The sequence below is a fragment of the Pseudophryne corroboree genome, assembly GCF_028390025.1.
Source record: "Pseudophryne corroboree isolate aPseCor3 chromosome 3 unlocalized genomic scaffold, aPseCor3.hap2 SUPER_3_unloc_8, whole genome shotgun sequence".
NCBI lineage: Eukaryota > Metazoa > Chordata > Amphibia > Anura > Myobatrachidae > Pseudophryne > Pseudophryne corroboree.
The window spans coordinates 2,837,705-2,909,793 of record NW_026967574.1 but is presented as its reverse complement, the minus strand read 5'-3'; the positions used below and the strand labels follow the sequence as shown (position 1 = coordinate 2,909,793).

Genomic DNA, 72,089 nt, shown 5'->3' with positions numbered 1-72,089 from the left:
CAGGACATCCAGAACATGGTCAGAGACCTGCTAAAACCAAAAAGGGTGTCAGTTCACCAATGCACTCGAGTTCTGGGAAAAATGGTGGCGGCCTACGAGGCCATTCCCTTCGGAAGGTTCCATGCAAGGACTTTTCAATGGGACCTTCTGGACAAGTGGTCCGGGTCCCATCTGCACTTACATCGGAAAATAACTCTGTCCCCAAGGGCCAGAGTGTCTCTCCTGTGGTGGTTGCAAAGTGCTCACCTGCTGGAGGGTCGCAGGTTCGGAATTCAGCATTGGATCCTGGTTACCACGGACGCGAGCCTCCGAGGATGAGGAGCGGTCACACAGGGAAAACATTTTCAGGGACTTTGGTCAGACCAGGAGTCCTGTCTACACATCAATGTGTTGGAACTCAGGGCTATTTACAACGGCCTTCAACAAGCGGAGAGTCTTCTTCGAAACCTACCGGTTCTGATTCAATCAGACAATATCACAGCAGTGGCTCATGTAAACCGCCAAGGCGGGACAAGAAGCAGAGTCACGATGGCGGAAGCCACCAGAATTCTTCGCTGGGCGGAAAATCATGTAAGTGCTCTGTCGGCTGTCTTCATTCCGGGAGTGTACAACTGGGAAGCAGACTTCCTCAGCAGACACGATCTCCATCCAGGAGAGTGGGGACTTTATCAAGAAGTCTTTGCAGACATAACACGTCTTTGGGGAACTCCTCAAATAAACATGATGGCGTCACGCCTCAACAAAAAGCTTCGGAGGTATTGTGCCAGGTCTTGGGACCCTCAGGCAGTGGCAGTAGACGCTCTGATAACACTGTGGGTGTTCAAATTGGTCTACGTGTTTCCTCCTCTTCCTCTCATCACAAAAGTGTTGAGGATCATAAGGCAAAGAAGAGTACAGACGATACTCGTTGTCCCAGACTGGCCTCGAAGGGCCTGGTACTCAGATCTACAAGAGATGCTCACAGGAGATCCCTGGCCTCTTCCTCTGAGGGGAGACCTGTTGCAACGGGGGCCCTGTTTATTTCAAGACTTACCACGGTTACGTTTGACGGCATGGCGGTTAAACGCCGAATCCTAGCGAAAAAGGGGATTCCGGAAGAGGTCATCCCTACTTTAATAAAGGCTAGGAAGGAGGTGACGGTTAAGCATTATCACCGTATCTGGCGAAAGTATGTGTCTTGGTGTGAGACCAAGAATGCACCTACGGAAGATTTTCATCTGGGTCGTTTTCTCCACTTCCTACAGACAGGAGTGGATATGGGCCTGAAATTAGGCTCTGTTAAGGTACAGATTTCGGCCCTCTCGATTTTCTTTCAGAAGGAATTGGCTTCTCTTCCAGAAGTCCAGACGTTTGTGAAGGGAGTGCTACACATCCAGCCTCCTTTTGTGCCTCCAGTGGCACCATGGGACCTCAACGTGGTGTTGCAGTTCCTAAAATCACACTGGTTTGAACCGCTTAACAAGGTTGAGTTGAAGTTTCTTACTTGGAAGGTGGTCATGTTGTTGGCCTTGGCATCAGCAAGGCGAGTGTCAGAATTGGCGGCTTTGTCACACAAAAGCCCCTACTTGATTTTTCATGTGGATCGAGCTGAATTGAGGAAACGTCCGCAATTTTTGCCTAAGGTGGTTTCTTCATTCCATGTGAATCAACCTATTGTGGTGCCTGTGGCTACAAGTGACCTGGAGGATTCCGGATCCCTGGACGTAGTCAGGGCCTTAAAGATTTATGTAGCCAGGACAGCTAGAATTAGGAAAACAGAGGCTCTGTTTGTCCTGTATGCTGCCAATAAGATTGGCGCACCTGCTTCGAAGCAGACTATTGCTCACTGGATCTGTAATACAATTCAGCAGGCTCATTCTACGGCTGGATTGCCGGTACCAAATTCGGTTAAGGCCCATTCCACTAGGAAGGTGGGCTCTTCTTGGGCGGCTGCCCGAGGCGTCTCGGCATTACAAGTTTGCTGAGCGGCGACTTGGTCAGGGGTTAAACACCTTTGCTAAATTCTACAAGTTTGATAACCTGGCTGATGAGGACCTAGCGTTTGCTCAGTCGGCGCTGCAGAGTCATACGCACTCTCCCGCTCGATTGGATGCTTTGGTATAAACCCCATGGTCCTTACGGAGACCCCAGCATCCTCTAGGACGTAAGAGAAAATAAGATTTTAAACCTACCGGTAAATCTATTTCTCCTAGTCCGTAGAGGATGCTGGGCGCCCGTCCCAGTGCGGAAACTCTGCAAGACTTGTATATAGTTGTTGCTTACATAAGGGTTATGTTACAGTTGGAATAGGTCTTGGACCATTACTGTTGTTGTTCATACGGTTAACTGGTTATGTATGATCCAGGTTACATGGTATGCTTGGTGTGGGCTGGTATGAATCTTGCCCTTGGATTTCTAAATCCTGCCTTCTATTGTCCATCTCCTCTGGGCACAGTTCTCTAACTGAGGTCTGGAGGAGGGGCATAGAGGGGGGAGCCAGTGCACACCCATAGTCAAAGTTCTTTTTAGGTGCCCTATCTCCTGCGGAGCCCGTCTATACCCCATGGTCCTTACGGAGTCCCCAGCATCCTCTACGGACTAGGAGAAATAGATTTACCGGTAGGTAGGTTTAAAATCTTATTTATTATTATACAAGAGAAGCAGCCTGTGGTGTCCTGTTGTGGTTGTTGTTGTTGTTGTTGTTGTTGTTGTTATTATTATGATGTCAGCTGCAGAGCATTACTACACCACTGGCAGTGTGACAGCTGCAGAACATTACTACACCACTGGCAGTGTGACAGCTGCAGAGCATTACTACACCACTGGCAGTGTGACAGCTGCAGAGCATTACTACACCACTGGCAGTGTGACAGCTGCAGAGCATTATTACACCACTGGCAGTGTGACAGCTGCAGAACATTACTACACCACTGGCAGTGTGACAGCTGCAGAGCATTACTACACCACTGGCAGTGTGACAGCTGCAGAGCATTACTACACCACTGGCAGTGTGACAGCTGCAGAGCATTACTACACCACTGGCAGTGTGACAGCTGCAGACCATTACTACACCACTGGCAGTGTGACAGCTGCAGAACATTACTACACCACTGGCAGTGTGACTGCTGCAGAGCATTACTACACCACTGGCAGTGTGACAGCTGCAGAACATTACTACACCACTGGCAGTGTGACCGCTGCAGAGCATTACTACACCACTGGCAGTGTGACAGCTGCAGAGCATTACTACACCACTGGCAGTGTGACAGCTGCAGAGCATTACTACACCACTGGCAGTGTGACTGCTGCAGAGCATTACTACACCACTGGCAGTGTGACAGCTGCAGAGCATTACTACACCACTGGCAGTGTGACAGCTGCAGAGCATTACTACACCACTGGCAGTGTGACTGCTGCAGAGCATTACTACACCACTGGCAGTGTGACAGCTGCAGAGCATTACTACACCACTGGCAGTGTGACAGCTGCAGAGCATTACTACACCACTGGCAGTGTGACAGCTGCAGAGCATTACTACACCACTGGCAGTGTGACAGCTGCAGAGCATTACTACACCACTGGCAGTGTGACAGCTGCAGACCATTACTACACCACTGGCAGTGTGACAGCTGCAGACCATTACTACACCACTGGCAGTGTGACAGCTGCAGAGCATTACTACACCACTGGCAGTGTGACAGCTGCAGAGCATTACTACACCACTGGCAGTGTGACAGCTGCAGAGCATTACTACACCACTGGCAGTGTGACTGCTGCAGAGCATTACTACACCACTGGCAGTGTGACAGCTGCAGAGCATTACTACACCACTGGCAGTGTAACAGCTGCAGAGCATTACTACACCACTGGCAGTGTGACTGTTGCAGAGCATTACTACACCACTGGCAGTGTGACAGCTGCAGAGCATTACTACACCACTGGCAGTGTGACAGCTGCAGAGCATTACTACACCACTGGCAGTGTGACAGCTGCAGAGCATTACTACACCACTGGCAGTGTGACAGCTGCAGACCATTACTACACCACTGGCAGTGTGACAGCTGCAGAGCATTACTACACCACTGGCAGTGTGACAGCTGCAGAGCATTACTACACCACTGGCAGTGTGACAGCTGCAGAGCATTACTACACCACTGGCAGTGTGACAGCTGCAGACCATTACTACACCACTGGCAGTGTGACAGCTGCAGAGCATTACTACACCACTGGCAGTGTGACAGCTGCAGACCATTACTACACCACTGGCAGTGTGACAGCTGCAGAGCATTACTACACCACTGGCAGTGTGACAGCTGCAGAGCATTACTACACCACTGGCAGTGTGACAGCTGCAGAGCATTACTACACCACTGGCAGTGTGACAGCTGCAGACCATTACTACACCACTGGCAGTGTGACAGCTGCAGAGCATTACTACACCACTGGCAGTGTGACAGCTGCAGAGCATTACTACACCACTGGCAGTGTGACAGCTGCAGACCATTACTACACCACTGGCAGTGTGACAGCTGCAGAGCATTACTACACCACTGGCAGTGTGACAGCTGCAGAGCATTACTACACCACTGGCAGTGTGACAGCTGCAGAGCATTACTACACCACTGGCAGTGTGACTGCTGCAGAGCATTACTACACCACTGGCAGTGTGACAGCTGCAGAACATTACTACACCACTGGCAGTGTGACTGCTGCAGAGCATTACTACACCACTGGCAGTGTGACAGCTGCAGAGCATTACTACACCACTGGCAGTGTGACAGCTGCAGAGCATTACTACACCACTGGCAGTGTGACAGCTGCAGAGCATTACTACACCACTGGCAGTGTGACAGCTGCAGAGCATTACTACACCACTGGCAGTGTGACAGCTGCAGAGCATTACTACACCACTGGCAGTGTGACAGCTGCAGAGCATTACTACACCACTGGCAGTGTGACAGCTGCAGAGCATTACTACACCACTGGCAGTGTGACTGCTGCAGAGCATTACTACACCACTGGCAGTGTGACAGCTGCAGACCATTACTACACCACTGGCAGTGTGACAGCTGCAGAGCATTACTACACCACTGGCAGTGTGACAGCTGCAGAGCATTACTACACCACTGGCAGTGTGACAGCTGCAGAGCATTACTACACCACTGGCAGTGTGACAGCTGCAGAGCATTACTACACCACTGGCAGTGTGACAGCTGCAGAGCATTACTACACCACTGGCAGTGTGACAGCTGCAGAGCATTACTACACCACTGGCAGTGTGACTGCTGCAGAGCATTACTACACCACTGGCAGTGTGACAGCTGCAGAGCATTACTACACCACTTGCAGTGTGACAGCTGCAGAGCATTACTACACCACTGGCAGTGTGACAGCTGCAGAGCATTACTACACCACTGGCAGTGTGACAGCTGCAGAGCATTACTACACCACTGGCAGTGTGACAGCTGCAGAGCATTACTACACCACTGGCAGTGTGACAGCTGCAGAGCATTACTACACCACTGGCAGTGTGACAGCTGCAGAGCATTACTACACCACTGGCAGTGTGACAGCTGCAGACCATTACTACACCACTGGCAGTGTGACAGCTGCAGAGCATTACTACACCACTGGCAGTGTGACAGCTGCAGAGCATTACTACACCACTGGCAGTGTGACAGCTGCAGAGCATTACTACACCACTGGCAGTGTGACAGCTGCAGAGCATTACTACACCACTGGCAGTGTGACTGCTGCAGAGCATTACTACACCACTGGCAGTGTGACAGCTGCAGAGCATTACTACACCACTGGCAGTGTGACAGCTGCAGAGCATTACTACACCACTGGCAGTGTGACAGCTGCAGGCTGAGCCCCCCCCCCCCCCCCCCCAGCAGTCCCGTCACTATAATGGTGTAACATGTGACATTCCCGCTAGGAGGCGCCACACGTATAACGACGGCCATCTGCTGTAGAGACACCGGGTTGTATTATATAATGCCAGTATCAGAAGAGACTGACGTCACGTATGTAACAAGAGTTTCTGCAGCAGCCGACCTGTTACTGTGCCCCATGCTGTGTGCAAATGTGGGGAATACCAGGTAGGCGCTCTATCCAAATGATGCAACAAAAGATAAAAACAATATAAACAGTAATATAGAGCAAAACATATACTAATGGGTGTTACCCTGAGGTATATGATATCTCTGGTATAAACGATATACACAATGAGTATACACAAAGGTATCACTGATATAATCAATGTAAAAGGAAAACGCTGATCCTTCTACATAGGAGACTCTCAGAGGATTTGTCAGTCTCTTATAGTAAATTAGCAGCGCACAGTGTGAGTGAGAAGAAATCCTCCAGCTGATATGGTTCATACAGGAATGTGCCCTGAACCAGAATGACCTTTATATGATTCATATGTGTATAGATGTGATGGTAGTTAGTAGTCACTGCACCAGTGTTGGTAGTCTCTGCGGCACAAAGTTGATAATGCAGACTGGCTCTTGTGTGTAATAAACAGTGTTTCTCTGATGTCCTTGTGGATGCTGGGACTCCGTCAGGACCATGGGGAATAGCGGCTCCGCAGGAGTCTGGGCACAAAAGTAAAAGCTTTAGGACTGCCTGGTGTGCACTGGCTCCTCCCCCTATGACCCTCCTCCAAGCCTCAGTTAAGATACTGTGCCCGGACGAGCGTACACAATAAGGAAGGATTTTTGAATCCCGGGTAAGACTCATACCAGCCACACCAATCACACCATATAACTTGTGATCTAAACCCAGTTAACAGTATGATAACATGAGGAGCCTCCAGAACAGATGGCTCACTACAACAAAACCCGAATTTTTGGCAACAATAACTATATACAAGTATTGCAGACAATCCGCACTTGGGAGTTCCCAGCATCCACTAGGACGTCAGAGAAAATAATTCTATTTCTCGTAGTCCGTAGTGGATGCTGGGCGCCCATCCCAAGTGCGGATTGTCTGCAATACTTGTACATAGTTATTGCTAACTAAAGGGTTATTGTTGAGCCATCTGTTGAGAGGCTCAGTTGTTTTAATACTGTCAAACTGGATATAGTATCCAGGTGTGATTGGTGCACACCAGGTAGTCATAAATCTTTTTTAGAGTGCCCAGCCTCCTTCGGAGCCCGCTATTCCCCATGGTCCTTTCGGAGTTCCCAGCATCCACTACGGACTACGAGAAATAGAATTACCAGTGAGTAAATTCTTATTTTTTCATTATTTTTTGGCTGCATCATTTGGATAGAGCGCCTCCCTGGTATTCCCCACATTTGTCTCTGTATGAGGAGGCCGGCTACCCCTCTCCAGGTGGCTGCTAATCCTAAAATGTATTCCATCACAGACCTGCCCAGCGCCAACAAACCTTGTGTTTTCATGCTGTGTGCGCTGCCAACATCTGCACCCATGCAGCAAGTAGTGGAGGGCAGCATCTAGAAGCAGGCACAGAGAGCGGCACTTACTCCTCCAGGGGGCTTCCTCACTCATCCGCCTCAGGGGGTTCCCAGCAGCTCATCCTTCCTAGGCTGCAGAGGGTGTGGGTAGGAGGCAGGGGGCTGCGGGTCTAGCATGGCAGGAGCATCTGGTATGGGAGGGCCGGGTTATAGCCTGCAGGCAGCTGGCACTGTACCCCGCTCATGGCTGCTGCTGCTGACCCCGTCCAAGCCCCAACTCATGTTACTCCATGCGGCTGCTCCCCTGTCTGTGTCCGGCTGCCTTCCCCCTGTCTGTCTCTGCCGCGTTTCCCCAGCCTGTCTCCTGCCGCCTTTCCCCTGTCTGTCTCCTGCCGCCTTTCCCCTGCCTGTCTCCTGCCGCCTTCCCCCTGCCTGTCTCCGGCCGCCTTTCCAGGAGACCCTGTTCCTTCACAATGTACTGCACATCAGTTCATTGTGACTCCACCCACAATAGCGCTACACTCTAGATCAGGCCCACTATGCAGTACAGCATTATGGGGCTGGGTCACAGGAACCTTGGAGACACTGACCAGGACTCTATGGCTGTGGGGAAATAGGAGATTAAATGACCACTCTATTCCACATTTACTATGTTACATGTGCAATATGTTTTATGTGTTCTATTTATTCCAGGAACTCCAGCTGTGGGGAACGGAGTCTTTATTACACATCACACGTTCTGTATTATCTCTGATTGACGGAGGATGGACAAGGACAGTAGTCACAGGACTGAGAGCATAATAAAAATCACCCTGGAGATCATCTACCTACTTACTGGGGAGGTGAGTGGATCTGGGAGCGTCACAGTGACCTTATATCTATAGTAATAATACAGGGACATGAATGGGGAGGTGAGTGGATCTGGGAGCGTCACAGTGACCTTATATCTATAGTAATAATACAGGGACATGAATGGGGAGGTGATAGGATATGGGAACATCACTGTGACCTTATATCATAGTAATAACTCAGGGACATGACTGGGGAGGTGAGGGATTCTGGGAGCACTACAGTGACATCACATATATCTATAGTAATAATACAGGGACATGACTGGGGAGCTGGGAGGATCTGGGAGCATCATTGTGACCTTATATCTATAGTAATAATACAGGGACATCACTGGGGAGGTGAGGGGATCTTGGAGCATCACTGTGACATCACTTTTATCTATAGTAATAAAACAGGGACATGACTGTAGACGTGAGGGGTACTGGGAGTGTCACAGTGACATCACTTAAATCTATAGTAATAAAACAGGGACATGACTGGGGAGATGAGGAGATCTGGGAGCGTCACAGTGACATCACTTATATCTATAGTAATAATACAGGGACATGACTGGGGATGTTAGGGGATCTGGAAGTGTCACAGTGAGATCACATATATCTCCTGTAATAATACAGGGACATGCCTGGGGAGTTGAGGGGATCTGTAAGTGTCACAGTGGCATCATATATCTCTAGTAATAATACAGGGACATGACTGGATCTGGAAGTGTCACAGTGACATCACATTTATCTCTAGTAATAATACAGGGACATGGCTGTGGACGTGAGGGGTACTGGGAGTGTCACAGTGACATCACTTAAATCTATAGTAATAAAACAGAGACATGACTGGGGAGGTGAGGGGATCTGGGAGCGTCACAGTGATGTCACTGTTATCTATAGTAATAATACAGGTATATGACTGGGGAGGTGAGGGGATCTGGGAATGTCACAGTGACATCACTTATATCTATTGTAATAATAAAGGGACATGACTGTGGAGGTGAGTGAATCTGGGAGCGCCACTGTGACCTTATATCTATATTAATTATACGTATGTGACTTGAGAGGTGAGGGGATCTGGGAGTGTCACAGTGACATCACTAATATCTATAGCAATACAGGGACATGACTGGGGAGTTGAGGGGATCTAGGAGAGGCACAGTGACGTCGCTTATATATAGTAATAATACAGGGACATGACTGGGGAGGTGAGGGGATCTGGGAGCATCACAGAGACATCACTTATATCTATAGTAATAATACAGGGACATGACTGGGGAGGTGAGGTGATCTGGGAGCGTCACAGTGACATCACATATCTATCGTACTAATACAGGGACATGACTGGGGGAGGGGAGGGGATCTGGGACTGTCACAGTAACATCACTTATATGTATAGTAATAATATAGGTATATGACGGGGAGGTGAGGGAATCTGGGACTGTCACAGTAACACCACTTATCTATAGTAATAATACTGGGGATGTTAGGGGATCTGGAAGTGTCACAGTGACATCATATATCTCTAGTAATAATACAGGGACATAACTGGATCTGGAAGTGTCACAGTGACATCACATATATCTCTAGTAATAATACAGGGACATGCCTGGGGAGTTGAGGGGATCTGTAAGTGTCACAGTGACATCTTATATCTCTAGTAATAATACAGGGACATGACTGGATCTGGAAGTGTCACAGTGACATCACATATATCTCTAGTAATAATACAGAGACATGACTGGGGAGGTGAGGGGATCTGGGAGCATCACAGTGACATCACTAATATCTATAGTCATAATAGAGGGACATGACTGGGGAGGTGAGAGGATCTGGGATCATCATTGTGATCTGATATCTATAGTAATAATACAGGGGACATCACTGGGGAGGTGAGGGGATCTGGGAGCATCACTGTGACATCATTTTTATCTATAGTAATAAAACAGGGACATGACTGGGGAGATGAGGAGATCTGGGAGCATCACAGTGACATCACTTATATCTATATTAATAATACAGGGACATGACTGGGGAGGTGAAAGGATCTGGGAGCTCATTGTGACCTTATATCTATAGTAATAATACAGGGACATGACTGGGGAGGTGAGGGGATCTGGGAGCATCACTGTGACATCACTTTTTTCTCTGACGTCCTAGTGGATGCTGGGGACTCCGTAAGGACCATGGGGATCAGCGGCTCCGCAGGAGACTGGGCACAAAAGTAAAGCTTTAGGACTACCTGGTGTGCACTGGCTCCTCCCCCTATGACCCTCCTCCAAGCCTCAGTTAGATTTTTGTGCCCGAACGAGAAGGGTGCACACTAGGTGGCTCTCCTGAGCTGCTTAGTGAAAAGTTTAGTGTTAGGTTTTTTATTTTCAGTGAGACCTGCTGGCAACAGGCTCACTGTATCGAGGGACTAAGGGGAGAAGAAGCGAACTCACCTGCGTGTAGAGTGGATTGGGCTTCTTAGGCTACTGGACATTAGCTCCAGAGGGATCGATCACAGGCCCAGCCATGGATGGGTCCCAGAGCCGCGCCGTCGGCCCCCTTACAGAGCCAGAAGACAGAAGAGGTCCGGAAAATCGGCGGCAGAAGACGTCCTGTCTTCAACAAGGTAGCGCACAGCACTGCAGCTGTGCGCCATTGCTCTAAGCACACTTCACACTCCGGTCACTGAGGGTGCAGGGCACTGGGGGGGGGGGGGCGCCCTGAGACGCAATAAAAACACCTTGGATGGCGAAAAATGCATCACATATAGCTCCTGGGCTATATGGATGAATTTAACCCCTGCCAGAATACACAGAAAAACGGGAGATAAGGCCGCCGAGAAGGGGGCGGAGCCTATCTCCTCAGCACACTGGCGCCATTTTCCCTCACAGCTCCGTTGGAGGGAAGCTCCCTGGCTCTCCCCTGCAGTCACTACACTACAGAAAGGGTTAAAAAAGAGAGGGGGGGCACTAATTAGGCGCAGTATTAACAATATAGCAGCTATAAGGGGAAAAACACTTATATAAGGTTATCCCTGTATATAAATAGCGCTCTGGTGTGTGCTGGCAAACTCTCCCTCTGTCTCCCCAAAGGGCTAGTGGGGTCCTGTCCTCTATCAGAGCATTCCCTGTGTGTGTGTGCTGTGTGTCGGTACGTTTGTGTCGACATGTATGAGGAGAAAAATGATGTGGAGACGAAGCAGATTGCCTGTAATAGTGATGTCACCCCCTAGGGGGTCGACACCTGAGTGGATGAACTGTTGGAAGGAATTGCGTGACAGTGTCAGCTCTGTATAAAAGACAGTGGTTGACATGAGACAGCCGGCTACTCAGCTTGTGCCTGTCCAGACGTCTCATAGGCCGTCAGGGGCTCTAAAGCGGCCGTTACCTCAGATGGCAGATACACACGCCGACACGGATACTGACTCCAGTGTCGACAGTGAAGAGACAAATGTGACTTCCAGTAGGGCCACACGTTACATGATTGAGGCAATGAAAAATGTTTTACACATTTCTGATAATACGAGTACCACCAAAAAGGGGTATTATGTTCCGTGAGGAAAAACTATCTGTAGTTTTCCTGAATCTGAGAAATTAAATGAGGTGTGTGATGTAGCGTGGGTTTCCCCCGATAAAAAGTTATTGGCATTATATCCTTTCCCGCCAGAGGTTAGGGTGCGTTGGGAAACACCCCCTAGGGTGGATAAAGCGCTCACACGCTTGTCAAAACAAGGGCTCTACCCTCTCCTGAGATGGCCGCCCTTAAGGATCCTGCTGATAGAAAAGCAGGAGGGTATCCTAAAATGTATTTACACACATACTGGTGTTATACTGCGACCAGCAATCGCCTCAGCCTGGATGTGCAGTGCTGGGTTGGCGTGGTCGGATTCCCTGACTGAAAAGATGGATACCCTGGACAGGGACAGTATATTATTGCCTATAGAGCATTTAAAAGATGCATTTCTATATATGCGTGATGCACAGCGGAATATTTGCCGACTGGCATTAAGAGTAAGTGCGTTGTCCATTTCTGCCAGAAGAGGGTTATGGACACGACAGTGGTCAGGTGATGCGGATTCCAAACGGCATATGGAAGTATTGCCTTATAAAGGGAAGGAGTTATTTGGGGTCGGTCTTTCAGACCTGGTGGCCACGGCAACAGCTGGGAATTCCACGTTTTTACCCCAGGTCGCCTCTCAACATAAGTTCAGGCGCAGTCCTTTCGTTCCCATAAGGGCAAGCGGGCAAAAGGTTCCTCACTTCTGCCCTGTGACAGAGGGAGAGGAAAAAGGCTGCAGAAATCAGCCAGTTCCCAGGAACAGAAGCCCTCTCCCGCTTTTGCTAAGCCCTCAGCATGACGCCGGGGCTTTACAAGCGGACTCAGGCACGGTGGGGGCCCGTCTCAAGAATTTCAGCGCGCAGTGGGCTCACTCGCAAGTAGACCCCTGGATCCTTCAGGTGGTATCTCAGGGGTACAAATTGGAATTTGAGACGTCTCCCCCTCGCCGTTTCCTAAAGTCGGCTTTACCGACGTCTCCCTCCGACAGGGAGGCAGTTTTGGAAGCCATTCACAAGCTGTATTCCCAGCAGGTGATCATCAAGGTACCCCTCCTGCAACAGGGAAAGGGGTATTATTATTCCACACTGTTGTGGTACCGAAGCCGGACGGCTCGATGAGACCGATTTTTAAATCTAAAATCTTTGAACACTTACATACAGAAGTTCAAATTCAAGATGGAGTCACTCAGAGCAGTGACTGCGAACCTGGAAGAAGGGGACTACATGGTCTCTGGACATCAAGCATGCTTACCTTCATGTCCCATTTTACCCTTCTCACCAAGGGTACCTCAGGTTTGTGGTACAGAACTGTCACTATCAGTTTCAGACGCTGCCGTTTGGATGGTCCACGGCACCCCGGGTCTTTACCAAGGTAATGGCCGAAATGATAATACTCCTTTGAAGGAAGGGAGTTTTAGTTATCCCTTACTTGGACGATCTCCTGATAAGGGTAAAATCCAGAGAACAGTTGGAGGTCGAAGTAGCACTATCTCAGGTAGTGTTGCGACAGCACGGTTGGATTCTCAATATTCCAAAATCGCAGCTGGTTCCGACGACTCGTCTTCTGTTCCTAGGGATGATCCTGGACACAGTCCAGAAAAAGGTGTTTCTTCCGGAGGAGAAAGCCAGGGAGTTATCCGAGCTAGTCAGGAACCTCCTAAAACCGAGCCAAGAGTGTATCAATGCACAAGGGTTCTGGGAAAAATGGTGGCTTCCTACGAAGCAATCCCATTCGGCAGTTTCCACGCAAGAACTTTCCAGTGGGACCTGCTGGACAAATGGTCCGGGTTGCATCTTCAGATGCATCAGCGGATAACCCTGTCACCAAGGACAAGGGTGTCCCTCCTGTGGTGGTTGCAGAGTGCTCATCTTCTAGAGGGCCGCAGATTCGGCATTCAGGACTGGCAGTGATCGCGCTGAGCCCAAAAAAAAAGTGGGTCCCAGGGACCCCTAACTTTTAAAAATTGGGGTCCTACCGGTTCTTTTCTGGGTCCCATCGCAATTAAGTTTTTTATTCATATTAATCTTATTTGGACACTACAGAAGTGTTGCAAGGTGGGGGAATGGGGTGACAGTGCTGCTGGGGTGTGTAGCATGCAGGACACTCTGCCCCAGAGCTTTAACTAGATATTTTGGTGCCCTTTGGCAGAAAGTGAATTGGAGTTCCACCTCCCAGATCCGAAACAACAGGTGGTGCGCGCCGCAGGCGCGCCGCAAAAATTTAGGGGCATGGCTTCATGGAGAAGGGGCGTGACCACATAATAGTGCCAATTCACATTACACCACACTGTAGTGCCGCTTATACACATTGCACCAGGTAGAACCTCCTATATACACTGCGCCAGGTAGAGCACGTTATACACACTGCGCCAGGTAGAGCACGTTAAACACACTGCACCAGGTAGAGCACCCCGTTATACACATTGCGCCAGGTAGAGCACGCCGTTATACATATTGCGCCAGGTAGAGCACCCCGTTATACACATTGCACCAGGTAGAGCACCCCGTTATACACATTGCGCCAGGTAGAGCACGCCGTTATACATATTGCGCCAGGTAGAGCACCCCGTTATACACATTGCACCAGGTAGAGCACCCCGTTATACACATTGCGCCAGGTAGAGCACGCCGTTATACACACTGCGCCAGGTAGAGCACCCCGTTATACACATTGCGCCAGGTAGAGCACCCCGTTATACACATTGCACCAGGTAGAGCACCCCGTTATACACATTGCGCCAGGTAGAGCACGCCGTTATACATATTGCGCCAGGTAGAGCACCCCGTTATACACATTGCACCAGGTAGAGCACCCCGTTATACACATTGCGCCAGGTAGAGCACGCCGTTATAATCATTGCGCCAGGTAGAGCACCCCTTTATACACATTGCGCCAGGTAGAGCACCCCTTTATACACATTGCGCCAGGTAGAGCACGCCGTTATACATATTGCGCCAGGTAGAGCACCCCGTTATACACATTGCACCAGGTAGAGCACCCCGTTATACACATTGCGCCAGGTAGAGCACGCCGTTATACATATTGCGCCAGGTAGAGCACCCCGTTATACACATTGCACCAGGTAGAGCACCCCGTTATACACATTGCGCCAGGTAGAGCACGCCGTTATACTCATTGCGCCAGGTAGAGCACCCCTTTATACACATTGCGCCAGGTAGAGCACCCCTTTATACACATTGCGCCAGGTAGAGCACGCCGTTATACATATTGCGCCAGGTAGAGCACCCTGTTATACACATTGCACCAGGTAGAGCACCCCGTTATACACATTGCGCCAGGTAGAGCACGCTGTTATACATATTGCGCAAGGTAGAGCACCCCGTTATACACATTGCACCAGGTAGAGCACCCCGTTATACACATTGCGCCAGGTAGAGCACGCCGTTATACTCATTGCGCCAGGTAGAGCACTCCTTTATACACATTGCGCCAGGTAGAGCACCCCTTTATACACATTGCGCCAGGTAGAGCACGCCGTTATACATATTGCGCCAGGTAGAGCACCCCGTTATACACATTGCACCAGGTAGAGCACCCCGTTATACACATTGCACCAGGTAGAGCACCCCGTTATACATACTGCGCCAGGTAGAGCACGTACCTTCCGCACCACCAGGGCCATGCGCTGTCACCGCTGCTTCCGTCAGGCAAAAGAAGTGAGAAGAAGTTTGAGGGGGGGTGTACCCAATGCGGCCACCTCGGGAACTGGCTCTCCTGTCACAGGCCCGCTAGCTGGGCGTCCGTAGGGATGCTGGGGACACCTGATGGTAATGGTGCAGCCCGCTCTTCTCCCCAGCAGCATGGTGGCAGAGCACGGCAGGGGCTGGAGGTGAGGTTCCTGGCTGGTCACCGCTGCTCTCCTTCACACAGATCGCGGGAGAGCACACCGGAGGCAGCCGAGAGGGAGGCAGATATCGGGTTGGGAGGGAGCTGCAGTTGGCGAGTCACCGCCCGCCCGCAGCGTACAGCAGCCGCAGAGCCGTCTTCTCTCTTGGCCCGGCTCCCGTGTGAAGCCGCTGCAGCCAACTACTTGTAAATTGAAGGGGACGGCGCTTCCTGCCTGTACAGAGTGGAGCCTTACCACAGGCAGTGTGGCGGTGCCCCCTCCCCCTCCTGGTCACTGCACGTGACCAAGAGGGGGAGGGGGCACCGCCAGACTGCCAGTGGTAAGGCTCCACTCTGTACGGGCAAGAAGCGCCGTCCCCTTCAATTTACAAGTAGTTGGCTGCAGCGGAGGGCGACCCGGGGACCCTCCCATTTTTGAAAAGTGAGTCCCCGCCTTCAGATCCGGGTAAAATACGCGCTATAGCGCGTATTTGTGAACACTGACTGGGTCCTGGTGACCACGGATGCCAGCCTGCGAGGCTGGGGAGCAGTCACACAGGGAAGAAATTTCCAGGGCTTATGGTCAAGCCTGGAGACAGCACTTCACATAAATATCCTGAAGCTAAGGGCCATTTACAATGCTCTAAGCTTAGCAAGACCTCTGCTTCAAGGTCAGCCGGTGTTGATCCAGTCGGACAACATCACGGCAGTCACCCACGTAAACAAGGGTGGCACAAGAAGCAGGAGGGCAATGGCAGTGATAGCACTGTCAGCAGTATTCATTCCGGGAGTGGACAACTGTGAAGCAGACTTCCTCAGCAGACACGACCTCCACCCGGGAGAGTGGGGACTTCACCCAGAAGTCTTCCACATGATTATAAACCGTTGGGAAAAACTCGACAGGTATTGTGCCAGGTCAAGGGACCCTCAGGCAATAGCTGTAGACGCTCTGGTAACACCGTGGGTGTACCAGTCAGTGTATGTGTTCCCTCCTCTACCTCTCATACCCAAGGTACTGAGAATTATAAGACGGAGAGGAGTAAGCACTATATTCGTGGCTCCGGATTGGCCAAGAAGGACTTGGTACCCGGAACTTCAAGAGATGCTCACGGAGGATCCGTGGCCTCTACCTCTAAGAAGGGACCTGCTCCAGCAAGGACGCTGTCTGTTCCAAGACTTACCGCTGCTGCGTTTGACGGCATGGCGGTTGAACGCCGGATCCTAGCAGAAAAAGGCATTCCGGATAAGTCATCCCTACCCTGATCAAAGCCAGGAAGGATGTAACTGCAAAACATTATCACCGCATTTGGCGAAAATATGTTGCGTGGTGCGAGGCCAGTAAGGCTCGACGGAGGAATTTCAACTGGGTCGATTCCTACATTTCCTGCAAACAGGAGTGTCTATGGGCCTGAAATTGGGGTCCATTAAGGTTCAAATTTCGGTCCTGTCAATTTTTTTCCAGAAAGAACTAGCTTCAGTCCCTGAAGTACAGATGTTTGTCAAGGGAGTGCTGCATATACAGCCTCCTTTTGTGCCTCCAGTGGCACCTTGGGATCTCAATGTAGTTTTTGGGTTCCAAAAGTCACATTGGTTTGAACCACTTAAATCTGTGGAGTTAAAATATCTCACGTGGTAAGTGATCATGCTGTTGGCCCTGGCCTGGGCCAGGTGCGTGTCAGAATTGGCGGCTTTATCCTGTAAAAGCCTTATTTGATTTTCCATTCGGACAGGGCGGAATTGAGGACTCGTCCTCAGTTTCTCCTTAAGGTGGTTTTCAGCGTTTCACCTGAACCAACCTATTGTGGTGCCTGCGGCTACTAGGGACTTAGAGGACTCCAAGTTGCTAGACGTTGTCAGGGCCCTGAATATATATATTCCAGGACGGCTGGAGTCAGAAAATCTGACTCGCTGTTTATCCTCTATGCACCCAACAAGCTGGGTGCCCCTGCTTCTAAGCAGACTATTGCTCGTTGGATTTGTAGTACAATTCAGCTTGCACATTCTGTGGCAGGCCTGCCACAGCCAAAAATCTGTCAATGCCCACTCCACGAGGAAGGTGGGCTCATCTTGGGCGGCTGCCCGAGGGGTCTCGGCTTTACAACTTTGCCGAGCAGCTACTTGGTCAGGAGCAAATAAGTTTGTAAAATTCTACAAATTTGATACCCTGGCTGAGGAGGACCTGGAGTACTCTCATTGGTGCTGCAGAGTCATCCGCACTCTCCCGCCCGTTTGGGAGCTTTGGTATAATCCCCATGGTCCTTACGGAGTCCCCAGCATCCACTAGGACGTCAGAGAAAATAAGAATTTACTTACCGATAATTCTATTTCTCGTAGTCCGTAGTGGATGCTGGGCGCCCATCCCAAGTGCGGATTGTCTGCAATACTGGTACATAGTTATTGTTACCAAAAATCGGGTTATTGCTGTAGTGAGCCATCTTTTCTAGAGGCTTCTCTGTTATCATGCTGTTAACTGGGTTTAGATCACAAGTTATACGGTGTGATTGGTGTGGCTGGTATGAGTCTTACCCGGGATTCAAAATCCTTCCTTATTGTGTACGCTCGTCCGGGCACAGTATCCTAACTGAGGCTTGGAGGAGGGTCATAGGGGGAGGAGCCAGTGCGCACCAGGTTGTCCTAAAGCTTTACTTTTGTGCCCAGTCTCCTGCGGAGCCGCTGATCCCCATGGTCCTTACGGAGTCCCCAGCATCCACTACGGACTACGAGAAATAGAATTATCGGTAAGTAAATTCTTATTATCTATAGTAATAAAACAGGGACATGACTGTAGACGTGAGGGGTAATGGGAGTGTCAAAGGGACATCACTTAAATCTATAGTAATAAAACAGGGACATGACTGGGGAGATGAGGAGATCTGGGAGTGTCACAGTAACATCACTTATATCTATAGTAATAATACAGGGACATGACTGGGGATGTTAGGGGATCTGGAAGTGTCACAGTGAGATCACATATATCTCCTGTAATAATACAGGGACATGCCTGGGGAGTTGAGGGGATCTGTAAGTGTCACAGTGGCATCATATATCTCTAGTAATAATTCAGGGACATGACTGGATCTGGAAGTGTCACAGTGACATCACATTTATCTCTAGTAATAATACAGGGACATGGCTGTGGACGTGAGGGGTACTGGGAGTGTCACAGTGACATCACTTAAATCTATAGTAATAAAACAGAGACATGACTGTGGAGGTGAGGGGGATCTGGGAGCGTCACAGTGATGTCACTGTTATCTATAGTAATAATACAGGTATATGACTGGGGAGGTGAGGGGATCTGGGAATGTCACAGTGACATCACTTATATCTATTATAATAATAAAGGGACATGACTGTGGAGGTGAGTGAATCTGGGAGCGCCACTGTGACCTTATATCTATATTAATAATACGTATATGACTTGAGAGGTGAGGGGATCTGGGAGTGTCACAGTGACATCACTAATATCTATAGCAATACAGGGACATGACTGGGGAGGTGAGGGGATCTAGGAGAGGCACAGTGACGTCGCTTATATATAGTAATAATACAGGGACATGACTGGGGAGGTGAGGGGATCTGGGAGTATCACAGAGACATCACTTATATCTATAGTAATAATACAGGGACATGACTGGGGAGGTGAGGTGATCTGGGAGCGTCACAGTGACATCACATATCTATCGTACTAATACAGGAACATGACTGGGGGAGGGGAGGAGATCTGGGACTGTCACAGTAACATCACTTATATGTATAGTAATAATATAGGTATATGACGGGGAGGTGAGGGAATCTGGGAGTGTCACAGTAACATCACTTACATCTATAGTAATAATACTGGGAATGTTAGGGAATCTGGAAGTGTCACAGTGACATCACATATATCTCCTGTAATAATACAGGGACATGCCTGGGGAGTTGAGGGGATCTGTAAGTGTCACAGTGACATCATATATCTCTAGTAATAATACAGGGACATGACTGGATCTGGAAGTGTCACAGTGACATCACATATATCTCTAGTAATAATACAGGGACATGACTGGGGAGGTGAGGGGATCTGGGAGCGTCACAGTGACATCACTAATATCTATAGTCATAATAGAGGGACATGACTGGGGAGGTAAGGGGATCTGGGAGCGTCACAGTGACATCACTAATATCTATAGTCATAATAGAGGGACATGACTGGGGAGGTGAGAGGATATGGGAGCATCATTATGATCTGATATCTATAGTAATAATACAGGGACATGACTGGGGAGGTGAGGGGATCTGGGAGCATCACTGTGACATCACTTTTATCTTTAGTAATAAAACAGGGACATGACTGGGGAGATGAGGAGATCTGGGAACGTCACAGTGACATCACTTATATCTATAGTAATAATAAAGGGACATAACTGGAGGTGAGTGAATCTGGGAGTGTCACAGAGACATCACATATATCTAGTAATAATACAGGGACATGACTGGGGAGGTGAGGTGATATGGGAGCGTCACAGTGACATCACATATCTATCGTACTAATACAGGGACATGACTGGGGTTGGTGAGGGGATCTGGGACTGGCACAGTAACATCACTTATATCTATAGTAACAATACAGGTATATGACTGGGGAGGTGAGGGGATCTGGGACTGTCACATTAACAACACTTATATCTATAGTAATAATTCAGGGACCTGAATTGGGAGGTGAGGGGATCTGGCAGCCTCACTGTGACATCGCTTATATCTATAGTACTAATACAGGTATTTTACTGGGGAGGTGAGGGAATCTCGGAGCATCACAGTGACATCACTTATCTATAGTAATAATACAGGGACATGACTGGGGAGGTGAGGGGATCTGGGAGTGTCACAGTGACATCACATATATCTATAGTAATAATACAGGGAGGTGAGGGGATATGGAAGCGTCACTGTGATGTAACTTATGTCTATAGTAATAATACAATAATAATAATACAGGGACAGGACTGGGGAGGTGATGGGGGGGGGGGGTCTGGGAGTGTATATATTGATATTTGATGTCTCCTCCATTACACAGGATTACACAGTAGTGAAGAAGACATCCAGTGAGTGTGAGATACTCAACAGCCAGCCCCGTGTGTCAGGAGGACTGAGTAGAACCCAAAGCCCAATCACGGTGCCTACACCTCACTCACTGATACATGAGAGACACAATGACCAGAAGATCCTGGAACTCACCAACAAGATCATTCAGTTGCTGACTGGAGAGGTGGCTGCTGGGAATGGGACATTATACAGTAACACCAGGGGATGTGTCTGGGTGATGACTGGAGAAGTGACTGCTGGGAATGGGACATTATACAGTAACACCAGGGGATGTGTCTGGGTGATGACTGGAGAAGTGACTGCTGGGAATGGGACATTATACAGTAACACCAGGGGACGTGTCTGGGTGATGACTGGAGAGGTGGCTGCTGGGAATGGGACATTATACAGTAACACCAGGGGATGTGTCTGGGTGATGACTGGAGAGGTGACTGCTGGGAATGGGGCATTATACAGTAACACCAGGGTATGTGTCTGGGTGGTGACTGGAGAGGTGACTGCTGGGAATGGGGCATTATACAGTAACACAGGGGGATGTGTCTGGGTGATGACTGGAGAGGTGACTGCTGGAAATGGGACATTATACAGTAACACAGGGGGATGTGTCTGGGTGATGACTGGAGAGGTGACTGCTGGGAATGGGACATTATACAGTAACACCAGGGGATGTGTCTGGGTGATGACTGGAGAGGTGACTGCTGGGAATGGGACATTATACAGTAACACCAGGGGATGTGTCTGGGTGATGACTGGAGAGGTGACTGCTGGGAATGGGACATTATACAGTAACACCAGGGGATGTGTCTGGATGGTGACTGCTGGGAATGGGGCATTATACAGTAACACCAGGGGGCGTGTCTGGGTGATGACTGGAGAGGTGACTGTTGGGAATGGGGCATTATACAGTAACACCAGAGGAAGTTTCTGGGTGACGACTGGAGAGGTGACCGCTGGGAATGGGACATTATACAGTAACACCAGGGGATGTGTCTGAGCGATGACTGGAGAGGCGACTGCTGGAGAATGGGACATTATACAGTAACACCAGGGCATCTGTCTGGGTGATGACTAGAGAGGTGACTGCTGGGAATGGGACATTATACAGTAACACCGGGGGATGTGTCTGGGTGATGACTGGAGAGGTGACTGCTGGGAATGGGACATTATACAGTAACACCAGGGGACGTGTCTGGGTGATGACTGGAGAGATGACTGCAGAGAATGGGACATTATACAGTAACATCAGGGGACGTGTCTGGTTGATGACTGGAGAGGTGACGGCTGGGAATGGGACATTATACAGTAACACCAGGGGATGTGTCTGGGTGATGACTGGAGAGGTGACTGCTGGGAATGGGACATTATACAGTAACACCAGGGGACGTGTCTGGGTGATGACTGTATCACTGTGTGTGTCAGGTTCCTATAAGGTGTCATGATGTCACTGTCTATGTCTCCATGCAGGAGGGGGAGTATATAGAGGAACACAGGGGTCTGTACAAGGACTTGATGATGGAGAATCACCGGCCCCTCACATCACTGGGTAAGAGGAGACTGTCATGTTTTGTACAAGGGAGAGCAGGTATGGGGGCCCCTATATACACACATCATCTGATAATCACATATATACACTGTACTCAGTCACTATGTGTCTCCTACAGAAGGACCCAGTAACAGAGATACCCCAGAGAGATGTCCCCGTCCTCTGTATTCCCAGGATTGTACAGAGGAGAATCACAGGATCCCACAGGAGGATCAGGTAGGTGGGATTTAGGGTCTCCCCAATAAATCAAAGTGACTGTCACTATATGATCTGTAGAGGAGCTGTGTGTCATTATATTTGTCTTGTTTACATAGGATGAAGCCCAATTAAATAATATTAATATCAAAGATACAGAGGGAGAAAAAGAGACATATGTGACTGATACAAAGGCAGAAGATATAGAGGGAGAAGAAGAGATGTATGTGACTGATAGAGAGACAGAAAATATAGAGGGAGAAGAAGAGACGTATGTGACTGATATAAAGGCAGAAGATACAGAGGGAGAAGAAGAGACGTATGTGACTGATATAAAGGCAGAAGATATAGAGGGAGAAGAAGAGACGAATGTGACTGATATAAAGGCAGAAGATATAGATGGAGAAGAAGAGACGTATGTGACTGATATGAAGGCAGAAGATACAGAGGGAGAAGAAGAGACGTATGTGACTGATATAAAGGCAGAAGATATAGATGGAGAAGAAGGGACGTATGTGACTGATATAAAGGCAGAAGATATAGAGGGAGAAGAAGAGACGTATGTGACTGATATAAAGGCAGAAGATATAGATGGAGAAGAAGAGAGGTATGTGACTGATATGAAGGCAGAAGATACAGAGGGAGAAGAAGAGACGTATGTGACTGATATAAAGGCAGAAGATATAGATGGAGAAGAGACGTATGTGACTGATATAAAGGCAGAAGATATAGAGGGAGAAGAAGAGACGTATGTGACTGATATAAAGGCAGAAGATACAGAGGGAGAAGAAGAGACGTATGTGACTGATATAACGGCAGAAGATACAGAGGGAGAAGAGGAGACGTATGTTACTGATATAAAGGTAGAAGATACAGAGGGAGAAGAAGAGACGTATGTGAGGGGTGATCAGCAGTCTAAGGAGGAGGAAATCCCTACAGATATCAGCACAGGTGAGTAATAAACACTTATTACAGGAAAGTGTCACATATTCTCCTTCCTCAGTCACTACAGCAATCTCTTATCCTACACCCTCCTCTGTCAGTAAAAACTAATGAGGAATTTGTTTTTTCCCAGTGTGGAGTCAGGAGCCATCACCTCTATTATACTCCTGCTCTCCCCTCACATCATGTCACTGTGTGTTACCAGCCCAGAGATCTGACCAGTCTCCTCCCCACACTCTCTGGTGTATCTCATACATCAGGAGCCATCAGCCTCTATTATACTCCTGCTCTCCCCCTCACATCATGTCACTGTGTGTTACGAGCCCAGAGATCTGACCAGTCTCCTCCCCACACTCTCTGGTGTATCTCATACATCAGGAGATATCAGCCTCTATTATACTCCTGCTCTCCTCCTCACATCATGTCACTGTGTGTTACCAGCCCAGAGATCTGACCAGTCTCCTTCCCACACTCTCTGGTGTATCTTATACATCAGGAGACATCAGCCCCTATTATACTCCTGCTCTCACCCTCACATGATGTCACTGTGTGTTACCAGCCCAGAGATCTGACCAGTCTCCCCCCCACACTCTCTGGTGTATCTCATACATCAGGAACCATCAGCCCCTATTATACTCCTGCTCTCCCCCTCACATCATGTCACTTTGTGTTACCAGCCCATAGATCTGACCAGTCTCCTCCCCACACTCTCTGGTGTATCTCATACATCAGAAGACTTAAGCCCCTATTATACTCCTGCTCTCCCCCTCACATCATGTCACTGTGTTACCAGCCCAAAGATCTGAACAGTCTCCTCCCCACACTCTTTGGTGTATCTCATACATCAGGAGCCTTCAACCCCTATTATACTCCTACTCTCCCCTTCACATAATGTCACTGTGTTACCAGCCCAGAGATCTGACCAATCTCCTCCCCACACTCTCTGGCATATCTCATACATCAGGAGCCATCAGCCCCTATTATACTCCTACTCTCTCCCTCACATCATGTCACTGTGTTACCAGCCCAGAGATCTGACCAGTCTGCTCCCCACACTCTCTGGTGTATCTCATACATCAGGAGCCATCAGCCCCTATTATACTCCTGCTCTCCCCCTTCACATCATGTCACTGTGTGTTACCAGCCCAGAGATCTGACCAGTCTCCTCCCCACACTCTCTGGTATATCTCATACATCAGGAGCCATCAGCCCCTATTATACTCCTGCTCTCCTCCTCACATCATGTCACTGTGTGTTACTAGCCCAGAGATCTGACCAGTCTCCTCCCCACACTCTCTGGTATATCTCATACATCAGGAGCCATCAGCACATATTAATCCCATAGTCTTCGTATCATGTCAGGTAGGATTTGTTTTCTGTAACTAACATGGTGTTGAGTCTCGGCAATAAGAAGGCAAGCTGAGAACTGAGCTCTCTGCCCTGGAACGCCAGTCTCCTTTTTCGAGTAGGCCGTGACATTGGTCTTCAGCACACGGATGAGTAATGCATAATAGGAGGTCACTGGATTCAGTGGACCATGCTTTAATTAAGAATTGGAACCTCTTAATAGTTCTTATTTTCTAAAGCAGAGTAATGGGAAGTGTATGTGACAGGATGGTCTTCATTCCTTAATATAGGTACTTCATTGCTAGTATGTCTGCAAGTAGAGACCTCATAGATAGAAAAGTTCATCCTTCATGAGCAAACAGATTGATTATGGGGAGTGATATTCTGTACAGATGTCCTGGAGAAGGTATCTAGACAATCCCTGTTATACAGAGTTGAGATCATGTAGAGAGGGATAGACACCTTGATAGAAGAATGGTCTGGTTACGCCCCTTGGCTAGAGGATCGGTCCTGTTACGTCCCTTGGCTAGAGGATCGGTCCTGTTACGTCCCTTGGCTAGAGGATCGGTCCGGTTTTGCCCCTGGGCTAGAGTATCGTTCCGGTTTTGCCCCTGGGCTAGAGCATCGGTCCGGTTTTGCCCCTGGCTAGATGAACGGTCCTGTTTTGCCCCTGGCTAGAGGAACGGTCCTGTTTTGCCCCTGGCTAGAGGATCGTTCCGGTTTTGCCTCTGGGCTAGAGCATGGGGTCCGGTTTTGCCCCTGGCAGGAGGAACGGTCCGGTTTTGCCCCTGGCTAGAGGAACGATCCGGTCAGGCCCCTGGGCAGCAGGTGATCACTAAAAAAGCCTAGTTAATCTCCCATTTATAGCGGATCTTTCGTCTGGAGAAAAATTAAATGATACTAACATTCTCTGGTGAAAATGTCTGTGTATTTTCATTCTCTATAACGTCCGCAATTTAAAGATCTAAGAAACTGTAGGTTAGTATGACTGTACAATAGGAGATTACGTAGAAAGCCCTTTCGAAACAAGTGTGTCGATCCATCAGTGCATTCGGTTGTTGGGGAAAATGGTGGCGGCCTACGAGGCCATACAGTTTGGCAGGTTCCATGTCAGAGTTTTCCAGTAGGACCTGTTGGACAAATGGTCGGGTTCACACCTACACATGAACCGAAAGATAATCCTGTCGTCAAAAGCTAGGATTTCACTCCTGTGGTGGTTACACAGCTCTCACCTACTGGAGGTACGCAGATTCGGGATTCAGGACTGGCTCCTGGTGACCACGGATGCAAGTCTCCGAGGCTGGGGAGCTGTCGCTCAGGGAGGAAGCTTCCAAGGGAAATGGTCTAGTCAGGAAGCCTGCCTTCACATAAACGTGCTGGAATTGAGAGCCATTTACAACGGCTTTCAACAAGCGGTACATCTTCAAGATCATCCCATGCAGATCCAGTCGGACAATGTAACAGCAGTCGCGTACATAAACAGGCAGGGTGTAACGAAAAGCAGAGCGGCAATGGCAGAGGTGACGAAGATTCTCCTCTGGGCAGAAAGACATCTAAAGGCTCTGTCAGCAATTTTCATTCCGGGAGTAGACAACTGGGAAGCAGACTTCCTCAGCAGACATGATTTCCATCCAGGAGAGTGGGGCCTCCACCAAGAAGTCTTCGCAGAGGTGACAAGTCTTTGGGGAGTTCCTCAAGTAGACATGATGGCATCTCGTCTCAACAAGAAGCTTCAGAGATATTGTTCCAGGTCGAGAGAACCTCAAGCATTAGCGGTGGATGCGCTAGTGGCCCAGTGGGTTTTCCGGTCAGTGTATGTCTTTCCTCCACTTCCGCTGATCCCAAAAGGGCTCAGGATCATTAGAAGAACAGGAGTTCGAGCAATCTTCATTGCCCCAGACTGGCCAAGGAGTGCTTGGTGCCCAGATCTTCAGGAGTAGCTCATAGAAGATCCTCTTCCTCTTCGCGAGGACCTGTTACAGCAGGGGCCGTGCGTGTATAAAGACTTACCGCAGCTACGTTTGACGGCATGGTTGTTGAGCGGCGAATCCTAGCCCGAAAGGGTATTCCCAAGGAAATCGTCCCCACTCTTATTCAGGCCAGGAAAGGAGTAACGTTGAAACATTACCACCGTATTTGCAGAAAATATGTATCTTGGTGTGAATCCAAGAAGGCTCCTACGGAAGAGTTTCAGTTGGGACGTTTTCTCCATTTTCTGCAGGCTGGTGTGGAGGCGGGCCTCCGAATGCGATCAATCAAGGTCCAGATTTTGGTCTTGTCAGTGTTCTTCCAAAAACAATTGGCCTCTCTTCCAGAGGTTCAGACCTTCGTGAAAGGGGTTCTGCACATCCAGCCTCCATTTGTGCCTCCAGTGGCACCATGGGACCTTACTCTGGTATTGCAGTTCCTTCAATCGAATTGGTTTGAGCCTCTACAAGAGATAGAGTAGAAGTTTCTCATTTGGAAAGTGGTGATGCTTTTGGCATTGGCATCCGCACGGCGGGTGTCTGAATTGGGGGCCTTATCTCACAAGAGCCCTTACCTGATCTTCCATGAAGATAGGGCAGAGTTGAGAACTCGTCAACATTTTCTTCCAAAGGGGGTTTCATCTTTCCACATAAACCAACCTATTGTGGTGCCAGTAATTCCTGACACATTCACTGAGTCAAAGTATCTAGATGTGGTTAGGGCTTTGAAGATTTATGTCGCTAGAACAGCTAGAATACGGAAAACAGAGTCTTTGTTTGTCCTGTATGCTCCCAACAAAATTGGGTGTCCTGCTTCCAAGCAGACTATTGCACGCTGGATCAGAGGTACGATTCAGCAAGCTCATTCTATGGCTGGATTGCCGTTACCGAAGTCAGTGAAGGCCCATTCTACTAGGAAGGTGGGCTCCTCCTTGGCATTCTCTGCTGCAGCTCCAGCTCTCCCCAGCGCTGCTGTACACTCCCGAGCCCTGGTTGCTGGGTACCTACAGCGGAGGCTCCAGGTTTCTTCACGTTAGACACACACGGCTGGGGCTCTCCAGGATCGCGTGGCAGCGCTTCGGGAGGTGGTAAGTGGGTCCCGCTTGCGGGACCCTGTCTTTATCGCGATCCGTCGTGGTCAGTGGGAGGCGGGCCGTGCACGCTGGCGGTGGACACTTCGGCAGTACAGGCAATCCCACTAGATCACCAGGGCATGGGCGCAGGTCAGCTTTTCTCTCTAAACCAGTTTTTATATCGCCCACACTACCCGGTGGTTTTGCCAGCAGAGGGGATAAGGCTTAGACCTGAAGCCCCTCCCCCAGCCCCAGGGCGCCATTTCCAGCAAGTATTCCCACCCTGGAGCTGCATCTCTGTCTTTCCCTCACTCCCTGTCAGTGTCTGCGGCGCCATTATCCCTCAGCTCACTGTTCCTGGGACTGCTTGGGCATATCCTCCTATGTAAAGCCGCCTGGTTGTCAGCGCTGTGACTTTACATGACACTTAAGTATTCTACCTGCCTATTAGTCAGTGTTAGTAAGAAAGAGAGTGCATTTAGTCAGGGTTTTATAGTACAATTACCCTGTGATATACATCCAGTTCTTACTGTGTAGTGTTATATCTATTGACTATTTAGCAATATAAACTAGTCCAGTGCAGTTTTATTGTCAGTAATAACCTCTGCATTGTACAAACTGTGACTTTCTCTGGCTGGGTCCACAGGATAACATTGGGATATGGTTGAGGGACAGCGGAAATGGCACCAACATGGTCACAATCTTTCTGGCCTCCCAGGATGCATCGGGGCCTTCACCATATAGTCCCACCCACTGACTCAGTCAGATCAGTTTTTTGCTTGGTGCGGCAGGAAGCCGCATGGTCTCAGAGCTGCTGTGAGAATAGCCTCAAGCTTTTATTATTTCATTTTTATAGACTTACTATGTTTTTTTGAGCGACTTTTGTTAATAGCGTCTTAAACGCATGCTAGAAAGAGTCGCTCCAACAACTCCTCACCGGGTCGCAACAACGCTTACCTTCGGGTATTAGTGCTGTCTCGACGGGCGTCTGTGTCGGATGTTCTAGCAGGTCCAGCAGACGTAATCAGGCTGTGGCCGGAGCATGGGGAGATGGTGAGTCTATGGACTTTCTCTTACTAGAGAGGTCAGGACACAGCTACGCTGCCTTTGGTGGAGACTACAAACAGTGTGTTGATGCGCCGAACACTCTCTGGGGCAACAGCGCTACGCTCCGGGGATCATAGGCGCCAGGACTAGGTAGAGGCCACGATCCTTAGGGTTTAAGTCAGCAGGGGGATTCAGACGCTCTCCTGGCCGCCCCTCCTCCGAGTTCATGACCAGTTTCCACGTGTCTCTCGTTTCATGAACTGAATGACCTCACTTCCGGCTCAGATGCTACCACGAGGGTACTCGGTCGCAACTTATACGCTGCGGTTGTGTACACTAGAGATCCCGCCCAGACCTAGTCGCAGGCCTTAGCGTCTGCATACACGTGGAAGTCGCTGAGCGTCCGTGTCCGCAGGAGCGACTTTGTCAGTTATCATGAGCGGTAGTGTACATCAGTAGCGTCTGAATCCACTCAGCGTCTTACGAGTGTATGTGCTTGGATATGGAAGTGTGGTGAGTCTCCTTGTATCCCGCTCTCTGAAGGCAGGGTATACAGTACTAAAAATTCCTTCTACTTCTTAGTTTGAATTGTTAATTTTTAGTACCTATTGCATATGAGACCTGTATATTACTGTGTTTTCTGCATGTTATGTTGGAAAAGAACCAGTTAGAAACAGAAGTACAATTTTCCTACTAATGTATAAGTTGTTATGATGGTGATTGTAGTCTCATATGACAATGTCTAATGCTTTAACATGTGACTGACTGCTAGTATGTGTGCTGACTTTTCTGTGTAATGTCAGTCCTGTTCTGACCCTCTGTAGTCATTAACAGATTATTACCATGTCTGTAAGCGGCAAAAGTGATGAGGAGAATTTATCAGGCACTCCTACATCCCTAACATGCTTATCTTATAAGACAGGTTTAATTGATGTGGATCAATTGGTCACTTATGAAGGGTTGTGTGCAAACTGTTTCGCTTTCAGCGAAGTAAAAAACAGGAGTTAGTTCAACCACCAACAGAGCCACCATGGAATATGGTCGCAAAGACTCTATCTTCAATAGCGGACAGGTTAGCTCCGGTAGCACCACCTCAAGGGTTAGGTTACACTATGAACCCATACATGCAGCTCCCTTCCTACGGCTTGGTTCCAGTAGCCTCTACAAGCAACCAAGGGACAGGTAAGACTAAGACAGATGCGTCTATGTGGCAGACTACATAAGATGATACAACAGATGATGATACAGTATATTCAAATACACCGTATGATGATCAGTCGCAGAGCTTTAGTTCAGAGGATGTAGCTGAACTTACTGATGCTGTGAAGGCTGTTCTCTCTTTGGAAGAGCCAGCTAAAACAGTGTTAAAATCTAAAGCACCTGTGTTTAAACGAACAAAATCAGTGAAAACTGAATTCCCAGCGTCAAACGAACTGACAGAAATGATGGATGAGTCTTGGGCGACGCCCAGTAAGAAATATAAGATTCCGAAAAGATGGAATTCTTATTATCCATTTCCAGCTGCGGATTGTTCGTAAAGAGAAGTTCCTCCAAAAGTAGATGCACATGTTCTGCGATTGTGCATAAATCTGCTTTACCACTGTCATCTACCTCGCTAAATGATGTCACTGACAGAAGGGTAGATAGTTTTTTGAAAAATGTATTTTCTCTAGTAGGAGCAGTGGTAAGACCTGCTATGGCTTCAGCCTGGGTAGCAAAGGCAATGGGCGAATGGATAGAGGAACTAGAAATGACATCTCTTCTCTTACTTCGGAGCAAGAGTACCTTTTAAGCCGTTTGAGACAATCTGCCCAATACTTAGAACAAGCAGCAATTGATATGGGTACAGTTGCTTCTAAAGCTTCAGCCTTGACAGTAGCTGCTCGCAGAGCAGTTTGGCTACGTACCTGGAAAGCAGATGCGGAATCCAAGAAAGAATTGGAAGCATTGCCTTTCGTTGGTAATATATTGTTTGGGAAACCATTTTCTGATATCCTAGAATCAGAGGCTGAATCAAAGAAGGTCAGATTTCCGGCTATTTATAACCCTAAGTCCAAGGGTTTAAAGTTTTGCTCATTTCGATGGCAAAGTAAAGCGAAAGCTAAAGAGGAGTCTAAGCAACCCCAGTTCAAAACCAGGGGTAGGAAGCAGTGGGCTAGCAAAAAGCCAGCTTCCAAGCCTGAACAGAAACCATCAGCCTGAAGAGACAGGCCTCCGCCTGGAGGATGCCAGGGTTGGGGGCCGACTCCTTCATTTTTGCACACATATGGCAACAGTCAACAACAGTTGCTTGGGTGCAGAAGGTGGTATCTCAGGGGTATGGGTTCCCATTCAGGAGGCAGCCTCCTCAAAGATTTTTTTGCACCAGCCCGTCTCGTATAGAGTCAAAGGCCAATGCCTTGCAAGCAGCAGTCCAAAAATTACTGCAGTCTGGTGTGATTGTCCCAGTACCTCCATCACAAAGGGGACAGGGGTTTTACTCCAATCTATTTCTTATACAGAAGCCAAATGGGTCATATCGACCAATTCTCAATCTAAAAATGTTAAACAAATACATTGGATCCCGAAGTTCCACATGGAGACGTTGCGCTCCATAATGTTGGCCATGGAACCGGGAGATTACATGGTATCTCTGGGTGTACGGGATGCTTACCTACATGTGCCTATAGCACTGTCTCATCAGTGTTACCTCAGGTTTGCCATCCTCCAGGAACATTTTCAGTTACAAGCTCTGCCCTTCAGGCTAGCAACAGCACCCAGGGTGTTTACCAAGATCATGGTGGTTATGGCAGCTTGTCTGCGCAAACAGGGGATAAGAATATTCCCATACCTCGACGACCTGTTAATCTTAGCACATCGCAAGATTTACTTTTGAGCCATCTTCAACAGACAATAGTTTGTCTACAGAGACACGGGTGGCTCATAAAATGGGAAAAGTCGTCTATGGATCCATTACAGCGGATGGTTCATTTGGTGGCCATATTGGATTCAGACCTACAGAGAGTTTTCTTACCAGAAAAAAAGATGGTCAAGGTGCAGGTCATGACTCAGGAAGCGTTGCACACCCAGACAATGTCAGTCCATGCATCAATGCGACTGTTGGGTCTGATGGTATCAACCTTCAACATGGTGGAATATGCGCAATTCCACTCCAGACCATTACAGCACCTTATTCTGACCAAATGGAATGGAAATCATCAGACGATAAGAAAGCAGATGATAACGTTTCCAGTAAATGTAAAAAGGTCTCTAGCGTGGTGGCTACAGACAGACCATTTAAACAAGGGGAGACCCTTTTGGATAAAAGAGTGGCAAGTCCTGACAACAGATGCCAGTCTGCAAGGCTGGGATGTGGTACTCGGAAGCCTTTGGTTCCAGGGAAAATGGACCGTAAGGAAAAGTCGCCTGCCAATAAATCTGTTGGAAATAAGGGCCATTTATATGGCTCTAGTTCAGGCAAAGGACAGTCTGCAAGGAAGACCGGTCCAGATTCGCTCAGACAATGCGACAGCAGTTGCGTACCTCAATCATCAAGGAGGAACTCACAGCAAAAGATTGATGGAGGAAGTAACTCCCATTCTAAGATGAGCAGAACTCAATCTCCCAGCATTGTCAGCACTGTTTGTCCCAGGTGTACTGAACTGGGAAGCGGATTTTCTCAGTCGACACACCATTCAGGAAACCGAATGGGCATTACACCCAGAAGTGTTTCAGACAATAGCGAACAGATGGGGTCTACCAGAGATAGACCTCATGGCGTCTCGTCTAAACAACAAAGTTCTGAAGTACGGATCAAGAACCAAGGATCCCGGAGCGGTCCTTGTAGACGCACTGTCAGTAGAATGGAAATTTAATCTGGCATATCTGTTCCCTCCAATATCTCAGTTACCCAGAGTAGTGAGGAAAATAAATCAAGCACATGGAGCCATAATTCTGATAGCTCCAGCTTGGCTAAGAAGTAATTGGTACACAGATCTACTGAGAATGTCCGTGGAAGCACCAATACTGCTCCCTCAACGTCCATATCTGCTAATGCAGGGTCCTTGTTGTCACAGTCATCTGGATCGTCTGTCTTTGACGGCGTGGCTGTTGAAACCTCTATCCTAAAAGCTATAGGATTTTCAAAACAAGTAATCCAAACTATGCTCCGAGCAAGAAAGCCTTCTTCAGCTCGTGTGTATCATAAAATATGGCAAGCCTATATTCATTGGTGTACTGAAAAAAGTTTGAATCCGAGATCTTTTAAAGAATCCAGGATTTGGGATTTCCTTCAAGCAGGATTGGATAAAGGTTTCAAAGTAGCTTCCTTGAGAGTTCAAGTATCAGCGTTAACTGTATGGTTTCAGCGTAAGATTGCTGATTTACAGGATGTGCCTACTTTCTTTCAGGGAGTTGTACATATTCAACCTCCATTTGTTCCTCCTGCAGCTCCCTGGGATTTGAATTTAGTTCTTAAATTCCTCCAGCGACCTCCGTTTGAACCACTTAAGAGAGCGGATCTTAAATGGTTAACGGCTAAAGTACTTTTTCTACTGGCAATGGCGTCAGCCAGAAGAGAGTCAGATTTAGGAACATTATCATGTAAGTCTCCTTTCCTAAAAATTTTTCCAGACAGAGCAGTTCTCAGAACTAGATCTGGTTATCTTCCAAAGGTGGTGTCAAAGTTTCACCTTAATGAAGAGATTGTAGTCCCAGCTTTTCAGGTATCGGGACTTTCTGCGGGAGAAGCGTCGCTGGATGTAGTCCGAGCTTTAAGAATCTACATAGATCGTACTAGTGCCATCAGAAAAACAGATTCTCTCTTCATCCTCTACGGATTTCATAGAAGAGGATGGCCTGCTAGTAAACAGACGCTCGCAAGATGGCTCCGAATGGTAATATCAGAAGCTTATTCTCATGCAGATCTCCCTACTCCGGCTAATGTCTCTGCTCACTCTACACGTAAGGTAGGTCCTTCATGGGCAGCACAACAGGGTGCTTCAGCAGAACAGATTTGTAAGGCAGCCACATGGTCTTCCATAAACACATTCATCAAACATTATGCCTTGGATACTTTTGCCTCTCATGACGCAGACTTCGGGCGAAAGGTCCTCCTGTGTAATCAGGAGCGTCCCCACCACTAAAACTGCCTTTGGGAATCCCAATGTTATCCTGTGGATAACCTGTGGACCCAGCCAGAGAAATTGACATTATGGTAAGAACTTACCATTGATAACGTAATTTCTCTTATATCCACAGGTATCCACAGGGATCCCACCCTGACGCACCTGATTTGAGGATCTTGACAATCCATTAAACCTCTTCCCTCTTGTATGGAAGGGTGTGCATGTGTGTTCTTATCGCCTAAATAGGTTTCTACCTGATGCTCCTGCCTAATCGCTGTGGAAAGAACTGATTTGACTGAGTGAGTGGGCGGGATTATATGGTGAAGCCCCGATGCATCCTGGGAGGCCAGAAAGCTTGTGACTGTTTGGTGCCATTTCCGCTGTCGCTCCAGCATATCCCAATGTTATCCTGTGGATACCTGTGGACATAAGAGAAATTACGTTATCAACGGTAAGTTCTTAACATAACGTCTATTTCTCATACGTCCTAGAGGATGCTGGGGTCATCATAGAAACATGGGGTTATACCAAAGCTCTAGAACGGGCGGGAGAGTGCGGATGACTCTGCAGCACCAATTGAACAACTGAATTTCTTCATCGGCCAAGGTGTCAAACTTGTAGAACTTTGCAAATGTGTTTGACTCAGACCAAGTAGCTGCTCAGCAAAGTTGCAATGCCGAGACCCCCCCGGGCAGCCGCCCAGGACGAGCCCATCTTTCTAGTAGAATGGGCTTTCACCGATTCTGGTAACGGCAATCCAGCCGTGGAATGAGCCTGCTGAATCGTATTATAGATCCAGCATGCAATAGTCTGCTTGGAAGCAGGACACCCAATCTTGTTGGGAGCATACAGGACAAACAGAGGTTCTGTTTTCCTAATCTGAGCAGTTCTGGCGACATAAATTTTCAAAGCTCTGACCACATCCAGAGACTTTGATTCAACCAAAGAGTCAGTAGCCACTGGCACCACAATCGGTTGGTTCATGTGGAAAGATGAAACCACTTTCGGCAGAAAATGTTGACAAGTTTTCAACTCTGCTCTATCTTCATGAAAGATCAAATAAGGGCTCTTACTCAGTCACCCGCCTTGTGGATGCCAAGGTTAACAGGATGACCACTTTCCAAGTGAGGAATTTCAACTCCACCTTCCGTAAAGGTTCAAATCAATGTGATTGAAGGAAATGCAACACCACATTAAGATCCCATGGTGCCACTGGAGGCACAAATGGAGGTTGGATGTGCAACATTCCTTTTACGAAAGTCTGAACTTCTGGAAGGGAGGCCAATTGTTTCTGAAATAAAACCGATAAGGCCGAAATCTGTAGCTTAATTGAGCCCAATTTTAGGCCCGCATCCACACCTGCTTGTAGAAAATTGGGAAAACGTCCTAGTCGAAACTCTTCCGTAGGAGCCCCCTTGGATTCACACCAAGAAACATATTTTCTCCAAATACGGTGGTAATGTTTAGACGTTACCTTTTCTGGCCTGAATAAGTGTGGGAATGACTTAACTGGGAATACCCTTACGGGCTAGGATTTTGCGCTCAACCGCCATGCCGTCAAACGAAGCCACGGTAAGTCCTGATACACGCACGGCCCCTGTTGTAACAGGCCCTTAACTCCAGAACATTTATGTGGAAACAAGTTTCCTGACTTGACCATCTTCCTTGGAAGTTTTCTCCCATTGTGACTGCCCCCCAGCCTCGGAGGCTTGCATCCGTGGTCACTAGGATCCAGTCCTGTATCCCAAACCTGCGCCCCTCTAGGAGGTGAGAGCTGTGCAGCAACCACAGGAGTGATATCCTGGTCTTGGAAGACAGGATTATCCTCCGGTGTAGGTGGGACCTGGACACCACTTGTCCAACAGGTCCCACTGGAACACTCTGCATGAAACCTGCCAAACTGAATGGCCTCGTAGGCCGCAACCATCTTCCCCAGCAACCGAATGCATTAATGGATTGACATTCTTGCTGGTTTCAGAATTTGTTTGACCAGACTCTGAAGTTCCATAGCCTTGTCCACTGGAAGAAAGACTCTCTGTAGTTCTGTGTCCAATATTACCAAAAACGACAACCGCGTCATCGGAATCAACTGTGATTTTGGCAAATTTAGGAGCCAACTATGCTGCTGAAGAACTGTCAGGGAGAGTGCAACGTTTTGCACCAACTGGTCCCTGGATCTCGCCTTTATCAGGAGATCGTCTAAGTATGGGGTAATCGTGACTCCTTGCTTGCGAAGGAGAACCATCATCTCCGCCATCACTTTGGTGAAAATCCTCGGAGCCGTGGACAGACCAAACGGCAATGTTTGAAATTGGTAATGACAATCCTGTATTGCAAACCTCAGGTAAGCCTGATGCGGAGGATAAATGGGAACATGTAAGTAGGCATGTTTTATGTCCACCGACACCATAAAATCCCCTTCCTCCAGACTGGAGATCACTGCTCGGAGAGACGCCATCTTCAATTTGAATTTCTTTTAGGTAGAAATTTAGGGATTTCAGGTTTAGGATTGGTCTGACCAAACCGTCCGGCTTCGGGACCACAAACAGGCTCGAATAAAAGCCTTCTCCCTGTTGTGACTGGGGAACCCTGACGATAACTTGATTTTGACACAACTTTTGTATTGCGTCGCAAACTACCTCCCTGTCCTGAAGAGAAGCTGGTAAGGCCGATTTGAAAAAACGGCGAGGGGGAACGTCTTGAAACTCCAGCTTCTACCCTTGGGATACTATTTGTAAAACCCATGGGTCTAGGTCTGAACGAACCCAAAGCTGACTGAAGAGTTTGAGACGTGCCCCCACCGGTGCGGACTCCCGTATATGAGCCTTAACGTCATGCGGTTGAATTGGCAGAAGCCTGGGAGGACTTCTGCTCCTGGGAGCCTGACAAGGCTGGTGATCATTTACCTCTTCCCCTTCCTCTAGTAGCAAGGAAGGAAGAATCTCGGCCCTTCCTGTATTTATTGGGCCGAAAGGACTGCATCTGCTAGTGATGCTTTTTCTTTTGTTGTGGAGGAACATAAGGTAAAAAGGATGACTTACCCGCGGTAAATCATCAAGGCCGTCACCAAATAAAGCCTTACCTTTATATGGTAGAGATTCCATACTTTTCTTGGAATCGGCATCAGCATTCCATTGGTGTATCCACAACGCTCGTCTAGCTGAGACTGCCGTGGCATTGGCCTTAGATCCCAAAAGACCAATATCTCTCGCAGCTTCCTTAAGGTATGCTGCAGAGTCCTTGATATAACCCAGCGTCAAGAGGATGCTATCCCTATCTAGGGTATCTATTTCAGAAGACAAGTTGTCTGCCCACTTTTCGATAGCACTACTTACCCACGCAGACGCAATGACAGGTCTGAGTAGCGTACCTGTGGTCGCATAAATGGACTTTAACGTAGTTTCTTGTTTACGAACCGCAGGATCCTTAAGGGCCGCCGTGGCAGGTGACGGAAGAGCCACTTTTTTAGACAAATGTGACAGGGCCTTGTCCACGGTGGGGGGTGACTCCCACTTTTCCCTATCCGCCGAGGGAAACGGATAAGCTACTGTAATTCGTTTTGGAATCTCAAACTTTTTGTCAGGAGCTTTACAGAGGTTTTCAAATAGCGTGTTCAGTTCATGAGAGGGAGGAAACGTTACATCAGGTTTCCTTTCCTTATACATACAGACCCTTTTATCAGGGACAGTCGGGTCTTCGGTGATATGTAATACCCCTTTAACAGCCACAATCATGTACTGAATGCTTTATGCCAATTTTGGGTCTAATCTGGAATCGCTATAGTCGACACTGGAATCAGTGTCCGTGTCGATATCAGTGTCTGCCAATTGGGCCAGTGTACGTTTCTGTGACCCTGAGGGGACCTGACTTTGCAGTAACATATCTTCTGCAGATTTCTTCCATGCCTGTGTCTGAGACTCAGACTTATCTAACCTCTTACTAATAAGAGCCACATTAGCATTCAAGGTGTTCAACACATTTATCCAATCCGACGTCGCCGGTGCCGACAGGGTGCACCAAACACCCACAGACACACCGGGCATATAGGGGACAGACCCACAGTAAAGCCTGTCAGAGAGACACAGAGGGGATTTGCCAGTTCACACCCCAGCGCCCAATCAGCAGTTCTGAAGCGCCCAATAAACGCCAAATAAGCGCTTTTTATATAAAGTATATTGCACCAAATTTAGCCAGTGCCCCCCCCCCCGTTTTGCACCCTGATACTTGTCAGTGTGAAGGAAGGACCAGCGTCTCTGCAGCCTGATGGAGAGAAAATGGTGCCGAGTGAGCTGTGAGGACGAAGCTTCAGTACCGCTTCTTGTATGATTATAATGGCGGGGGTTTTGGGACAGTACCTCTGCACTAATGTCCCCTCTTGCCAGATGTCCACTGAGGATTTATTAGATGCCCAGGACGCCCCCCCCCGCACACCCTGCACCCTGTAGTGCTACATGTATGTGGGAGCTTGGTGCGCAGTACCTCAGATAATTGCCGTCACTGAAGTCTTCTTTTCTTCATCTACTCACCTGTCTTCTGACTTCTGGCTTTGAAAGGGGGTGACGGCGGGCTGCGGGTGTGAGCATCTAGGCATACCCAGCGATCAGCACCCTCAGGAGCTAATGGTGTCCTGTAGCCAGAAGCAGAGCCCTTGAGCTCACTGGAAGTGGGTGATACTCCTCTCCCCTAAGTCCCACGAAGCAGGGAGTCTGTTGCCAGCAGCCTCCCTGAACATAAAAAACCTAACATAAGTCTTGTCAGAGAAACTCTGTAGAGCTCCCTGCAGTGCGTCCAGTCTCACTGGGCACAATTATAAAACGAGTCTGGAGGAGGGGCATAGAGGGAGGAGCCAGTTCACACCCTTTCAAAGTCTTAAAGTTCCCATGTCTCCTGCGGATCCCGTCTATACCCCATGGTTCTATGATGACCCCAGCATCCTCTAGGACGTATGAGAAAATACATTTTCCATACCTCGTTGATCTTTTAATCCTGACACAGATGCAGGAGTTGCTCTTATGTAATCTGCGACAGACAATAACATGTCTGCAGAACCATGGGTGGCTCATAAATTGGGAAAAATTGTTTCTGGTTCTGTCACAACAGATGACTCACTTGGGGCTGGTACTGGATTCAGGTCTTCAGAGAGTAAGTTTAAATCTGAACAAGATATCCAAGGTTCACTCAAGGATTCAGGACTTGTTACACAGTGAAATGGTATCCATTCACGCAGCAATGCGGGTGATGGGTTTGATGGTATCAACGTTCGACATGGTGGAGTATTCACAATTCGACTCAAGGCCTCTGCAGCTTCTGATTCTTGCCAAATGGCATGGGTTGCATCAGACGATAAAAACACAGACCCTGTCTCTTACAATAGAAGTAAGAAGGTCATTAGCCCGGTGGCTACAGACATCCCATCTGGACAAGGGTAGACCCCTTTGGATATCAGATTGGGAAATTCTGATGATAGATTCCAGTCTTCAGGGCTGGGGAGCAGTGTCAGAAATGTGTTTTCAGGGGCAATGGACCAGGGAAGAAAGTTGCCTGCCAATAAACATATTGGAACTTTGGGCACTGATTCGGGCAAAGGACATTTTTCGGAGAAAACCAGTCCAGATCCGCTCAGGCAATGCAACGGCAGTAGCGTACCTCAACCATCAGGGAAGAACTCGAAGCCGGAAAGCGATGGAGGAGGTAAGTCACATACTAAAGTGGGCAGAACTTCATCATCCAGCCTTGTCCACAGTGTTCGTTCTGGGAGTCCTAAACTGGGAAGCGGACTTTCTCAGTCGACACGCCATTCAGGAAAATGAATGGTCTCTACACCCGGAGGTCTTCCAGACGCTAGTAGACAAGTGGGGGTTTCCAGAGATAGATCTCATTGCATCCCATCTGAACAACAAAGTTTTTGCTTATGGGGCAAGAACAAAGGATCCCAGAGCGATCTTTGTGGATGCCCTGTCGGTCCCATGGGACTTTCATCTGGTTTATGTGTTTCCTTCAATCACCCTATTACCCATGGTGGTGAGAAAGATAAAGCAAGGGAAAAGTGCCGTGATACTAATAGCTCCGGCTTGGCCCAGAAGACATTGATACACAGATCTGCTGAGTATGTCGATGGGTGTTCCACTTCTGTTCCCTCAACATCCAGATCTACTGATGCAGGGTCCTTGTTATCACAGACATCTGGATCGACTGTCTTTGATGGCGTGGCTCTTGAAACATCTATCCTGAAGTCAAGAGGATTCTCACAACAGGTAATTCAGACTATGCTCAGAGCAAGGAAACCTTCCTCAGCTTGCATTTATCACCGAATATGGAAAACCTATATTCATTGGTGCAGTGAATTGAAAATGGACCCTAAGGCTTTCAGAGTTTCCAGGGTCTTAGCATTCCTTCAGGCTGTAATGGATAAAGGTTTGAAGGTGGCTTCCTTGAGAGTGCAAGTGTTGGCATTGACTGTATGGTTCCAAAAGAAAATTGCCAATTTACAGGATGTGCGTACTTTTTTCCAGGGAATTCTGCACATTCAATCTTTTTTTGTTCCTCCTACAGTGCCTTGGGACTTAAGTCTAGTCCTGAAAGCCCTTCAAGTTGCCTCATTTGAACCACTTAATAAAGTGGATCTTAAATGGTTGACAGCTAAAGTTCTCTTTCTACTTGCTATTGCCTCAGCTAGAAGAGATTCAGATTTATGGGCATTGTTATGTCGCTCTCCTTTTCTGATATTTCATCCAGATAGAACGGTTCTTAGAACTAAATCTGGATATCTTGCTAAGGTGGTGACTAAATTCTGCCTTAAGGAAGAAATTGTTGTACCAACTTTTCAAGGGCCAGGTCTTTCTGTGGGAGATGCATCTTTGGACGTAGTCAGGGCTTTAAGGATCAACGTGGATCGTACCAGTGCCATCAGAAAGACAGATTCTCTCTTTGTTTTCTACGGATTTCACAAGAGAGGATGGCCTGCTGACAAGCAAACACTAGCGAGGTGGCTTAGAATGACGATTTCAGAAGCATATTCTCAAGCTGATCTCCCTAATCCAGCTAGTGTCTCTGCTCACTCTACTTGTAAGGTAGGTCCGTCGTGGGCAGCACAACGTGGTGCTTCAGCGGAACACATATGTAAGGCAGCCACATGGTCTTCCATTAACACATTCATTAGACATTATGCCTTTGATACCTTTGCCTTAGGATGCTGCATTCGGGCGAAGGATTCTCCTTTCAAGTCTGGAGCGTCCCCTTCACTAAATTGCTTTGGGAAATCCCATTGTTATCCTGTGGATAACTGTGTACCCTGCCAGAGAAATATACATTATGGTAAGTCCACAGGATCCATAGGGATCCCACCCTGGCTCACCTGATTTGAGGATCCTTTTACTCACTGGCCTCTTCCTTCTTGTACGGAAGGGTGTGCTTGTGTGTTCTTATCGCCTGATTAAGGCTCTCTATGATGCTCCTGCCTTGAGCTTTGGAATACAACTGATTTGCCTGAGCAAGGAGGCGGGGATATATGGACGGGACCCGTTGCAAGCTGGGAGGCTGTCGCTTCATCATATCCCATTGTTATTTTGTGGATCCTGTGGACTTAGGAAGAATACCGATATCAACGGTAAGTTCTTACCATAACGTATATTCCCTTGGGTGGAATAGACGCCTTTTGGCCAGCGTCACAGGAGAAATATCCGTAAATAGCTGCATATTATCCAGGCACTCAGCTGTGGATGAGGAAGACAAAGCAGCCTGTAGGATACGTTCTTTAATATGAAAAAAGTGGACCCTGAGTAGAGTGTCCCTCGGAGCTTGGATAGGGGCCTGTTTGGACTTTGGGAGCCTATGGATCTTATCAATAAGAAGGTCCGCAGCAGAAGCCTTCGGTGAAAGTTTCTGACAAGAGGACCGTGGCATAATCATAAAGCTCAGCATTTGTAACAGAATCTGGAACGCCCATTATTCTGATATTATTTCTCAGAGACCAGTCTTCTAAATCAATGACTTTATCACGAATAGAGACCGGGTCTTCCTGAAGGGTGTCATGAGCTGAGATCAGATCTTTGTGAGACACAACAATCTCTTTCATCTTAGTCTGTACGAGTGCCAATCTCCCTGATATCAGACCTCAAAGCTTAAACATGATGTAATGCAACGCAAATAACACAGTAATAACCGATAAATTCCACTAGAGGTCAGCGTGATACAGACGTGAAGCTCTCGACACAGAGAGACACAAATGGCAAAATATATTCAGTGGATAAATCCACAAAATAATACACTGTGAGGTTGTAATCAGAGTGTAATGAGCTGTACTCAGACGATGCTTGATACTGGGCTCTGCATGTAGACTGAGAGGAAGTAGATGATAGTGGTACCATATAAATAGAAGGTAGTTTCACCTCCAGGCAAATGCTTCAATTTAGTGTAGTGACCCCGGCCCAGCCGCCAGGACACTTATTTAGCAGTTTATATCAATTTTACACATTATTGAAGGCAGAAGGCAAAGCATGCGATGGCCGGGTACCAGGATCCAAAATGGCAGCCACCTCACCTCCCAATATCACCGCAGGGCTCCGGTGACTGTGGGCAGACCCTTCTGTCCTCAGTAGTAACGGGAGCTGCGCACCTGTGTTAGCAGGAGAGTAAGTGCTCCCGCCTGAGCCAAAAGCGTCTCCAAGTCAGGTGGCCGGAGCGTGCAGGAAAGACTAGGCACACTTAGCCCCAGAATTCAGCCAATGGCTTCAGCGGCGTTGCTAGGCTGTGGCAGTGAACAGTGACTGGAGTATGCACAGCGAGCAGCTTTAGGGCAGTAGGAGTGGTGGAATTAATAGATTGGGTCTTGGTCCCAGCGGCGGCTGAGAGCTATCAGGTAGGGTAGATAAGAAGCCACTTAGTGAGGAGAGCTCCAGAAAGCACGTCTGGATGGACTCAGGCCACGCCCCTCTTATTTATTATTTTATATACTAACAGGGGTGACAGGTGTGGTACAGCCCTGCAAAGGCAGATCCAATCTCTTTCTCATCAGACTCTGCTGTCTTCCCTGCACTCTCACTCAGATGTTCACTGCTGCCAGTAGCACACGTATGAGAAGCAGAAGTATGGCGGCAGCTGTATAGATTCTGATATGTAATTCTCTGTATCATACTTACTGTGCACACCATCATCCTTATTACTATTGAGAGTATAGAGGTAAGACACTGATGATAGGGGTGTAACAGGGTATTATAACCTAGCAGATGATGATGATGATGATTGCAGTGTATCATATGGTGTATTGCATGTAATATACCTTGTTCGACACCTACTCTGCTGTAGCAATATACCTTATATAAGGGTGAGTAACACATGTACAGGCTTACCAGCGTATGGGCACACACATAAAGGAATGCTACCTTACCAATGCTTCCAGGAGTAACGTTAGAAGACATTTCTCTGATCCATCAGCTCATATGACTGATGTTATTGTTCATCTAGAATCTCCAATTCATGCGATATGTTCCCCATCCATTGTTTTACATTGGTGCTGACATAGGACTTGGCGAGTGACTACATCTCCATTTATACTTCATGGTTAGTTACCAGTACAAGAGAGAGAGATATCTAAGTCTTATTATAATATTACATTTGTTATTGTGAGTGTTCTCAGGAGGGTGGACACAATGATAGTCTGAGACACAATATTATAAAGCCTTCATTAAAAGTTATGTTTTATTATACACACACATTTACAATTAACTGTCCCAGAGAGTCGTCTTCTCCTATTGTTTACAAGATTAATATTGTTACAGAAAATGTCTCATTTCCATAATGTATTTTATTTCCAGCAGATGGACACACAAGCAGGAATATCTCAGAAGGACATCTAATGTTATCCCCGGATTGTGACATAAAAGATAATGACAGTAGACAGGATTCTCCAGGAGCTAACCCCATTACCCCAATTATACATCCAGCTCTATCAGCTGATCCCTCTGATCCTGGGAAATGTTCTCCTGATCACTCTGATATTGGTGCATCTGTTACAGCTCTGACAGTAGATACAGTGTTTCCCTGTTCTATAGATGCCAAATGTTTTACACAGAACACAAAGCCTATTAACCCACACACAGGTAAGGCAGGTGAGAGGCCACTGATATGTTCAGAGTGTGGGAAATGTTTTACATACAAATCACATCTTGTTATACATCAGAGAAGTCACACAGGTGAGAAGCCTTTTCCATGTTCTGAGTGTGGGAAATGTTTTGCACTCAAATCAGCTCTTGTTAGACATCAGAGAAGTCACACAGGTGAGAGGCCATTTTCTTGCTCGGAGTGTGGGAAATGTTTTGCACAGAAATCACATCTTATTAATCATGAGAGAAGTCACACAGGTGAGAGGCCATTTTCTTGCTCGGAGTGTGGGAAATGTTTTGCACAGAAATCACATCTTATTAATCATGAGAGAAGTCACACAGGTGAGAGGCCATTTTCTTGCTCGGAGTGTGGGAAATGTTTTGCACAGAAATCACATCTTATTAATCATGAGAGAAGTCACACAGGTGAGAGGCCATTTTCTTGCTCTGAGTGTGGGAAATCGTGTATATAAAAACCTGCTGGTATTCTGACTCTAAGCGCAAAAAACAAACAATAGGCAGCTTAGTTAAGTGGATCGATGGTGAGTGTCCCTCCAATACACTCAAATGAATACTGAACAGATAGATAAAATTATCAATCCACTATACCAAGCGCCACCTCCACCATATATGTTAATCACTTAATTTGTGAAGATGATCATAGAGTATACATTCCTTAAATGCATCAATCTTCTTATTGCTTCCAGATTTCAGACAACATCATCGGTCCAGCATATGAAAAATAGAATAAATCCCATGTGTAGTATGTCAAATTTAATACACATATAACAACATAGGAATATAAACATGCAAACAAACAAGATCCCTTTGTAACTCCAGTACAATGTCCCCCGAGAGCTAAAACAATTACCGAATACCGTGGAGAACTGGTGGAAAAACAGTTCTCAAACAGGTGTTGTTAAATCAGTCAACCCAATCCACCCGGGTGGAAATGGTTCAGATGTTTAGCCGGTTACCGCTCAATGCTCTCAAGGTCCGTCTGGAATCCTGGGGTCCACAACACTCGTGTAGCCTAGGCAAAGGGATCTTGTTTGTTTGCATGTTTATATTCCTATGTTGTTATATGTGTATTAAATTTGACATACTACACATGGGATTTATTCTATTTTTCATATGCTGGACCGATGATGTTGTCTGAAATCTGGAAGCAATAAGAAGATTGATGCATTTAAGGAATGTATACTCTATGATCATCTTCACAAATTAAGTGATTAACATATATGGTGGAGGTGGCGCTTGGTATAGTGGATTGATAATTTTATCTATCTGAGTGTGGGAAATGTTTTGCACTCAAATCAGCTCTTGTTAGACATCAGAGAAGTCACACAGGTGAGAGGCCATTTTCTTGCTCGGAGTGTGGGAAATGTTTTGCACAGAAATCACATCTTATTAATCATGAGAGAAGTCACACAGGTGAGAGGCCATTTTCTTGCTCTGAGTGTGGGAAATGTTTTGCACTCAAATCAAATCTTGTTATACATCTCAGAAGTCACACAGGTAAGAATCCATTTTCTTGCTCTGAGTGTGGGAAATGTTGTCTAACAAGATGTGATTTACTTACACATCACAGAAGTCACACAGGTGAGAAGCCATTTCCATACTCTGAGAAATAAATCATCTCTTGTTGCACACAATAGACATCACTCAGGTGAGGAACCATTTTAATCTTCTGGAGTATACTTATCATTGCCATGCGTTGTTCTTCAAGGTTCTTATCATATCTCCTATGCTTTTTGCAATATACATGCTACCGGTGGGTGAAATAATCTTCACACCACGTACAGCAATATATGCTTTATGGCAGGCATGTCCAAACTGCGGCCCTCCAGCTGTTGAGAAACTACACATCCCAGCATGCCCTGACACAGCTTTAGCATTCTCTGACAGCAAAACTGTGTCTGGGCATGCTGGGATATGTAGTTTCACAACAGCTGGAGGGCCGCAGTTTGGATATGCCTGCTTTATGGGGTGCTAGGCTGTGTGCACATAGCATATGAGCAGCAACCACAATTTGGGACAGCACATTTAAGCGTATTTTCTTCTAAAACACACTTGCGGGACATATTATGAAAGATCTATTTCTGGAAATAGTTATCATGGTAACACATGCCAGGTGATTTTTAATGGTTGTTGAAAATAGGAAAAATGTTAGATGACGTGTACGGGAATTTTACATAGTGAAAGTAGTTTGTTGTAAAGAAAAAATGTTTTGTCTTGAATAAAACCAGATGGTTATTTATTATACAGGCGTCTTCATTCATATATACACCATTTAGTATTATAGCGCAAGTAGTCATCTTTTGTTTCTGAAATAACCAGATGTCATGCCCTTATCTACCAATGCTATGCAGATGACCTGTTCTTTGCTCCGGGTACTGAGTACCCAGTACCAATCCTAAATGGTTGTCTAGCTGAGCTCCAGGTGTGGGTGATGCCAGTTGGCTGTGACTCAGTCCTGGTGAAACAGGTCCATATGGTAGAAGCTCACCAACAAAGGGCAGGGCTACAGCTCAGCTTTGCAAACCAACCAGACTTGCCACATAACACCCATTCTCTGTTCCTTTCACCGGCTGCCTATAAGATGGTGACTATTACACAATCTTACTGACTCTCCCAGCCCTACATGATCAGGGTCCATGTACCAGAAGCAGCTGCTGCCTCCTTACTGACTTACTGTAGGCCCCTATTACATAATCTTACTGACTCTCCCAGCCCTACATGACCAGGGTCCATGTACCAGAAGCAGCATCTGCCTCCTTACTGACTTACTGTAGGCCCCTATTACATAATCTTACTGACTCTCCCAGCCCTACATGACCAGGGTCCATGTACCAGAAGCAGCTTCTGCCTCCTTACTGACTTACTGTAGGCCCCTATTACATAATCTTACTGACTCTCCCAGCCCTACATGACCAGGGTCCATGTACCAGAAGCAGCTTCTGCCTCCTTACTGACTTACTGTAGGCCCCTATTACATAATCTTACTGACTCTCCCAGCCCTACATGACCAGGGTCCATGTACCAGAAGCAGCTTCTGCCTCCTTACTGACTTACTGTAGGCCCCTATTACATAATCTTACTGACTCTCCCAGCCCTACATGACCAGGGTCCATGTACCAGAAGCAGCTTCTGCCTCCTTACTGACTTACTGTAGGCCCCTATTACATAATCTTACTGACTCTCCCAGCCCTACATGACCAGGGTCCATGTACCAGAAGCAGCTTCTGCCTCCTTACTGACTTACTGTAGGCCCCTATTACATAATCTTACTGACTCTCCCAGCCCTACATGACCAGGGTCCATGTACCAGAAGCAGCTTCTGCCTCCTTACTGACTTACTGTAGGACCCTATTACATAATGTTACTGACTCTCTCAGCCCTACATGACCAGGATCCATGTACCAGAAGCAGCTTCTTTCTCCTTACTGACTTACTGTAGGCCCCTATTACATAATCTTACTGACTCTCTCAGCCCTACATGACCAGGGTCCATGTACCAGAAGCAGCTTCTGCCTCCTTACTGACTTACTGTAGGCCCCTATTACATAATCTTACTGACTCTCCCAGCCCTACATGACCAGGGTCCATGTACCAGAAGCAGCTTCTGCCTCCTTACTGACTTACTGTAGGACCCTATTACAGAATCTTACTGACTCTCCTAACCCTACATGACCAGGGTCCATGTACCAGAAGCAGCTTCTGCCTCCTTACTGACTTACTGTAGGCCCCTATTACATAATCTTACTGACTCTCCCAGCCCTACATGACCAGGGCCCATGTACCAGAAGCAGCTTCTGTCTCCTTACTGACTTACCGTAGGCCCCTATTACATAATCTTACTGACTCTCCCAGCCCTACATGACCAGGGTCCATGTACCAGAAGCAGCTTCTGCCTCCTTACTGACTTACTGTAGGCCCCTATTACATAATCTTACTGACTCTCCCAGCCCTACATGACCTGGGTCCATGTACCAGAAGCAGCTTCTGCCTCCTTACTGACTTACTGTAGGCCCCTATTACATAATCTTACTGACTCTCCCAGCCCTACATGACCAGGGTCCATGTACCAGAATCAGCTTCTGCCTCCTTACTGACTTACTGTAGGCCCCTATTATAGAATCTTACTGACTCTCCCAGCCCTACATGACCAGGGCCCATGTACCAGAAGCAGCTTCTGCCTCCTTACTGACTTACTGTGGGCCCCTATTACAGAATCTTACTGACTCTCCCAGCCCTACATGACCAGGGTCCATGTACCAGAAGCAGCTTCTGCCTTCTTACTGACTTACTGTACGCCCCTATTACATAATCTTACTGACTCTCCCAGCCCTACATGACCAGGGTCCATGTACCAGAAGCAGCTTCTGCCTCCTTACTGACTTACTGTAGGCCCCTATTACATAATCTTACTGACTCTCCCAGCCCTACATGACCAGGGTCCATGTACCAGAAGCAGCTTCTGCCTCCTTACTGACTTAATGTAGACCCCTATTACATAATGTTACTGACTCTCCCAGCCCTACATGACCAGGGTCCATGTACCAGAAGCAGCTTCTGTCTCCTTACTGACTTACTGTAGGCCCCTATTACAGAATCTTACTGACTCTCCCAGCCCTACATGACCAGGGTCCATGTACCAGAAGCAGCTTCTGCCTCCATACTGACTTACTGTAGGCCCCTATTACATAATCTTACTGACTCTCCCAGCCCTACATGACCAGGATCCATGTACCAGAAGCAGCTTCTGCCTCCTTACTGACTTACTGTAGGCCCCTATGACTTAATCTTACTGACTCTCCCAGCCCTACATGACCAGGGTCCATGTACCAGAAGCAGCTTCTGCCTCCTTACTGACTTACTGTAGGCCCCTATTACATAATCTTACTGACTCTCCCAGCCCTACATGACCAGGGTCCATGTACCAGAAGCAGCTTCTGCCTCCTTACTGTAGGAACCCTATTACATAATCTTACTGACTCTCCCAGCCCTACATGACCAGGGTCCATGGACCAGAAGCAGCTTCTGCCTTCTTACTGACTTACTGTAGGCCCCTATTACATAATCTTACTGACTCTCCCAGCCCTACATGACCCGGGTCCATGTACCAGGAGCAGCTTCTGCCTCCTTACTGACTTACTGTAGGCCCCTATTACATAATCTTACTGACTCTCTCAGCCCTACATGACCAGGGTCCATGTACCAGAAGCAGCTTCTGCCTCCTTACTGACTTACTGTAGGCCCCTATTACATAATCTTACGGACTCTCCCAGCCCTACATGACCTGGGTCCATGTACCAGAAGCAGCTTCTGCCTCCTTACTGACTTACTGTAGGCCCCTATTACATAATCTTACTGACTCTCCCAGCCCTACATGACCAGGGTCCATGTACCAGAAGCAGCTTCTGCCTCCTTACTGACTTACTGTAGGCCCCTATTACACAATCTTACTGACTCTCCCAGCCCTACATGACCAGGGTCCATGTACCAGAAGCAGCTTCTGCCTCCTTACTGACTTACTGTAGGCCCCTATTACACAATCTTACTGACTCTCCCAGCCCTACATGACCAGGGTCCATGTACCAGAAGCAGCTTCTGCCTCCTTACTGACTTACTGTAGGCCCCTATTACACAATCTTACTGACTCTCCCAGCCCTACATGACCAGGGTCCATGTACCAGAAGCAGCTTCTGCCTCCTTACTGACTTACTGTAGGCCCCTATTACATAATCTTACTGACTCTCCCAGCCCTACATGACCAGGGTCCATGTACCAGAAGCAGCTTCTGCCTCCTTACTGACTTAATGTAGGCCCCTATTACATAATGTTACTGACTCTCCCAGCCCTACATGACCAGGGTCCATGTACCAGAAGCAGCTTCTGCCTCCTTACTGACTTAATGTAGGCCCCTATTACATAATGTTACTGACTCTCCCAGCCCTACATGACCAGGGTCCATGTACCAGAAGCAGCTTCTGTCTCCTTACTGACTTACTGTAGGCCCCTATTACAGAATCTAACTGACTCTCCCAGCCCTACATGACCAGGGTCCATGTACCAGAAGCAGCTTCTGCCTCCTTACTGACTTACTGTAGGAACCCTATTACATAATCTGACTGACTCTCCCAGCCCTACATGACCAGGGTCCATGTACCAGAAGCAGCTTCTGCCTCCTTACTGACTTACTGTAGGCCCCTATTACACAATCTTACTGACTCTCCCAGCCCTACATGACCAGGGTCCATGTACCAGAAGCAGCTTCTGCCTCCTTACTGACTTACTGTAGGCCCCTATTACAGAATCTTACTGACTCTCCCAGCCCTACATGACCAGGGTCCATGTACCAGAAGCAGCTTCTGCCTCCTTACTGACTTACTATAGGCCCCTATTACATAATCTTACTGACTCTCCCAGCCCTACATGACCAGGGTATATGTACCAGAAGCAGCTTCTGCCTCCTTACTGACTTACTGTAGGCCCCTATTACACAATCTTACTGACTCTCCCAGCCCTACATGACCAGGGTCCATGTACCAGAAGCAGCTTCTGCCTCCTTACTGACTTACTGTAGGCCCCTATTACAGAATCTTACGGACTCTCCCAGCCCTACATGACCTGGGTCCATGTACCAGAAGCAGCTTCTGCCTCCTTACTGACTTACTGTAGGCCCCTATTACATAATCTTACTGACTCTCCCAGCCCTACATGACCAGGGTACATGTACCAGAAGCAGCTTCTGCCTCCTTACTGACTTACTGTAGGCCCCTATTACATAATCTTACTGACTCTCCCAGCCCTACATGACCAGGGTCCATGTACCAGAAGTAGCTTCTGCCTCCTTACTGACTTACTGTAGGCCCCTATTACAGAATCTAACTGACTCTCCCAGCCCTACATGACCAGGGTCCATGTACCAGAAGCAGCTTCTGCCTCCTTACTGACTTACTGTAGGAACCCTATTACATAATCTGACTGACTCTCCCAGCCCTACATGACCAGGGTCCATGTACCAGAAGCAGCTTCTGCCTCCTTACTGACTTACTGTAGGCCCCTATTACACAATCTTACTTACTCTCCCAACCCTACATGACCAGGGTCCATGTACCAGAAGCAGCTTCTGCCTCCTTACTGACTTACTGTAGGCCCCTATTACAGAATCTTACTGACTCTCCAAGCCCTACATGACCAGGGTCCATGTACCAGAAGCAGCTTCTGCCTCCTTACTGACTTACTATAGGCCCCTATTACAAAATCTTACTGACTCTCCCAGCCCTACATGACCATGGTACATGTACCAGAAGCAGCTTCTGCCTCCTTACTGACTTACTGTAGGCCCCTATTACACAATCTTACTGACTCTCCCAGCCCTACATGACCAGGGTCCATGTACCAGAAGCAGCTTCTGCCTCCTTACTGACTTACTATAGGCCCCTATTACATAATCTTACTGACTCTCCCAGCCCTACATGACCAGGGTCCATGTACCAGAAGCAGCTTCTGCCTCCTTACTGACTTACTGTAGGCACCTATTACATAATCTTACTGACTCTCCCAGCCCTACATGACCAGGGTCCATGTACCAGAAGCAGCTTCTGCCTCCTTACTGACTTAATGTAGGCCCCTATTACATAATGTTACTGACTCTCCCAGCCCTACATGACCAGGGTCCATGTACCAGAAGCAGCTTCTGTCTCCTTACTGACTTACTGTAGGCCCCTATTACAGAATCTTACTGACTCTCCCAGCCCTACATGACCAGGGTCCATGTACCAGAAGCAGCTTCTGCCTCCTTACTGACTTACTGTAGGCCCCTATTACATAATCTTACTGACTCTCCCAGCCCTACATGACCAGGGTCCATATACCAGAAGCAGCTTCTGCTTCCTTACTGACTTACTGTAGGCCCCTATTATATAATCTTACTGACTCTCCCAGCCCTACATGACCAGGGTCCATGTACCAGAAGCAGCTTCTGCCTCCTTACTGACTTACTGTAGGCCCCTATTACATAATCTTACTGACTCTCCCAGCCCTACATGACCAGGGTCCATGTACCAGAAGCAGCTTCTGCCTCCTTACTGACTTACTGTAGGAACCCTATTACATAATCTTACTGACTCTCCCAGCCCTACATGACCCGGGTCCATGTACCAGGAGCAGCTTCTGCCTCCTTACTGACTTACTGTAGGCCCCTATTACATAATCTTACTGACTCTCTCAGCTCTACATGACCAGGGTCCATGTACCAGAAGCAGCTTCTGCCTCCTTACTGACTTACTGTAGGCCCCTATTACATAATCTTAAGGACTCTCCCAGCCCTACATGACCTGGGTCCATGTACCAGAAGCAGCTTCTGCCTCCTTACTGACTTACTGTAGGCCCCTATTACATAATCTTACTGACTCTCCCAGCCCTACATGACCAGGGTCCATGTACCAGAAGCAGCTTCTGCCTCCTTACTGACTTACTGTAGGCCCCTATTACACAATCTTACTGACTCTCCCAGCTCTACATGACCAGGGTCCATGTACCAGAAGCAGCTTCTGCCTCCTTACTGACTTACTGTAGGGCCCCTATTACACAATCTTACTGACTCTCCCAGCCCTACATGACCAGGGTCCATGTACCAGAAGCAGCTTCTGCCTCCTTACTGACTTACTGTAGGCCCCTATTACATAATCTTACTGATTCTCCCAGCCCTACATGACCAGGGTCCATGTACCAGAAGCAGCTTCTGCCTCCTTACTGACTTACTGTAGGCCCCTATTACATAATCTTACTGACTCTCCCAGCCCTACATGACCAGGGTCCATGTACCAGAAGAAGCTTCTGCCTCCTTACTGACTTACTGTAGGCCCCTATTAAATAATCTTACTGACTCTCCCAGCCCTACATGACCATGGTCCATGTACCAGAAGCAGCTTCTGCCTCCTTACTGACTTACTGTTGGAACCCTATTACATAATCTTACTGACTCTCCCAGCCCTACATGACCAGGGTCCATGTACCAGAAGCAGCTTCTGCCTCCTTACTGACTTACTGTAGGCCCCTATTACACAATCTTACTGACTCTCCCAGCCCAACATGACCAGGGTCCATGTACCAGAAGCAGCTTCTGCCTTCTTACTGACTTACTGTAGACCCCTATTACACAATCTTACTGACTCCCAGCCCTACATGACCAGGGTCCATGTACCAGAAGCAGCTTCTGCCTCCTTACTGACTTACTGTAGGCCCATATTACATAATCTTACGGACTCTCCCAGCCCTACATGACCAGGGTCCATGTACCAGAAGCAGCTTCTGCCTCCTTACTGACTTACTGTAGGCCCCTATTACACAATCTTACTGACTCTCCCAGCCCTACATGACCAGGGTCCATGTACCAGAAGCAGCTTCTGCCTCCTTACTGACTTACTGTAGGCCCCTATTACATAATCTTACTGACTCTCCCAGCCCTACTTGACCAGGGTCCATGTACCAGAAGCAGCTTCTGCCTCCTTACTGACTTACTGTAGGCCCCTATTACATAATCTTACTGACTCTCCCAGCCCTACATGACCAGGGTCCATGTACCAGAAGTAGCTTCTGCCTCCTTACTGACTTACTGTAGGCCCCTATTACATAATCTTACTGACTCTCCCAGCCCTACATGACCAGGGTCCATGTACCAGAAGCAGCTTCTGCCTCCTTACTGACTTACTGTAGGCCCCTATTACATAATCTTACTGACTCTCCCAGCCCTACATGACCAGGGTCCATGTACCAGAAGCAGCTTCTGCCTCCTTACTGACTTACTGTAGTTCCCTATTACATAATCTTACTGACTCTCCCAGCCCTACATGACCAGGGTCCATGTACCAGAAGCAGCTTCTGCCTCCTTACTGACTTACTGTAGGCCCCTATTACATAATCTTACTGACTCTCCCAGCCCTACATGACCAGGATCCATGTACCAGAAGCAGCTTCTGCCTCCTTACTGACTTACTGTAGGCCCCTATTACAGAATCTAACTGACTCTCCCAGCCCTACATGACCAGGGTCCATGTACCAGAAGCAGCTTCTGCCTCCTTACTGACTTACTGTAGGAACCCTATTACATAATCTTACTGACTCTCCCAGCCCTACATGACCAGGGTCCATGTACCAGAAGCAGCTTCTGCCTCCTTACTGACTTACTGTAGGCCCCTATTACACAATCTTACTGACTCTCCCAGCCCTACATGACCAGGGTCCATGTACCAGAAGCAGCTTCTGCCTCCTTACTGACTTACTGTAGGCCCCTATTACAGAATCTTACTGACTCTCCCAGCCCTACATGACCAGGGTCCATGTACCAGAAGCAGCTTCTGCCTCCTTACTGACTTACTATAGGCCCCTATTACAAAATCTTACTGACTCTCCCAGCCCTACATGACCAGGGTACATGTACCAGAAGCAGCTTCTGCCTCCTTACTGACTTACTGTAGGCCCCTATTACACAATCTTACTGACTCTCCCAGCCCTACATGACCAGGGTCCATGTACCAGAAGCAGCTTCTGCCTCCTTACTGACTTACTGTAGGCCCCTATTACATAATCTTACTGACTCTCCCAGCCCTACATGACCAGGGTCCATGTACCAGAAGCAGCTTCTGCCTCCTTACTGACTTACTGTAGGCACCTATTACATAATCTTACTGACTCTCCCAGCCCTACATGACCAGGGTCCATGTACCAGAAGCAGCTTCTGCCTCCTTACTGACTTAATGTAGGCCCCTATTACATAATGTTACTGACTCTCCCAGCCCTACATGACCAGGGTCCATGTACCAGAAGCAGCTTCTGTCTCCTTACTGACTTACTGTAGGCCCCTATTACAGAATCTTACTGACTCTCCCAGCCCTACATGACCAGGGTCCATGTACCAGAAGCAGCTTCTGCCTCCTTACTGACTTACTGTAGGCCCCTATTACATAATCTTACTGACTCTCCCAGCCCTACATGACCAGGGTCCATGTACCAGAAGCAGCTTCTGCCTTCTTACTGACTTACTGTAGGCCTCTATTACATAATCTTACTAACTCTCCCAGCCCTACATGACCAGGATCCATGTACCAGAAGCAGCTTCTGCCTCCTTACTGACTTACTGTAGGCCCCTGTTACATAATCTTACTGACTCTCCCAGCCCTACATGACCAGGGTCCATGTACCAGAAGCAGCTTCTGCCTCCTTACTGACTTACTGTAGGAACCCTATTACATAATCTTACTGACTCTCCCAGCCCTACATGACCAGGGTCCATGTACCAGAAGCAGCTTCTGCCTCCTTACTGACTTACTATAGGCCCCTATTACACAATCTTACTGACTCTCCCAGCCCTACATGACCAGGGTCCATGTACCAGAAGCAGCTTCTGCCTCCTTACTGACTTACTGTAGGCCCCTATTACAGAATCTTACTGACTCTCCCAGCCCTACATGACCAGGGTCCATGTACCAGAAGCAGCTTCTGCCTCCTTACTGACTTACTATAGGCCCCTATTACATAATCTTACTGACTCTCCTAGCCCTACATGACCAGGGTATATGTACCAGAAGCAGCTTCTGCCTCCTTACTGACTTACTGTAGGCCCCTATTACACACTCTTACTGACTCTCCCAGCCCTACATGACCAGGGTCCATGTACCAGAAGCAGCTTCTGCCTCCTTACTGACTTACTGTAGTCCCCTATTACATAATCTTACTGACTCTCCCAGCCCTACATGACCTGGGTCCATGTACCAGAAGCAGCTTCTGCCTCCTTACTGACTTACTGTAGGCCCCTATTACATAATCTTACTGACTCTCCCAGCCCTACATGACCAGGGTCCATGTACCAGAAGCAGCTTCTGCCTCCTTACTGACTTACTGTAGGCCCCTATTACATAATCTTACTGACTCTCCCAGCCCTACATGACCAGGGTCCATGTACCAGAAGTAGCTTCTGCCTCCTTACTGACTTACTGTAGGCCCCTATTACAGAATCTAACTGACTCTCCCAGCCCTACATAACCAGGGTCCATGTACCAGAAGCAGCTTCTGCCTCCTTACTGACTTACTGTAGGAACCCTATAACATAATCTTACTGACTCTCCCAGCCCTACATGACCAGGGTCCATGTACCAGAAGCAGCTTCTGCCTCCTTACTGACTTACTGTAGGCCCCTATTACACAATCTTACTGACTCTCCCAGCCCTACATGACCAGGGTCCATGTACCAGAAGCAGCTTCTGCCTCCTTACTGACTTACTGTAGGCCCCTATTACAGAATCTTACTGACTCTCCCAGCCCTACATGACCAGGGTCCATGTACCAGAAGCAGCTTCTGCCTCCTTACTGACTTACTGTAGGCCCCTATTACAGAATCTAACTGACTCTCCCAGCCCTACATGACCAGGGTCCATGTACCAGAAGCAGCTTCTGCCTCCTTACTGACTTACTGTAGGAACCCTATTACATAATCTTACTGACTCTCCCAGCCCTACATGACCAGGGTCCATGTACCAGAAGCAGCTTCTGCCTCCTTACTGACTTACTGTAGGCCCCTATTACACAATCTTACTGACTCTCCCAGCCCTACATGACCTGGGTCCATGTACCAGAAGCAGCGTCTGCCTCCTTACTGACTTACTGTAGGCCCCTATTACAGAATCTTACTGACTCTCCCAGCCCTACATGACCAGGGTCCATGTACCAGAAGCAGCTTCTGCCTCCTTACTGACATACTGTAGGCCCCTATTACATAATCTTACTGACTCTCCCAGCCCTACATGACCAGGGTCCATGTACTAGAAGCAGCTTCTGCCTCCTTACTGACTTACTGTAGGCCCCTATTACATAATCTTACTGACTCTCCCAGCCCTACATGACCAGGGTCCATGTACCAGAAGCAGCTTCTGCTTCCTTACTGACTTACTGTAGTCCCCTATTACATAATCTTACTGACTCTCCCAGCCCTACATGACCAGGGTCCATGTACCAGAAGCAGCTTCTGCCTCCTTACTGACTTACTGTAGGCCCCTATTACATAATCTTACTGACTCTCCCAGCCCTACATGACCAGGGTCCATGTACCAGAAGCAGCTTCTGCCTCCTTACTGACTTACTGTAGGCCCTTATTACAGAATCTTACTGACTCTCCCAGCCCTACATGACCAGGGTCCATGTACCAGAAGCAGCTTCTGCCTCCTTACTGACTTACTGTAGGCCCCTATTACATAATCTTACTGACTCCCCCAGCCCTACATGACCAGGGTCCATGTACCAGAAGCAGCTTCTGCCTCCTTACTTACTTACTGTAGTCCCCTATTACATAATCTCACTGACTCTCCCAGCCCTACATGACCAGGGTCCATGTACCAGAAGCAGCTTCTACCTCCTTACTGACTTACTGTAGTCCCCTATTACATAATCTTACTGACTCTCCCAGCCCTACATGACCAGGGTCCATGTACCAGAAGCAGCTTCTGCCTCCTTACTGACTTACTGTAGGCCCCTATTACATAATCTTACTGACTCTCCCAGCCCTACATGACCAGGGTCCATGTACCAGAAGCAGCTTCTGCCTCCTTACTGACTTACTGTAGTCCCCTATTACATAATCTTACTGACTCTCCCAGCCCTACATGACCAGGGTCCATGTACCAGATGTAGCTTCTGCCTCCTTACTGACTTACTGTAGGCCCCTATTACATAATCTTACTGACTCTCCTAGCCCTACATGACCAGGGTCCATGTACCAGAAGCAGCTTCTGCCTCCTTACTGACTTACTGTAGGCCTCTATTACACAATTTTACTGACTCTCCCAGCCCTACATGACCAGGGTCCATGTACCAGAAGCAGTTTCTGCCTCCTTACTGACTTACTGTAGGCCCCTATTACAGAATCTTACTGACTCTCCCAGCCCTACATGACCAGGGTCCATGTACCAGAAGCAGCTTCTGACTTCTTACTGACTTACTGTAGGCACCATATTACATAATCTTACTGACTCTCCCAGCCCTACATGATCAGGGTCCATGTACCAGAAGCAGCTTCTGCCTCCTTACTGACTTACTGTAGTCACCTATTACACAATCTTACTGACGCTCCCAGCCCTACATAACCAGGGTCCATGTACTAGAAGCAGCTTCTGCCTCCTTACTGACTTACTGTAGTCACCTATTACACAATCTTACTGACTCTCCCAGCCCTACATGACCTGGGTCCATGTACCAGAAGCAGCTTCTGCCTCCTTACTGACTTACTGTAGGCCCCTATTACATAATCTTACTGACTCCCAGCCCTACATGACCAGGGTCCATGTACCAGAAGCAGATTCTGTCTCCTTACTGACTTACTGTAGGCCCCTATTACATAATCTTACTGACTCTCCCAGCCCTACATGACCAGGGTCCATGTACCAGAAGCAGCTTCTGCCTCCTTACTGACTTACTGTAGGCCTCTATTACATAATCTTACTGACTCTCCCAGCCCTACATGACCAGGGTCCATGTACCAGAAGCAGCTTCTGCCTCCTTACTGACTTACTGTAGGAACCCTAGTACATAACCTTACTGACTCTCCCAGCCCTACATGACCAGGGTCCATGTACCAGAAGCAGCTTCTGCCTCCTTACTGACTTACTGTAGGCCCCTATTACACAATCTTACTGACTCTCCCAGCCCTACATGACCTGGGTCCATGTACCAGAAGCAGCGTCTGCCTCCTTACTGACTTACTGTAGGCCCCTATTACAGAATCTTACTGACTCTCCCAGCCCTACATGACCTGGATCCATGTACCAGAAGCAGCTTCTGCCTCCTTACTGACTTACTGTAGGCCCCTATTACAGAATCTTACTGACTCTCCCAGCCCTACATGACCAGGGTCCATGTACCAGAAGCAGCTTCTGCCTCCTTACTGACTTACTGTAGGCCCCTATTACATAATCTTACTGACTCTCCCAGCCCTACATGACCAGGGTCCATGTACTAGAAGCAGCTTCTGCCTCCTTACTGACTTACTGTAGGCCCTTATTACAGAATCTTACTGACTCTCCCAGCCCTACATGACCAGGGTCCATGTACCAGAAGCAGCTTCTGCCTCCTTACTGACTTACTGTAGGCCCCTATTACATAATCTTACTGACTCTCCCAGCCCTACATGACCAGGGTCCATGTACCAGAAGCAGCTTCTGCCTCCTTACTGACTTACTGTAGGCCCTTATTACAGAATCTTACTGACTCTCCCAGCCCTACATGACCAGGGTCCATGTACCAGAAGCAGCTTCTGCCTCCTTACTGACTTACTGTAGGCCCCTATTACATAATCTTACTGACTCCCCCAGCCCTACATGACCAGGGTCCATGTACCAGAAGCAGCTTCTGCCTCCTTACTGACTTACTGTAGGCCCCTATTACACAATCTTACTGACTCTCCCAGCCCTACATGACCAGGGTCCATGTACCAGAAGCAGCTTCTGCCTCCTTACTGACTTACTGTAGGCCCCTATTACATAATCTTACTGACTCTCCCAGCCCTACATGACCAGGGTATATGTACCAGAAGCAGCTTCTGCCTCCTTACTGACTTACTGTAGGCCCCTATTACACATTCTTACTGACTCTCCCAGCCCTACATGACCAGGGTCCATGTACCAGAAGCAGCTTCTGCCTCCTTACTGACTTACTGTAGGCCCCTATTACAGAATCTTACGGACTCTCCCAGCCCTACATGACCTGGGTCCATGTACCAGAAGCAACTTCTGCCTCCTTACTGACTTACTGTAGGCCCCTATTACATAATCTTACTGACTCTCCCAGCCCTACTTGACCAGGGTCCATGTACCAGAAGCAGCTTCTGCCTCCTTACTGACTTACTGTAGGCCCCTATTACATAATCTTACTGACTCTCCCAGCCCTACATGACCAGGGTCCATGTACCAGAAGTAGCTTCTGCCTCCTTACTGACTTACTGTAGGCCCCTATTACAGAATCTAACTGACTCTCCCAGCCCTACATGACCAGGGTCCATGTACCAGAAGCAGCTTCTGCCTCCTTACTGACTTACTGTAGGCCTCTATTACACAATCTTACTGACTCTCCCAGCCCTACATGACCAGGGTCCATGTACCAGAAGCAGCTTCTGCCTCCTTACTGACTTACTGTAGGCCCCTATTACAGAATCTTACTGACTCTCCCAGCCCTACATGACCAGGGTCCATGTACCAGAAGCAGCTTCTGCCTCCTTACTGACTTACTATAGGCCCCTATTACAAAATCTTACTGACTCTCCCAGCCCTACATGACCAGGGTACATGTACCAGAAGCAGCTTCTGCCTCCTTACTGACTTACTGTAGGCCCCTATTACACAATCTTACTGACTCTCCCAGCCCTACATGACCAGGGTCCAAGTACCAGAAGCAGCTTATGCCTCCTTACTGACTTACTGTAGGCCCCTATTACATAATCTTACTGACTCTCCCAGCCCTACATGACCAGGGTCCATGTACCAGAAGCAGCTTCTGCCTCCTTACTGACTTACTGTAGGCACCTATTACATAATCTTACTGACTCTCCCAGCCCTACATGACCAGGGTCCATGTACCAGAAGCAGCTTCTGCCTCCTTACTGACTTAATGTAGGCCCCTATTACATAATGTTACTGACTCTCCCAGCCCTACATGACCAGGGTCCATGTACCAGAAGCAGCTTCTGTCTCCTTACTGACTTACTGTAGGCCCCTATTACAGAATCTTACTGACTCTCCCAGCCCTACATGACCAGGGTCCATGTACCAGAAGCAGCTTCTGCCTCCTTACTGACTTACTGTAGGCCCCTATTACATAATCTTACTGACTCTCCCAGCCCTACATGACCAGGGTCCATGTACCAGAAGCAGCTTCTGCCTCCTTACTGACTTACTGTAGGCCCCTATTACAGAATCTTACTGACTCTCCCAGCCCTACATGACCAGGGTCCATGTACCAGAAGCAGCTTCTGCCTTCTTACTGACTTACTGTAGGCACCATATTACATAATCTTACTGACTCTCCCAGCCCTACATGATCAGGGTCCATGTACCAGAAGCAGCTTCTGCCTCCTTACTGACTTACTGTAGTCACCTATTACACAATCTTACTGACGCTCCCAGCCCTACATAACCAGGGTCCATGTACTAGAAGCAGCTTCTGCCTCCTTACTGACTTACTGTAGTCACCTATTACACAATCTTACTGACTCTCCCAGCCCTACATGACCTGGGTCCATGTACCAGAAGCAGCTTCTGCCTCCTTACTGACTTACTGTAGGCCCCTATTACATAATCTTACTGACTCCCAGCCCTACATGACCAGGGTCCATGTACCAGAAGCAGATTCTGTCTCCTTACTGACTTACTGTAGGCCCCTATTACATAATCTTACTGACTCTCCCAGCCCTACATGACCAGGGTCCATGTACCAGAAGCAGCTTCTGCCTCCTTACTGACTTACTGTAGGCCTCTATTACATAATCTTACTGACTCTCCCAGCCCTACATGACCAGGGTCCATGTACCAGAAGCAGCTTCTGCCTCCTTACTGACTTACTGTAGGAACCCTAGTACATAACCTTACTGACTCTCCCAGCCCTACATGACCAGGGTCCATGTACCAGAAGCAGCTTCTGCCTCCTTACTGACTTACTGTAGGCCCCTATTACACAATCTTACTGACTCTCCCAGCCCTACATGACCTGGGTCCATGTACCAGAAGCAGCGTCTGCCTCCTTACTGACTTACTGTAGGCCCCTATTACAGAATCTTACTGACTCTCCCAGCCCTACATGACCTGGATCCATGTACCAGAAGCAGCTTCTGCCTCCTTACTGACTTACTGTAGGCCCCTATTACAGAATCTTACTGACTCTCCCAGCCCTACATGACCAGGGTCCATGTACCAGAAGCAGCTTCTGCCTCCTTACTGACTTACTGTAGGCCCCTATTACATAATCTTACTGACTCTCCCAGCCCTACATGACCAGGGTCCATGTACTAGAAGCAGCTTCTGCCTCCTTACTGACTTACTGTAGGCCCTTATTACAGAATCTTACTGACTCTCCCAGCCCTACATGACCAGGGTCCATGTACCAGAAGCAGCTTCTGCCTCCTTACTGACTTACTGTAGGCCCCTATTACATAATCTTACTGACTCTCCCAGCCCTACATGACCAGGGTCCATGTACCAGAAGCAGCTTCTGCCTCCTTACTGACTTACTGTAGGCCCTTATTACAGAATCTTACTGACTCTCCCAGCCCTACATGACCAGGGTCCATGTACCAGAAGCAGCTTCTGCCTCCTTACTGACTTACTGTAGGCCCCTATTACATAATCTTACTGACTCCCCCAGCCCTACATGACCAGGGTCCATGTACCAGAAGCAGCTTCTGCCTCCTTACTGACTTACTGTAGGCCCCTATTACACAATCTTACTGACTCTCCCAGCCCTACATGACCAGGGTCCATGTACCAGAAGCAGCTTCTGCCTCCTTACTGACTTACTGTAGGCCCCTATTACATAATCTTACTGACTCTCCCAGCCCTACATGACCAGGGTATATGTACCAGAAGCAGCTTCTGCCTCCTTACTGACTTACTGTAGGCCCCTATTACACATTCTTACTGACTCTCCCAGCCCTACATGACCAGGGTCCATGTACCAGAAGCAGCTTCTGCCTCCTTACTGACTTACTGTAGGCCCCTATTACAGAATCTTACGGACTCTCCCAGCCCTACATGACCTGGGTCCATGTACCAGAAGCAACTTCTGCCTCCTTACTGACTTACTGTAGGCCCCTATTACATAATCTTACTGACTCTCCCAGCCCTACTTGACCAGGGTCCATGTACCAGAAGCAGCTTCTGCCTCCTTACTGACTTACTGTAGGCCCCTATTACATAATCTTACTGACTCTCCCAGCCCTACATGACCAGGGTCCATGTACCAGAAGTAGCTTCTGCCTCCTTACTGACTTACTGTAGGCCCCTATTACAGAATCTAACTGACTCTCCCAGCCCTACATGACCAGGGTCCATGTACCAGAAGCAGCTTCTGCCTCCTTACTGACTTACTGTAGGCCTCTATTACACAATCTTACTGACTCTCCCAGCCCTACATGACCAGGGTCCATGTACCAGAAGCAGCTTCTGCCTCCTTACTGACTTACTGTAGGCCCCTATTACAGAATCTTACTGACTCTCCCAGCCCTACATGACCAGGGTCCATGTACCAGAAGCAGCTTCTGCCTCCTTACTGACTTACTATAGGCCCCTATTACAAAATCTTACTGACTCTCCCAGCCCTACATGACCAGGGTACATGTACCAGAAGCAGCTTCTGCCTCCTTACTGACTTACTGTAGGCCCCTATTACACAATCTTACTGACTCTCCCAGCCCTACATGACCAGGGTCCAAGTACCAGAAGCAGCTTATGCCTCCTTACTGACTTACTGTAGGCCCCTATTACATAATCTTACTGACTCTCCCAGCCCTACATGACCAGGGTCCATGTACCAGAAGCAGCTTCTGCCTCCTTACTGACTTACTGTAGGCACCTATTACATAATCTTACTGACTCTCCCAGCCCTACATGACCAGGGTCCATGTACCAGAAGCAGCTTCTGCCTCCTTACTGACTTAATGTAGGCCCCTATTACATAATGTTACTGACTCTCCCAGCCCTACATGACCAGGGTCCATGTACCAGAAGCAGCTTCTGTCTCCTTACTGACTTACTGTAGGCCCCTATTACAGAATCTTACTGACTCTCCCAGCCCTACATGACCAGGGTCCATGTACCAGAAGCAGCTTCTGCCTCCTTACTGACTTACTGTAGGCCCCTATTACATAATCTTACTGACTCTCCCAGCCCTACATGACCAGGGTCCATGTACCAGAAGCAGCTTCTGCCTCCTTACTGACTTACTGTAGGCCCCTATTACATAATCTTACTGACTCTCCCAGCCCTACATGACCAGGGTCCATGTACCAGAAGCAGCTTCTGCCTCCTTACTGACTTACTGTAGGCCCCTATTACATAATCTTACTGACTCTCCCAGCCCTACATGACCAGGGTCCATGTACCAGAAGCAGCTTCTGCCTCCTTACTGACTTACTGTAGGCCTCTATTACATAATCTTACTAACTCTCCCAGCCCTAGATGACCAGGATCCATGTACCAGAAGCAGCTTCTGCCTCCTTACTGACTTACTGTAGGCCCCTGTTACATAATCTTACTGACTCTCCCAGCCCTACATGACCAGGGTCCATGTACCAGAAGCAGCTTCTGCCTCCTTACTGACTTACTATAGGCCCCTATTACACAATCTTACTGACTCTCCCAGCCCTACATGACCAGGGTCCATGTACCAGAAGCAGCTTCTGCCTCCTTACTGACTTACTGTAGGCCCCTATTACAGAATCTTACTGACTCTCCCAGCCCTACATGACCAGGGTCCATGTACCAGAAGCAGCTTCTGCCTCCTTACTGACTTACTATAGGCCCCTATTACATAATCTTACTGACTCTCCTAGCCCTACATGACCAGGGTATATGTACCAGAAGCAGCTTCTGCCTCCTTACTGACTTACTGTAGGCCCCTATTACACAATCTTACTGACTCTCCCAGCCCTACATGACCAGGGTCCATGTACCAGAAGCAGCTTCTGCCTCCTTACTGACTTACTGTAGGCCCCTATTACATAATCTTACGGACTCTCCCAGCCCTACATGACCTGGGTCCATGTACCAGAAGCAGCTTCTGCCTCCTTACTGACTTACTGTAGGCCCCTTTTACATAATCTTACTGACTCTCCCAGCCCTACATGACCAGGGTCCATGTACCAGAAGCAGCTTCTGCCTCCTTACTGACTTACTGTAGGCCCCTATTACATAATCTTACTGACTCTCCCAGCCCTACATGACCAGGGTCCATGTACCAGAAGTAGCTTCTGCCTCCTCACTGACTTACTGTAGGCCCCTATTACAGAATCTAACTGACTCTCCCAGCCCTACATAACCAGGTTCCATGTACCAGAAGCAGCTTCTGCCTCCTTACTGACTTACTGTAGGAACCCTATAACATAATCTTACTGACTATCCCAGCCCTACATGACAAGGGTCCATGTACCAGAAGCAGCTTCTGCCTCCTTACTGACTTACTGTAGGCCCCTATTACACAATCTTACTGACTCTCCCAGCCCTACATGACCAGGGTCCATGTACCAGAAGCAGCTTCTGCCTCCTTACTGACTTACTGTAGGCCCCTATTACAGAATCTTACTGACTCTCCCAGCCCTACATGACCAGGGTCCATGTACCAGAAGCAGCTTCTGCCTCCTTACTGACTTACTATAGGCCCCTATTACAAAATCTTACTGACTCTCCCAGCCCTACATGACCAGGGTACATGTACCAGAAGCAGCTTCTGCCTCCTTACTGACTTACTGTAGGCCCCTATTACACAATCTTACTGACTCTCCCAGCCCTACATGACCAGGGTCCATGTACCAGAAGCAGCTTCTGCCTCCTTACTGACTTACTATAGGCCCCTATTACATAATCTTACTGACTCTCCCAGCCCTACATGACCAGGGTCCATGTACCAGAAGCAGCTTCTGCCTCCTTACTGACTTACTGTAGGCACCTATTACATAATCTTACTGACTCTCCCAGCCCTACATGACCAGGGTCCATGTACCAGAAGCAGCTTCTGCCTCCTTACTGATTTACTGTAGGCCCCTATTAAAGAATCTTACTGACTCTCCCAGCCCTACTTGACCAGGGTCCATGTACCAGAAGCAGCTTCTGCCTCCTTACTGACTTACTGTAGGCAGCTATTACATAATCTTACTGACTCTCCCAGCCCTACATGACCAGGGTCCATGTACCAGAAGCATCTTCTGTCTCCTTACTGACTTACTGTAGGCATCCTATTACATAATCTTACTGACTCCCCCAGCCCTACATGACCAGGGTCCATGTACCAGAAGAAGCTTCTGCCTCCTTACTGACTTACTGTAGGCCCCTATTACAGAATCTAACTGACTCTCCCAGCCCTACATGACCAGGGTCCATGTACCAGAAGCAGCTTCTGCCTCCTTACTGACTTACTGTAGGAACCCTAGTACATAATCTTACTGACTCTCCCAGCCCTACATGACCAGGGTCCATGTACCAGAAGCAGCTTCTGCCTACTTACTGACTTACTGTAGGCCCCTATTACACAATCTTACTGACTCTCCCAGCCCTACATGACCAGGGTCCATGTACCAGAAGTAGCTTCTGCCTCCTTACTGACTTACTGTAGGCCCCTATTACAGAATCTTACTGACTCTCAAAGCCCTACATGACCAGGGTCCATGTACCAGAAGCAGCTTCTGCCTCCTTACTGACTTACTATAGGCCCCTATTACAAAATCTTACTGACTCTCCCAGCCCTACATGACCAGGGTACATGTACCAGAAGCAGCTTCTGCCTCCTTACTGACTTACTGTAGGCCCCTATTACACAATCTTTCTGACTCTCCCAGCCCTACATGACCAGGGTCCATGTACCAGAAGCAGCTTCTGCCTCCTTACTGACTTACTATAGGCCCCTATAACATAATCTTACTGACTCTCCCAGCCCTACATGACCAGGGTCCATGTACCAGAAGCAGCTTCTGCCTCCTTACTGACTTACTGTAGGCACCTATTACATAATCTTACTGACTCTCCCAGCCCTACATGACCAGGGTCCATGTACCAGAAGCAGCTTCTGCCTCCTTACTGATTTACTGTAGGCCCCTATTAAAGAATCTTACTGACTCTCCCAGCCCTACTTGACCAGGGTCCATGTACCAGAAGCAGCTTCTGCCTACTTACTGACTTACTGTAGGCAGCTATTACATAATCTTACTGACTCTCCCAGCCCTACATGACCAGGGTCCATGTACCAGAAGCATCTTCTGTCTCCTTACTGACTTACTGTAGGCATCCTATTACATAATCTTACTGACTCCCCCAGCCCTACATGACCAGGGTCCATGTACCAGAAGAAGCTTCTGCCTCCTTACTGACTTACTGTAGGCCCCTATTACATAATCTTACTGACTCTCCCAGCCCTACATGACCAGGGTCCATGTACCAGAAGCAGATTCTGCCTCCTTACTGACTTACTGTAGGCCCCTATTACAGAATCTAACTGACTCTCCCAGCCCTACATGACCAGGGTCCATGTACCAGAAGCAGCTTCTGCCTCCTTACTGACTTACTGTAGGAACCCTAGTACATAATCTTACTGACTCTCCCAGCCCTACATGACCAGGGTCCATGTACCAGAAGCAGCTTCTGCCTCCTTACTGACTTACTGTAGGCCCCTATTACACAATCTTACTGACTCTCCCAGCCCTACATGACCTGGGCCCATGTACCAGAAGCAGTGTCTGCCTCCTTACTGACTTACTGTAGGCCCCTATTACAGAATCTTACTGACTCTCCCAGCCCTACATGACCTGGGTCCATGTACCAGAAGCAGCTTCTGCCTCCTTACTGACTTACTGTAGGCCCCTATTACAGAATCTTACTGACTCTCCCAGCCCTACATGACCAGGGTCCATGTACCAGAAGCAGCTTCTGCCTCCTTACTGACTTACTGTAGGCCCCTATTACATAATCTTACTGACTCTCCCAGACCTACATGACCAGGGTCAATGTACTAGAAGCAGCTTCTGCCTCCTTACTGACTTACTGTAGGCCCCTATTACATAATCTTACTGACTCTCCCAGCCCTACATGACCAGGGTCCATGTACCAGAAGCAGCTTCTGCTTCCTTACTGACTTACTGTAGACCCCTATTACATAATCTTACTGACTCTCCCAGCCCTACATGACCAGGGTCCATGTACCAGAAGCAGCTTCTGCCTCCTTACTGACTTACTGTAGGCCCCTATTACATAATCTTACTGACTCTCCCAGCCCTACATGACCAGGGTCCATGTACCAGAAGCAGCTTCTGCCTCCTTACTGACTTACTGTAGGCACCTATTACATAATCTTACTGACTCTCCCAGCCCTACATGACCAGGGTCCATGTACCAGAAGCAGCTTCTGCCTCCTTACTGACTTACTGTAGACCCCTATTACATAATCTTACTGACTCTCCCAGCCCTACATGACCAGGGTCCATGTACCAGAAGCAGCTTCTGCCTCCTTACTGACTTACTGTAGGCACCTATTACATAATCTTACTGACTCTCCCAGCCCTACATGACCAGGGTCCATGTACCAGAAGCAGCTTCTGCCTCCTTACTGACTTACTGTAGGCACCTATTACATAATCTTACTGACTCTCCCAGCCCTACATGACCAGGGTCCATGTACCAGAAGCAGCTTCTGCCTCCTTACTGACTTACTGTAGGCCCCTATTACATAATCTTACTGACTCTCCCAGCCCTACGTGACCAGGGTCCATGTACCAGAAGCAGCTTCTGCCTCCTTACTGACTTACTGTAGGCCCTTATTACAGAATCTTACTGACTCTCCCAGCCCTACATGACCAGGGTCCATGTACCAGAAGCAGCTTCTGCCTCCTTACTGACTTACTGTAGGCCCCTATTACATAATCTTACTGACTCCCCCAGCCCTACATGACCAGGGTCCATGTACCAGAAGCAGCTTCTGCCTCCTTACTGACTTACTGTAGTCCCCTATTACATAATCTTACTGACTCTCCCAGCCCTACATGACCAGGGTCCATGTACCAGAAGCAGCTTCTACCTCCTTACTGACTTACTGTAGTCCCCTATTACATAATCTTACTGACTCTCCCAGCCCTACATGACCAGGGTCCATGTACCAGAAGCAGCATCTGCCTCCTTACTGACTTACTGTAGGCCCCTATTACATAATCTTACTGACTCTCCCAGCCCTACATGACCAGGGTCCATGTACCAGAAGCAGCTTCTGCCTCCTTACTGACTTACTGTAGTCCCCTATTACATAATCTTACTGACTCTCCCAGCCCTACATGACCAGGGTCCATGTACCAGATGTAGCTTCTGCCTCCTTACTGACTTACTGTAGGCCCCTATTACATAATCTTACTGACTCTCCTAGCCCTACATGACCTGGGTCCATGTACCAGAAGCAGCTTCTGCCTCCTTACTGACTTACTGTAGGCCTCTATTACACAATCTTACTGACTCTCCCAGCCCTACATGACCAGGGTCCATGTACCAGAAGCAGTTTCTGCCTCCTTACTGACTTACTGTAGGCCCCTATTACAGAATCTTACTGACTCTCCCAGCCCTACATGACCAGGGTCCATGTACCAGAAGCAGCTTCTGCCTCCTTACTGACTTACTGTAGGCACCCTATTACATAATCTTACTGACTCTCCCAGCCCTACATGATCAGGGTCCATGTACCAGAAGCAGCTTCTGCCTCCTTACTGACTTACTGTAGGCCTCTATTACACAATCTTACTGACTCTCCCAGCCCTACATGACCAGGGTCCATGTACCAGAAGCAGCTTCTACCTCCTTACTGACTTACTGTAGGCCCCTATTACACAATCTTACTGACTCTCCCAGCCCTACATGACCAGGGTCCATGTACTAGAAGCAGCTTCTGCCTCCTTACTGACTTACTGTAGTCACCTATTACACAATCTTACTGACTCTCCCAGCCCTACATAACCAGGGTCCATGTACTAGAAGCAGCTTCTGCCTCCTTACTGACTTACTGTAGTCACCTATTACACAATCTTACTGACTCTCCCAGCCCTACATGACCTGGGTCCATGTACCAGAAGCAGCTTCTGTCTCCTTACTGACTTACTGTAGGCCCCTATTACATAATCTTACTGACTCCCAGCCCTACATGACCAGGGTCCATGTACCAGAAGCAGATTCTGTCTCCTTACTGACTTACTGTAGGCCCCCATTTACATAATCTTACTGACTCTCCGAGCCCTACATGACCAGGGTCCATGTACCAGAAGCAGCTTCTGCCTCCTTACTGACTTACTGTAGGCCCCTATTACATAATCTTACTGACTCTCCCAGCCCTACATGACCAGGGTCCATGTACTAGAAGCAGCTTCTGCCTCCTTACTGACTTACTGTAGGCCCCTATTACATAATCTTACTGACTCTCCCAGCCCTACATGACCAGGGTCCATGTACCAGAAGCAGCTTCTGCTTCCTTACTGACTTACTGTAGTCCCCTATTACATAATCTTACTGACTCTCCCAGCCCTACATGACCAGGGTCCATGTACCAGAAGCAGCTTCTGCCTCCTTACTGACTTACTGTAGGCACCCTATTACATAATCTTACTGACTCTCCCAGCCCTACATGACCAGGGTCCATGTACCAGAAGCAGCTTCTGCCTCCTTACTGACTTACTGTAGGCCCCTATTACATAATCTTACTGACTCTCCCAGCCCTACATGACCAGGGTCCATGTACCAGAAGCAGCTTCTGCCTCCTTACTGACTTACTGTAGGCCCCTATTACATAATCTTACTGACTCTCCCAGCCCTACATGACCAGGGTCCATGTACCAGAAGCAGCTTCTGCCTCCTTACTGACTTACTGTAGGCCCTTATTACAGAATCTTACTGACTCTCCCAGCCCTACATGACCAGGGTCCATGTACCAGAAGCAGCTTCTGCCTCCTTACTGACTTACTGTAGTCCCCTATTACATAATCTTACTGACTCTCCCAGCCCTACATGACCAGGGTCCATGTACCAGAAGCAGCTTCTGCCTCCTTACTGACTTACTGTAGGCCCCTATTACATAATCTTACTGACTCTCCCAGCCCTACATGACCGGGGTCCATGTACCAGAAGCAGCTTCTGCCTCCTTACTGACTTACTGTAGTCCCCTATTACATAATCTTACTGACTCTCCCAGCCCTACATGACCAGGGTCCATGTACCAGATGTAGCTTCTGCCTCCTTATTGACTTACTGTAGGCCCCTATTACATAATCTTACTGACTCTCCTAGCCCTACATGACCAGGGTCCATGTACCAGAAGCAGCTTCTGCCTCCTTACTGACTTACTGTAGGCCTCTATTACACAATCTTACTGACTCTCCCAGCCCTACATGACCAGGGTCCATGTACCAGAAGCAGTTTCTGCCTCCTTACTGACTTACTGTAGGCCCCTATTACAGAATCTTACTAACTCTCCCAGCCCTACATGACCAGGGTCCATGTACCAGAAGCAGCTTCTGCCTTCTTACTGACTTACTGTAGGCACCCTATAACATAATCTTGCTGACTCTCCCAGCCCTACATGATCAGGGTCCATGTACCAGAAGCAGCTTCTGCCTCCTTACTGACTTACTGTAGGCCTCTATTACACAATCTTACTGACTCTCCCAGCCCTACATGACCAGGGTCCATGTACCAGAAGCAGCTTCTACCTCCTTACTGACTTACTGTAGGCCCCTATTACACAATCTTACTGACTCTCCCAGCCCTACATGACCAGGGTCCATGTACCAGATGTAGCTTCTGCCTCCTTACTGACTTACTGTAGTCCCCTATTACATAATCTTACTGACTCTCCCAGCCCTACATGACCAGGGTCCATGTACCAGATGTAGCTTCTGCCTCCTTACTGACTTACTGTAGGCCCCTATTACATAATCTTACTGACTCTCCTAGCCCTACATGACCAGGGTCCATGTACCAGAAGCAGCTTCTGCCTCCTTACTGACTTACTGTAGGCCTCTATTACACAATCTTACTGACTCTCCCAGCCCTACATGACCAGGGTCCATGTACCAGAAGCAGTTTCTGCCTCCTTACTGACTTACTGTAGGCCCCTATTACAGAATCTTACTGACTCTCCCAGCCCTACATGACCAGGGTCCATGTACCAGAAGCAGCTTCTGCCTTCTTACTGACTTACTGTAGGCCCCTATTACATAATCTTACTGACTCTCCCAGCCCTACATGACCAGGGTCCATGTACCAGAAGCAGCTTCTGCCTC

General features: G+C 48.1%; 1 protein-coding gene across 1 annotated transcript; it reads left to right on the top strand.

Annotated features, from left to right (window-relative positions):
- Positions 1–44,127: 44,127 nt before the first annotated feature.
- Positions 44,128–44,571, top strand: LOC134984761 (oocyte zinc finger protein XlCOF6.1-like; the record flags this gene model as incomplete). Its single annotated transcript, XM_063950251.1, has 1 exon — positions 44,128–44,571. A coding segment is annotated over one exon (381 nt), but the record flags the coding sequence as incomplete, so codon positions are not given.
- Positions 44,572–72,089: the final 27,518 nt, after the last annotated feature.